At 34.0% G+C, this 68,784-nt stretch overlaps 1 protein-coding gene across 1 annotated transcript; it reads right to left on the bottom strand.

The window, feature by feature from the left end:
* Nucleotides 1-8,684: 8,684 nt before the first annotated feature.
* LOC142336589 (uncharacterized) lies at nucleotides 8,685-44,892 on the bottom strand. The gene is made up of 4 exons (XM_075385498.1): nucleotides 44,702-44,892; nucleotides 15,528-16,468; nucleotides 13,250-13,426; nucleotides 8,685-8,854 (listed from the first exon to the last, which is right to left on the bottom strand). Exons 2-4 carry the CDS (start codon nucleotides 15,703-15,705, stop codon nucleotides 8,685-8,687), a joined length of 525 nt encoding a protein of 174 aa, XP_075241613.1. The 5' UTR covers nucleotides 15,706-16,468; nucleotides 44,702-44,892.
* Nucleotides 44,893-68,784: the final 23,892 nt, after the last annotated feature.

Genomic DNA, 68,784 nt, shown 5'->3' with positions numbered 1-68,784 from the left:
TCGCGATTACATTGCTTATATTAAAGATAACGCTTTCCAATTGCCAACGATTGTATTATATGGCAATTTCCTATCCATCGCGCTTGTCTTAACCTTTTTGTTATTATTGGTTAGAGGTTCGTCTCAATCCCCCTGGCTCTCATTTGACAACTTTGGTTAGTTCGTTTGGTATTTTCGTTATTAACTTAGGTGACTCCTTTTTACGAACCACCCGATTAGATTTAGACCCTTGTATTTTCATTACCCTTATTTTGATTTTATTTCAAACTTTAGCTGGATGGATGATTCAACACTTACTCCAACGACATTACTCTTCTTTACAATCCTGCAAATGGGGCCGGTGATGTCAAGGACAAGTTAATTTTTGGTCAATTTCGAGAAGAAAAGCCGGCAAAACAAAAACACAACCTTTTCAAAACCTGATTGAAGTAGTCGATTTCTCAAAAAGCTTCCTATAGCGACAAAAAAAAAACGAAACAAAACGTATCAATTTTAATTTTGCTTTAATAGTACACAATCAAAATTAGCCTAAGCACATTCCCCATCCCAACATAATTCATTAATAAGTTTTTGAATATCCAGAAAACTAAGACAGCAGACAGCAATAATCGAATTTATGTTAAACTAAATCAGATGAAATTGAATTTAGAGTATTTGGCTTTTTTCACACAAAGGCACCGATTGAGGAATAAGGAATATAACTAAAGGGTCTTTCCCATTATGTGCGGGCTGAAACAACAATATTCCTCGCCAAAGAACAATGCGGGCTGAAACAATATTCCTCGCCAAAACTTTGGAACACCTAAATGCTCAATTCGCGACAATGGTAAAATTGAGACACTATTTTTTCCTATCTTAAACTCATTTTTCAAAAATATGGCCAAATTAACTCCGTTCTCTTCTAACTGTTTTTTTTGGTTCTCAAGAAGAAAGTCGCCTAATTTTCCGTATGATCGACTGGATTTGACAACCATTTTTTTTAAAATTATGATTACGATAAAGATCAAATAATTTTTTTGAGAAAAGCTTTTCTAAAAAATGAATTATGATACTGTAACATGAGAAAAGTTAAGTTCTATCTTGTTCAAATTACAATATTTGCAGTTCAAACTATTACGCAAGAAGGCTTTTTGAACACCGTGTTATACTTATACACAATGAGTATAGTCAATTGAATTACAAATGGCCTCGCACAAACTGAGATAGGCACTTGCGCCGCGAATGGCAGTTTTAGTTGTTACTTTCAACTAGATTCTTTCTAGATTGGGCAATCGCGGTGCGATTGACTCTAACTGAACTAATCAGCTCAAATGAGAAGTGTTTGCAAGAATTAAATTAAACTGAGTGTTAGCGCTGCAAATTGGAGAATGAAAGTTATTGATGATACAAATTATGAAAGAAAGTTTGTTCAGGTTTTAATCATACATAAAGGAAGCAAAGTTTGATTTGTTTACAACGTGAATGAATATATATCCGGTACAGACGGAATGAAAAGACTGAACTGCTAAAAATGGGAGGAAGTATATAGCAACTGAACTTAAATGGCATTCGCCCTTCAAAAGGAACTTAAAACAATAAATTAGTTTAAAATACGGATATGGATACATGAAGGGTATCCATTGCCGTATGACATTGGTAAAAGCAGCAATTTGAGTGACGCCATCACTCACTATCCTTGGGAGAATCCAATGGACTGTTTGCCAATTCAAGCCCATTTGCAGATAAAGTACATTCCTTGAACAACAAGTTTAGTTCAAGGGGGCTGTCAGTAATTAAATGTTTTGCGTAGAGAATTCTTCAGGTTTACATTACTCACGCTAGTAACGAAGCTAAAGAATGCAATACTTAAGGTCATTTGAGTACCAAATACTTGAGAAGTATATACTCTCTGTTGATACTGAGAATACATCTGAAAGATCTCACATTAAAATTTCGCTAATTTTGCTAAAGTTTGTTAAATTTTATTAAGAAAGCGTTGTTGATTTCATTTACAAAGGCTGAATATTTCAAATTTCAGATTTTTTTAATGAAAAACAGCACGAAATAAGTTCCTTTAGTCCACTTTGATTAAGTTTGCAGGAAGTACACACCAAAGCACCATTAACACAACGTTTGTAAACTGAAAATGGGCTATTTCTACTTCAACTTCCGTTGCAATTGCTCCGTAATTAAAACTTTGCCATTTTTTTGCAAACTTTACTCGTTGATTATCAAAACGCAGAGCTAGTTTTAAACCAATCTTGGACTGTTACAACACAAAAATAGTTCGGACTGTAATCAGTCAGTCTTTTTTATAAAAAAATTCGACCTTTTTTATATATTAATTATATAACAGAACATTTCATATCAAAGCTCACTAGTGATAGATCTAATGCACGTCTTAATAAACTCCAAACTATTATATCTGGTTGATTACTTGAAAGCTAATGTTTGTTTCGGCTTTCAAAAATTTTCTGATTTTAAAATAATCAATGATTTATTGAACATTGCCTCCATTTTTCTGTTAATATGGTCAACTTTTAGCTTAGTGTCAGCAATGAATGTATGTTTTTTCTTTCTACTGAATTTGAATTCAATCTTTATTGCAGTTTTCTACCTTAATTTATGGTTTTCTGGCTTTGATACTACTAAATTTCACTTTTTTTTCAGTTTCAGGTTTTTGCCCATTTTTCACGTTTTCTAGTTTTGTCACATTATCGCGTTATTGATAGTTCATATATCACATTAATGACTTTCAAAGAAAGCAATTGATAATTTTAAAATCCTTAAGGATAAAGACTCTGATTTAAACGGCTTCGACAATACTTTCTCGAAGAAGTAATTTGAAATTTTTAATTTTGTCTTTAACTGTCGTTTTTACTTTTTCTTTTCAATCGTATGAAATTTCCTGTACAAGGACCCGGTTTCAGATTTTAGTAGACAGCTGATGGCTTTCACTACTTTGAAAACAATTGTTTTCCAAACTAAAATTAAAACACCTTTAAACTTTGAAATTTGGTTCCTTTTATTGTCTGTTTGTTACTTAGTCTCGTTAATTGCAGGCCAAATATGACAAAAGGGTTGTCAAGGGAAGTTGTCGAAGGGATTGTGGTCACAAAAAAACTAACGTTTTCAAAGAATTCGATTTGTCTCTACTGGCTTCGACATAGGGTTTTCACAAAAAAAAGTAAATTAATTTTTGATTTTTGTCTTATTTTAGGGTCTTTTTGTAAACGTAAGATGTTTTTTTGGATAATTGCAGGTCTCAAAGGCTTCCAATGAAAAAATAAATGAATCCATTTAATTTTTTCGTTCGTATTTAATGACTTTCATGTCTTTGGAAATAATTTTTTTTTTCGAAAAACACAAGTATTACTTAATTTTGCCTTTTTTTGTCTACCTGTTACCTAGTTTCATCAATGAGAAGTCACATAACACGTTATTGGTGTTCGGGAAAGTTGTGATTGAACATATTTTGGGAGCCAAAGTATGGCTTTACGGCTTAGAAAGCGTTTTCTGGCAAAAAATTAACTGATTTTTTGCTTGCTGTCTATTTGTTGTTTTTTTTTGTAACTGCATAAAAATTGAACATAAAAAATTTTTTAATTCCCGTCTTGAGAAACCTTGGTAACCGGGAAAATTGTAAACCTATGGGATATTTTAGTTGATTTGTTATTATTTTCATTACTTTGAAACTAATTGTTTTTTTTTAAAATTAAGTGAATTTTTCAAAATTACTATTTTTGTTCATTATTGTGTTATTGTTACCAAGCTTTAATTTGGAATAATCTCATATTTTTTCTGGTGAGTTACAGGATTTTTTGTTTAGTTTCAGTTTTTTGACATCGAGCTATTTTGACATCGTTATTAAGTTTTGTTTTTAAAGCGGACATGATGTTTTTTTATGTAATTAATGTTTGTTGTTGTTGTTGTTGTTGTTGTTGTTGTTGTTTGATTTTGCTGTTGGTCTTGACTCGCTTTCTTAACATTGGCATATCGAATCAATCTAATGCATTATTTTTAGGCCCGTGAGTTGTTTGCTTTGGAGGCTATCTTTCCGTTCATACACCAATTTTTTTTTGAAAAATACATGTTTTTGGGGGGTTTTCAATCTGTTCTCATTTGGTAGACAATTATGCCAAAATCGTGGATGAGCAAGATCGGAACCTTATGTGCGATCGCACATTACCGAGCCTCCTTGTTTCCATTAAGAGTCACTTTGAAAATTTTATTCGTCAAAAAACCACTTTTTTGGGATACCATTTTAACGCTGATGTTATTGAACTGCTGGTCTTCCTTAAAACTGCTGGTCTTAAAACAAACCATAATTTTTTAGCAATTTTTTGCTGCCAAAACATGCTTCAAATCAAGTAGCCTTTTCAATTGTTTTGAAAACAAAAACTTGATAGTTAGAAAACAAAACAAATTTGTGAGCAGAACCGAACATGAAATATAGCATCTTCTTCAAAATAATCTTTCTTCAGGAATAAGTATACCAACTAAGCGCCATTATTATTTCCTGGATCAGAGGTTGATCATGTCCTGCTACATTTGAGTAGTCAGTCTTGTATCTGGTCTCAATTCATATCGGAAAAAATCACTTAAGTGTTATGAATAATGTATGAAAAATCTGATCTATCCTTTTATGAGCGTTTCACCCCGACGATCTCTGCTGCCGGAGCTATTAATCTATAGAATTTTGCATCTCTAATATAACTTTACACAGCGATATATCTCAAGAAATAAAAAAAAATGTTATATATGGAAGAGATTAGTTAATGAATGATCAATGTCCATTTTCATTTTGCCCTGTTCAGGTAATCTTTCAACATCTTAACGAGTTAAAGTATGTGCTAGTCTTGAAACATTAAGATGGTGTCCTCAGAAGAAATCAGATCATCAATTCTGAACTAACACAGACATTCACTCCCTGAGTTAACACAGACAGTACAATTTTTGACTATGGAAAACTATCTCTTCGTGATCGTAATTTCAACTGCGACCTAAAAGAAGGACGTGATTTGATCTTTAGTAAGAACTGGATTTCAGTCATAAGTTTTGTTAATAGCTTGAATATGACACTTTGCAACTCCTTTGAGACACTGGAAAACATATTGCCTCTGACATTTTCAGTCACGTTTTTGTCTTAAATGAAGAATTGCGAAGATCCTATTTAATGAGCTCTTAAAGGGAGAATTTTATTGCGCATTTGCCTTGCTCAAAGGCGCTAGCTTTCTTACCAATTACCAATTCAAGTGACAATTAAATAAAGGCAAATGCCACTAATGATATCTTACTTTGAATTTTATAGCGTTCTTTGAGTTTCATAACCATTTCAGCGATCTGTTAATCTATCATTTCATTTCCTTTTTAAATTAGCTTTTTGAAGCTAAAATGAATATGTAAAAATTTGTGATCAACTATCATTAAAAATAGAACTTTGAACTGAATTGAGATAGCCTAAAATGTCACTTCATTATTTGTTGTCTAAAACAGTATTTTCTTTTCATGTAGCAGCATTTAAAGAAAATGATACAATAACACGTTTATATTCTCCCAACGACCAGCATTCTTCGAAGATATTCCTGTTTGTATTTCAAACAACCGTAACCACGATACAAAACGTAAACGATACAACTCATTTTATCTTTTGCTGAACCTCACAGCAATCCATACAATCATAACAATAACTGAACTGAGATCATGAGCGACAAATCAGGAAACACGAATCATGGCATAATTGAATGGAAGCAGCTGAGATGATGCATGATTAGTGGTCGCACTTTATGTTCCCATGCAATTTCGAATATTGGCTCTTAAGAACATGTAAACTCATTCAGAGAAAAATAAATTTTATGTTTCCAAAAAAATTGCACTTGTGTTAACAATTGTTTTTTTTTTCAAAAAATGAAAAAAAATAATGCAGATTTTTGAGTAAAATCAAACCAGTTTTTGCACTCTGGCACAGTTCGAAAATCATTTATCAGTTAGACCACAGCCTGGCCAATCTTTTTTCAAACAAACTTGAGAATTCTTAATACAATTCTTAACAATGTTCAGGTTAAATACGTTGATGATAGTTTGATAGAAGTCACATAGTTTCATTTGAATTTTCAAATTTTAATGTTAGTTCATATTAAAATCTCGATGTCATACGTAAAACTATGGTTTTAAATTTTTCCAAATTTTCTGTTAAGCGGAATAATCTACAGCTGATTTAATGAAAACAGTCAAAACAATAAATAAACATTATATGCTCTGTCTAATGATAAACTGCATTTTAATTTACACTAATTGTTGGGGGGAGGAAATATTTATTCAAATAAACCCAAACTAACCAAATTTTTTAAAAATATTTTGGACATTTTTCAATTTTGAGGTTCTTATTCCTGTCTTGTCTCTTTATTGAGTGGTCAATTACAACAAAATTTGCGTTCAAAATGAGAGTAAGAGTGAAAATATCATTTTTTGAGTGAAAGGTAACGGTTTTAACGGCTTCGGCACCGTCTTTTATCAGAATTTAATGAATATTTTCAAAATTGACGTTATAAGGTAGATAAGTTTTTAACTTAACTTGGGCGGATTGTTTGTCTACTCGTTACCTAACCTCGTTAATTACAGGACACATAAGGAATTCATGGTGTTTAAAAAATACTATTGAACATATCTAATATTTTTGGTGCCTTGCTTATTGTCTTAGCGGCTTCAAAACCTGTTTCTTACAAAAACTGAATTAAACTTTAGATTTTTGTCTGTTTTTGTGGCTCTTTTCGCTATTTGTAGACGTATGACGCGCACAGAACTTTGACAACTCTAGATGGTTTCTTTGGAGAATTAATCGAACCTATTTGATAACCCAGTTGACCGCTAATGTTTTTATGACTTAAATATCAGTTGTTTTCGAAAAGTACAAATTTTTTTAAGTCTGCCATTTTGCTTTTTTGTCTACTTGATACCCAATCTTATTACGATGCCAGTCCTAGTTACCCGCCTTTCCGAGTTTGTCAATATGAGTGACCGCTTTTAGTCATCACTTACCACATGAAAGAAATGTGGTTAAATTGTGGGCAACAGTTGCAATAAAATTTGCGGACCAACCTTATGATCCCGAAATTTCACGTTTTTCATTCATCAATGTCCGCAATTTGGAAGCAGGGGTATCTTCATCAATGCTCTTTTAGTTTTATTTTTTATTAAAATTTTTGACGGAATCAATTTATGATAACCTGTCAATTCATTTTAACAAGAAGAACCAAATACCTCCAATTCTTTCTCCTTTAAGCATATTTAGAAGCCTTGCGCGATACCTAGAAACCTTAGCGCGGTTGTTAGTGACGTAATTTTGATGAATAATAGTGACTCAGATCGGTCGGTCTTTCTCGCTTGTCATCATATTCCGCAGTCGCGCGTACCAGTCACGAATAATCTCAATTTTGAGAAAAACTGAACTTGTTTACGTTACTGGCACTGTCGTCCTGAAAAGTCCATAAACATAACCTTATAACATGGAGGAACGGATAATAGTGACATTTGCGAAAAATTTTCTTGCGGTAGGTTTGACAATGTAATGATCGTTATTCAGAGGTCACATATCACATTATTGATGTTCAAAGGATGCGCAAAAGACTATATCTTTGTTCTTACTGAAAAAATTACGATTTTAATGGATTTGACACCGTTTTCTTGCAACATTTAATTGAAGATTTGTTTCGCGTATGTATCTGTCGTTTTCTTCTGTTACCGTACGACATATTTAGGCAAATGACAGGTTTCACAGTCTCTGTTTTATTTGTCTTGTAGTGTTGTTAATGACAAATTTCATCGATGGCCATTTGTTACAGATTCTACTGGTCTACATGTTACAGGGTTTCGTTAAAAAACTGGTTCCATGTTTTTTGTTTTGACGTAAAAATTGATTTGTTAGTTTAGAATTGATTCGTTATTTGAAGCTTTTTGACTTTGTTATTAAATTTTTTTTCGAACAAACATTGAATTTTGGGGTTTAAAACGTGTTTGATGTTGTTATTTGCATTTTTTATTCATACACAATTATTTTAAAACTATATTTGACTTTTTGAAAAGTTTCTATCTCCTCGTTTGATAGACAATCAATCGAAAATATGGATGAGTGGGGTTGGAATATTTTGTGCAAACTCATATTACCGAGCCTCTTTGTTTATTTAGATTCTCGTTGCTTCTCAAAAATACCGATGCAATTTTTTAGTTTCATTCTCTTGTTCCATTCGATTTGCAATTTGTTGGCCCAGTTTTCAGATTTTCGAGACTTACTAAAAACCTTAATGTCCTTTATGAGACAAGTTGAGCTCCCAGATATCGCGAGATTTGACCTGTTGGTCTTATACGTTCATTTTGAACCGCTTTTGATTCAATTCGGCTAGTAAAATTAACTATAAATGGACTTGTATATTTCGCAAAACTCCGCATTTATCTTTCACTCTTTCAGAGAAACCTTTGTCGCAATGGTGCTACAATGTGAAACTTTTGGAAATGTGAAGATATATGGGGCAATATTGTTCTTGAAACCGAACAGTCTGCAAAGTGGCGATAAAAAGAGCTCATTTCTTTCTATATAGTCTGATCATAGCTCAATTTCGGTCTGGACCACAACAATTTGGGTTTTACATTTTTTCCACATAGATATATTTTTTAATGACTGCAGAGTGGACTGAGACTGTTGACGTCAATTACTCAGAAATAACTAATACTAACTTAGTCCACTGTTGTTTGATTGTGTCGAAGTCTTGTGCCACCACAATGAACATGAACACAATGATGTGGTGGTCTGGGTGTTCACAGATCACAGCCTCTGTTTGCGTTGCCCCGTAGTTCACGGGAGCTTCAAAGATTAGAGCTTCTAAATGGAAACACATCATACTAAGAAGAGTTCTTTAAAAATATATAACTTGATGAGTTTTGCGACCAATTTTTGGATCTTTTCTGCTAAAAAAAGCCCCGTCCCTCTGTGCCGTTTGTGAACCCAATGGGAAATTGGATCTTTTCCATTGGCGACTCCCAGCTTAGTGGGCGCATATTATTTACAACCCCTCAAGGCACGTGCCATAATTTTACATAATGATTTACAATGTAATATCACGTGCTTTGTAACGGGGGGAGGGGTGCATAAAGTACGGTGGGGCTTCTTCGTGTAGAAAACGTACGTGCCGCACAAGGGGGCGTAAAAGATTTTGTATCCACTTAGCTTGGGGGCTCGAATTAGAATCATTCACAATTTGGATTTTTTCCGTTTGGGCCTTCTGGTACGTTACATTCCCCCCAGTTACAGAGCACGTAACATTAAATGGTAATTCATCAAGTAAAAATATGGCACGTGGGTATGAGGGGTGCAAATAATATGCAACCACTAAGCTGGGGGGCACAAACTGAAAAGATCCCACAATTTCTATGTTTGGCAATGTTATTTAAACTGCAAATAAAAATTTTTTTGTTCATACATCTCTCAAAAAATGAGGAAATATATATGCGAGCCTGGCATTTTTATTCTTCACTCAAATTTTGTATAAGTATTGTAGGGAAAAAAAGAAATAGACCATTTTGTAGCCAACAAGATGTAGTTTTGTTTTATATTAAAAATTATGAAAAAATTGAAAAAGTTAGAAAATTTTAAAGCTTCGAAAGAAAATAAAAACTGGAAAAAATTGCCGGGGTGTGTAAACAATTTGCATTTAAATTAAAGATAACAGAGAAACTTTTGTAAAATTAGTTAGGTCAAAGGGAGCACTGATTGTCAGGAGTAATTCTGTGCTATCTCAAGCCTAAAAACTGAAATTAAAACTGCACTTCGCATTATTCTTTTCCCGTCTATGTGCGTATCTGTAAAACGAAAAAGTAAAACAGTTTGTTGATTGTCAAATTCCTCATATGGAACAAACGAAGAAAAAAACTTCGTTTCTTTTTTAGGTTTTTCAAAACTATTAAAATTTTCTATTCTTCAAAAAAAACTACGAACAGTGAAAAATGAGACATTTTGAAGTTACTGATAACTGTTTTTTTCAAAACTACTAATTGAGAGCCTTTAAAAAACAGCAATCCTTCAAATGTTAGACGCAAGTAGAGGCAAAAAGCAAAAACTGTTAGAAATCTAAAAAAATTATTAAAATTACGTAATTTTTGATACAAAAGGGGTTTTAAATATCTTCGAAATTCAGATAAATTTTATGCAAAAATACAGTTAAACATTTACGATGTTTAATTAAATAATTGATTCCTCATTCTCATGAAACATCAAAACGACAAAAAACATTCCAAGAGTATTAAAAATATTTTGGTTTCAAATTTTAAGTTTATATTTAAATTACCAAAACAATTGCCTCAAAAACTGGACACATTTTTTTCTAAATAAAACAAACAACATTTTAATGGACGATGAGGTACCATGTGTAAAGATCTCTTGCCAATTATTTTGAAATTTGATTTTTTTGGTTTCTTGGTTATGGGGTTCGTATGTGTGTTTCTGTACGTATGCGTGCGCTTGTGTGGTTGTTTGTTTGTGTAAAATTTGTGTGATTTTTTGTAGAGAGAAAGAGAGAGAAAGAGAGAGCTTGTAATATCACGTGCTCTGTAACGGGGGGAGGGGGGGGGTGCATAAAGCTTGTGTGGTTGTATGTTTGTGTAAAATTTGTGTGATTTTTTGTAGAGAGAAAGAGAGAGAAAGAGAGAGCTTGTAATATCACGTGCTCTGTAACGGGGGGGGGGGGGGGGGGGAGGGGGGTGCATAAAGTACGGTGGGGCTTCTTCGTGTAGAAAACGTACGTGCAGCACAAGGGGGCGTAAAAGATTTTGTATCCACTTTGCTTGGGGGCTCGAATTAGAATCATTCACTATTTGCATTTTTTCCTTTTGGGCCTTCTGGTACGTTACATTCCCCCAGTTACAGAGCACGTAACATTAAATGGTAATTCATCAAGTAAAAATATGGCACGTGGGTCTGAGGGGTGCAAATAATATGCAACCACTAAGCTGGGGGGCACAAACTGAAAAGATCCCACAATTTCTATTTTTGGCAATGTTATTTAAACTGCGAAAAAATTTTTTTTGTTCATACATCTCTCAAAAAATGAGGAAATATTTATGCGAGCCTGGCATTTTCATTCTTCACTCAAATTTTGTATAAGTATCGTAGGGAAAAAAAGAAATAGACCATTTTGTAGCCAACAAGATGTAGTTTTGATTTAAATATAAAATTATGAAAAAACTGAAAAAGGTAGAAAATTTAACGCTTCGAAAAAAAATAAAAATTGGAAAAAATTGCCGGGGTTTGTAAACAAATTGCATTTAAATTAAAGATAACAGAGAAACTTTTGTAAAACTAGTTAGGTCAAAGGGAGCACTGATTGTCAGGAGTAATTCTGTGCTATCTCAAGCCTAAAAACTGAAATTAAAACTGCACTTCGCATTATTCTTTTCCCGTCTATGTGCGTATCTGTAAAACGAAAAAGTAAAAAAGTTTGTTGATTGTGAAATTCCTCATATGGAACAAACGGACTTCTTTTCTTTTTTAGTTTTTTCAAAACCAATAAAATTTTCTATTCTTCAAAAAAACTACGAACAGTGAAAAATGAGACATTTTGAAGTTACTGATAACTATTTTTTTCAAAACTACTAATTGAGAGCCTCTAAAAAACAGCGATCCTTCAAATGTTAGACGCACGTAGAGGCAAAGTGCAAAAACTGTTAGAAATCTAAAAAAATTATTAAAATTACGTAATTTTTGATACAAAAAGGAGTTTTAAATATCTTCGAAATCCAGATAAATTTTATGCAAAAAAATAGTTAAACATTTACGATGTTTATTTAAATAATTGATTCCTCATTCTCATGAAACATCAAATGCACACATGCACACATATTTTTCTAAATAAAACAAACAACACTTTAATGGACGATGAGTAAAGATCTCTTGCCAATTATTTTGAAATATGATTTATTTTTGGTTTCTTGGTTATGGGGTTCGTATTTGTGTTTCTGTACGTATGCGTGCGCTTGTGTGGTTGTATGGTTGTAAAATTTGTGTGATTTTTTGTAGAGAGAAAGAGAGAGCTTGTCAGAGAGTTAGTTAGACACAAATAGAGGCAGAGTGCAAAAACTGTAAAAGTTTAGAGAATATACTGATTATTTGTCCCAAATTATGGTTTGAAATATGTTGAAAAAAAAGTGTGGTAATTAATTCTGGCTGGCTGCAGAACTGAGAGACTTTGAAAAAAAAATGAATTGACTTATTATCCTAATGAAACATCAACAAAGCCATAACTTTGTGAAAAAATTTCAAAAATTTTGATTTCATATTTGTTTCACTTTCACAAATACCAAAACGATTTTCTCAAGAAGTCAACGGCTCGTTTTCCAGATAAAACAAAGTAGATATTAGTGAAAGTTGCGGACCATGGGTGAAGATCTGTTGCCAAAAAGAAATTAAAAACAGTTTTTGTGTTGATGTTTTCGATTTGTGTTTTTGTCTGTGTTGTGTGTGTGCGTGCGCTTGTGTGTGTTTATTTATGTGAGTGCGTGTGTATCTAATGAAGTGGATTTGGTATGCGTTTTTGTTGGAGACAGAAAAAGAGAAAGGGAAAGCTACTCTGAGATAGTTAGTTCCGTCAAATGTTAGACACAAATAGAGGCAGAGTGGAAAGCTATCAGAAAATTAGAAATAATCTCTTGAAAAAAATTCAAATTTATATTTTTTTTTCGTCTTACAAATTGCAGCTTTAAACATTTTCAAACCAAACCTCAGTTTTTCTAACCTCGCTTGTAGCACATCTGTAAGATTTAAAAAAGAACTGTTTTCATTATGCTCATGAGATATCAAAAATGACAAATTTTTTGAATAACTTAAGAAAGTTTAATTTCAAATTATAAAACCAAAATTACAATTTTCGAAAGATTTGCTCCATTCCTAAGCTAAATAAGTAGAAAAAAACCAAAGAAAACCTGATTGAACACGACGAACCTTGAGTAAAAATCAGGTGCCAAATAGAAAAATTATTAAAATGCTTTTTGTTGATTTTGGGGTTTGTATTTGCGTGATTTCGAGTGTGTGAGGTCTGTGTGTGTTTTAATGGTTTGTCTGTGTCCGTGTCCTTCAACTTTTTCTACACTTATGTTTCTATAATGTGGTCAAATATTTAGGTGAAATACAGATAACTATTTCTATGGAATGTTTGCTTCTGTACTGCATATTTTTTCCGCCTCCCACGCATAGCTGTGACCAAAAGTTACTGAGCAGGATTCTTACGTGCATCGAGTGAGGAGTGGTTCATGTGCATAATCCTCTGGCACGCTGTCCAGTTGTATCCAGAGATGGCGCTGGAGTTGAGACACTGGCATCTGTCAACAACCGGGAATTTCCCGTAATTCAGTTCCACTGAGTCATTGCTAATTGCAGACACCACGAAGGCAGAGAGAAAAATCACTGAAAATAAAAACGTTTGAATTAAAATTCATTCATTGGAACAAAAAAACTACCGCAGTCAGTTTTGCTACCGATATTTAAAATTGAGTATTTTAAATTTAGACAAAGTAATTTTTTTAAGCTTACTGATTTTTTTTGTGCGGTCTATTCAGATTTCCCAAGTGATGGATATTTATTTTACAAATCAAAACAGTCATTTGCTCTGAATTTCATATCAGGAATCTAAAATGTATGAAACATTTATTATATCTTTAGCGAAGCTCACCATACAATACTTGTTTCAATAACTTTTTTGTGGATATCCACAAAAAAGTTATTGAAACAAGTATTGTATGGTGAGCTTCCCTAAAGACTCAATAAAATGTTTCTTACATTTTCGATTCCTGATATGAAATTCAGAGCACATGACTGTTTTGATTGAGCCGGTGAAGCTTTCATAGCTGGTGAAGCGCCATTTTTTGTGCAAAGCACAGCAATTGCTCCAATCCAGAATAATAATATTCTGGTTTGGAACAATTGCTGGCTGTGCTTTGCACAAAAAATGGCGCTTCACGCACTCAACAATCAACCTGTGAACAATAGCTATGCACTGTACTTGGGTTCGTTCGAAGATTAGATCAAGGAAATAAATAAAGTACCAGAGAAATAAGATTTTTCGATTGATAATATTGCCTCTGAGTTGATGTACTTAAATGATAAAGATTGAACACCATTTATTCAGCTTCAATAATTGTGAATCTACTTTATTACTTCGACAACATTATTTGACCAATATCCAAATCAACCCATTTAGCCCAAAAAGCTCAAGAAAGTAATAGATAACTCAAAAACCTTTTCATGTTTTTTTCTCTGCGGAAAGTTTTTTGTTGCCATTGGTGGAAAATTTTCCTCGGGCATAATCTTTTCTTACTGTCTGATCATTGCTCACCCTAACAAGTGTACTTCGCTACAAATATTTGAAAACAAAATTTAGTCTATCAAAGTAGAATACAACTTAGAAATGGTGTTTGATAGATTTTCTCACTAGCATTACGAGGGGCTACAGGTACCAAACTTTGCAAGTGCAAGTTTTCACTATTCCTATGTTAATACATTTTGCGTGTGAAACATGCCTTTGTATTTCGCAGACAAAAAAGCAGAGCCCTATATGGAATTTCCAGACAGTTTTTGTCACTTTTAAACTGAAGGTTGAAGAATGAAAATTGCTTTTCACCGAAAACTGTTTGACGGAAGCGCCCACTGTGACATGATGCGTTATTAGATTTCAAATAACTTAGGACCGCATCTACGGACTGGAAGCAATACAAAGGAAGCAGCATTCACATTTAAGTGATCAGGCCTAAAACACCCCCCAAAAATTGCTAGTTTTCACCAATAATTAGTCAAACATGGGAAGCATAATCTGCAAAGCATGAAAACTTAAGACAAGAAACATGATGAAACCAGCAAATTTGCAATAAGATAATTTGATTTAATATAAGAAAGAGGAGAACAAAAAGTAATCCATCATTTTAGTTTTAATGACACCAATAATTAATATGGAAAACACTTCCCTTGTTGGAATAAAATTGTGTACTAAAATGCGAAATCTAGAATAAATTTCACTTTTTCCAGCGAATACTTTCAACAATTTTTAAGTACACTTAAGTAACTTATTTTAATTGTCTCATGATCGCTTCCTTTCAAAATGGATTAAAATTTTGTGAAATGCCCTTGCAGCCGAACCTAACTACTTTTCACAATTTTGTTATCCTATTTTTCATTTTAGAGCTCTTAATCGCTTTATGGAAACCACTTTCGCAAAATTCAAGCATTTTTCCACATTGAACGGAAAGTGGCATCTGAAAACGCCAGCGAATTTCTTTGCAAGTAGATTTCTTTTCCGTAGACGCTCGTAATGAGAAAAACTGCGCCACAAAACTTACTTTTTTATCGAGGAAAATTACTGGAAAAGTTCAGCAATTTTTACGGCCCATGTTTTAAGATACGAATTATGAGCATCCATGGACAATAGTGTTTTAGCAGGAGAAACTAGTTCAAATTTTATTCAAAATTTTAATTATCCATCACTACTATCCACGATGTCCTTTTTTGAGCATACCTGAACTTTCAATGAATCCGTTGTCGCTTCTGATCACATTTATAGATGAGACAGGATTCCGCTGTGTTTGAACAAAACTCACAATCTGCTGAACAATAGTCAGCATCAGCAGGGCTATGAAGGCCGCGCTGAGAAGTAAAATAAGCTTGTAAGACATAACGTTGCTGATTAGAAACATCCAATGGGTGACCGCTAATGAGGTAAAAGGAAAATAAGTAGAATAAAATTAGCTAGGGGCGGTTCTGTTTAAAGATAACACAACAGAAATAACTCAATCAAGCAATTCTATGCGTTCATGTTTCCTTTTTTAACTAGCCCCAATTGGCAACCATCAATTGTTGACATCCGAAATGGAAAATAAATAAACGGCCAAAAATTTTCCTCCTGTTTTCATCATAAAATATTCAATTGAGAATGGTAAAAGAATTTAAAGCGTATAGCAAAAGTAGCAAAATAAACATAACAGCCAGAAATATTTGCGGGTATCAAAGGGGGATGATAATTAAAGAGCGATAAAACTAGAATTTGAGCTCAATTGTTGAAAAGAAAGGGAAAGAGTTATCCGCGTGAATCAAATTTGTTCAGCCCGGATGAACCAGCATCAATTTATGTGGGAAAACCAGGTGTTTCCTCAGTCTAACAACTTTTCCTCACTACATGGAAGTAGGAAGTTTTCTTCGGTCTTCTTCAGAAACGCCCAAAAAACCTGAAAATGATAAGCTGCTATAGACGAAAATTGATCGGTCTCAATAATTTAGTTACATGAACATTTATTGCGGGGCAAAATCAGATTGATTTTCGTAATAAGGGGTTCCATTTTTTTGTCGGGTAACGAGTCCTGCTAAATGAAACGATTTGGGCTGATTTTGCTCACTGGTCCGGGAAATCGCGCATGAACCGATTACTGCAATATTAATGCTTTATACCTGCTCGTTTGACGCCTAAAAGAAGAAAACATAAGAAGAAAATGCAAAATTATCCCAAATTTGTAGGCGAAAATAACTAATATATGCCGTTATCTCCGTGGGTGCTCTTCCTACTATTAGGTTACGTAAATGGCGTAGAAGATAAAGGGAAAGTGAAATGCTACATAAAGAGGCAATTTGAGACTGAAACAGGAAGGCACTAATTAGATTTCGCCCAATTGTTTTATGCCCCAATTATGTACCATAATGGAGTGATCAATTATTGATAGATGAGCGAAAAAACTGTAGAAAATTGACAAACGCTATTTATTAAAGTTGAGGTAGATAAGAACTGGAGGAAAACTGACAAAGGGAACAATAAATTTCAATTTGTGAATTATTTATCAATCTGAACGGGGAATGAAAAGACAAAGTTTCTAGAAATAATGACTGCAAAACAAAAGTGAATATTACCGCATTTGTATGCTCTTGCCACATATACTATTGACATTTTTATTCAACCGTGACAATGAAACATGTCACCCCATTCAAAATTGGAGACTATTTTATTATTCTGTGGAGAGCACAGAACTATTCTTCACAACAATAAAGGGAAGAAAAGTTTCGAAAAAAGCTTCACAGAAATCACGACAACTTTTTGTTTTGATATCAGACAAAGGTTAATTAATTGACAAGTTGTTGAAATGAACGACAAAGCTGACGCTCATCTAATTGACTTGCTTGTATATGCCTGAGATCATGCAAAGATCTTTCGAGGTGTTGCGAGATTAACTTTTGTTTTCAACTAAGGTGCTTTGTAACAGCTTAGCTCCGTTTTTCGCTAAACAATCTTATCATTTTCCGTTTCGACTATGTGATATACGCCTATATCTTAACTTAATTTGAGGTCCACAATGAGCGCTTAAAACAGCTATCTGTCTCCTAAATGTCGCAAATTAGTATTAACATCCCAACTCTCCATGCAAATGAAGCTAGGAACTAGATGACAGTTTAATTTATTATTTAATAATTGACGTGCTCAAAACAGAACATGGTTTCAATGCAAACTAAAATAACACAAAATATATTTCAGCGATTGTTTTGACAGTACAGAACTGAAAAACAAGAACTGTGTACAACCGGTTTCCGTTGAGTCGCTGCCAGAAGTTTTTTTTTCGTCCGCTCCATTTTGGTTTCACGAAAATACATCAGATGTTTTGAACATACTGTCGATTTTATATCCTTTAAATATTTTTTGAGTTAATTTTTGAATAAAGGCAAAGTTATAATACAACGATGTAAATTTCGTCAGAAATTGTCTAATTTCTTGACAACGTGGATTTGGTGACACTTAAACGGACGTATAATAAGTCCTGACTGAAAGTGGTACCGAAATCAATGAATTTTTGAGAAAATATAATAATTTCAAAAAAAATTGAAGTGTTGTCGTTCTAAAAGTTAAAGATCGTTAAATTGAGGAGAAAAAATAGATTTAATGATAGAATAAAGAAATATTTTTGCAACTCAGGTCTAAAAAAACAGTATTTGTTTAACAACGAAAATACAACTAAGCATTTTTTGTGATCACGAATACATCTTTAAAAAATGTTACCGACCTGCGTTGGTCGAATAGCCGGATGGCTAGTAGATGGCTTTGTAAGTAGATGCTGTTTAGGCAGGCTAGCTTTAACGATACTGAAGGGGCGTAGTGTGATCATGGGTGTCGAGCGTGCTGGTTTATGGGCGGAATTAGGAGGAGAAGGGTGAAGATTGGAGGGGGGGTGGTTGAATTGGGTGAAGGTGAAGTGAGGGGCGTCCAACACCAAGAACTTCCCATCACATTATGACTTTATGTTTCATAAACAGTTTTGGTGAATTGCATGCTTAAAGACTACTAACGGCTCTAAGAGAACCTAACGCCTTCAGGGCGTTAACTGTTATTAATTTTTGAGTATAAAAATTCAAAAGCGTCAGACAAAAAACTAGTTATTACGGCAACCCTTTGTTCGTTATGTTGATTCTATGTCAACACCATTATAGGGAGAGTAAAGTTTGGGACCTTTGTGGGTTGCGACCCCACAATCTCTTAGTTGATTGCAATCCTGTGCTCTCCACTGAGTCAACTGGGCCACATTACGAGTCTTACTATGCTCTCCTATATTGAGCTATCATTTCAGGCTCCATCTTATGATCACAACTTGTTTACTAGAGTGTATACTCTAACTCTAGTGAAGCAAAAAATGCTTTAAAAAAGACTGCAGGCCTATTCTAATTGCTACAAACTTCGTTTGAGAGCAATTAAAAAGTACTGGTTTTTCGAAAGTCATACATAAACGCAGTATATTGAGGTGCTATAATTCATAATCATTTTGGCACATACAGATCCCTTTTTTGGAACTCCAAACGTGTTATAATAAAATTGAAGTAGCTTATATAAGGGTAATACCTGGTGCGAATATAGATTAATTTTGCGACATTCATAACCGTTATTTAGTGAATGGAAATAAATGACAGGTTCTGATTTTCACATCTGCCGAATTAAGAAAAATATCCACGACTACTTTTGGAACTTCAACAAAGAGAGCTAAGGCTTTTAAAACTCATTAAAAGTCACTTACCTGTCGTAAAGGTTTCAAATTGAAGAAAGTAAAAAAGGTTTTATAACCCAAAATTTTTATTACAGTTCACTGCTTTAGCATACAAAAATAATCAAGATTACCACATAGTTTTGTTGAAAAAAATGTAAGCGACAGAGCAGTATGAATAGATATATGTAGACAAAGATATATGTAGTGGGCTGAAAATATTGACATTTAGTACAATTTACACTTGAGTTAGATGGTCGGTGTATATTAAAATCTAGAGGGCAGACATTATTTCTGCTTTGTCGATTTATGTACTGCCCACTCAATATGACTAAAGCTTGGGCCGATTATCTTCTGTCAATTTTCACGATGAACATTTGGAAAAGCCCTCCACTTAGGAGGTAAGGTCTTAATGGATTTAATGGAGTGGGTACGTTCAATTTACCCTCTGGTTATGGCTTCAGATTTTCAAGTTGTTTTTGTTTCACAAGAACAAAAAGTTATCAAATAAAAAATCGATGATTTAGTGAGCCCGGTTCAAGAAATTTTCCAAAAGTTATGTAAAAAGGCGCTGAAATGTGATGAAGTTTTGAGACGGATGCGTTGAAATTGAGTTGAAACTCTACAAGATATGAAAAATACCGCAAGTTAGTATGGAAAAAATGCAGAAAAAGCGACGACAAAATACAAGAAATGGGCCGAAATGCCCTGATTTGTGCTGAAAATATGAAAAAGAGTAGGACCAACTGATTCTGTAATTTTTTTCCAAAAGCAACTGATTTATTAAAAAAAATAACTAAATAACAGTATGCACTGAAAAGTGCTGAATTGTTGAGACTGAAGTGCTGAAACTCTGCGAGAAGTTTGCCTAAATGTGAGAGTTATGAAAGAAGTTAAAGATATAAATTGTATGAACAAAATATCACCCGCGTTACGTTGTTATGTTTATGGTAATCGGGTTATAAAATTTTATTAGTTTATAGCAGTTTCATAAAGTCTGCTCATACCAACTGCTCGTTTCAAATTATCAAGATGCAATACCAGACAAAATTAAATCGTTCAACCTTATCCTCTCTTTCTACTACCAATTAATGACAGTACTTGATAACCCCAGCATCTTGTTCTGAGGACAGAAAAATCCACAACATGGTGCAATCACAATCAAAGGAGAACGTGGGTACGACCCTGGAAATTGACCCATTTTAGGAAAAATTTTGACACAAACACTCTACACCGTGGGACGAATAGTAGTGTCACGCGCAACTCACGCTATTAATTCCAAAAGAGGTACTTTACGATCGAAAACAATCAACGAGGACCTATCAAAGACACGATACCTACTTGTGAACGGGTTAACTAAGAACAATTCTCGAAAACAGATTCCGTAGGTCAATGTGACTGAAGTTCATTTGCAGAGACGGACCTCAGAAATTGGCAGATGACAAGGCAGGTTCGTTATTGCTTCTGAGTATTGCCAGGGAAGGCAGCAAACAGATCAATAGACAAGACCCGCTTTCAGAACATCGAACCTATCGAAGTATGAGATTTGTGGAGTGGGCCCGAGAAAATAATTTTTAAACAACGAATAATCACATTCGACAGAATTGGAATGTGAGTCAGTAAAAAGAAAATAGTTCAAATTATGGGCCAATTCTGCAGCGCGATGAGAAATGGCAAAAATTTCCAGTTAAATTATTTGGAGAAAGACCATGGAAGATACGCAATCATATTTAGTATAAACAACATCCAACGCAACATCTTTAATGAAGCAATATCGCACAGTTCTCCAAACTGATTTTACAGAACCCAATAGCAATAGAACGTGCTCAGCGTGAAACTTAATATCATATTACAACAACAGAATACATAAATGGTTTTAGCACTGGACGCGAGAACCTCAGCTCAAATGTCGAAATAAACTAGAAACAATACTTGCAATTTCAAATGTCAGTCAAAATAATGCATCCGCAATTCCCAAAAATGGGAAGCCTCGTTTGAGTAAGACTTCATATTTAATTGACCAACAATTGGCCAAAGGTGCAGAAAATGCAGCATAAAATACCTTTTCGCTAGATTTCGCAAATTAAAAAATTGACCCCTGAATATATCTGTGAGAGCCTTGTTGCAGAGTTGTAAGGGTGTATCAAGCTACCGGGCAAAAAAATTCAGAACGAAAATACGAAACTTTCATTTTGCAAAGCAAGATATAGGTGCAAGGTTAGCATACTTCAAAGCATGTTCAAAGCGCTTGCTTTTTGATAAGATCAAAACAGAAAATAGAAACTGCATAAATCACCCAAGAAGCAATAAACTAAACACAATTTTCAGTTTCGGGTAGATTAATCTTATAGGAAAGGGTAGATTAAACTTATAGGCAAGGTAGATTTAATTTATAGGTAATTTTATATATTCAAGAGTATATATATAAACATTTTCTCAAAGATAAAACACTCATCAGCAGTAAAGCAATCTTGTACGCAACGAGGTTCCTAAATCATTGCAAAGATAAAATTAGATGAAATAGAATAGAACTAGAGGCGCTGCTTTTGCTATAGAATTCTCTAAAAAAATTTGTAAAGTAAAATTCTTTTGTTATCTGCATTTAAGCCCGGGTTGAGAAAAATTCAGCGCAAAAACCTTACATAAAAATGCGCTGATATGCGCTGAAAAGTGCTGAAGCTTTGTAAAAAAAATGCGCTGAAATCGCTGAAATTTCAAAGAGTTCAGCTCTTTTCTTTCGCTCCGAGGCTCGAACCCCGATCATTGGGTCCCATCTATCAATTAATCCAATGCACTATTGAGAAATGAAATGCTTCCCAGTTAAATTGAATTTTTAATAATAAAACGTTTGATTTGAAAAGCGCTGAAATTATTTAAGAAATGTGCTGAAAATGCGCTGAAATCATGTAGGAAATGCGCTGAAGATGCGCTGAAACTTTGTAAGAAATTCGCTGAAATGGTGCTGAAAGTTATGTAAGAAATGAGATGAAAATGCACTGAGATTACATGAGAAATGCGCTGAAGTGCGCTGAAATTTTAAAGTTTCAGCGCCATCTCGAAAGTTCAGCTCATTTCAGCGCATTCAGCGCATGTCTTACATAATTTCAGCGCATTCGGCGCATTTCTTACACAAAGATGCGCTGAAACGGTGCTGACATCTCGACCGGGGAGCGTAACATACGATATATATACTCGGGAACGGACACATCACTAACACAAGAAACGTGAATTTATTACCGAAAAGGAATATAGTGTTTTCAATCCAACCTTTTTGGGAGTATTCAGATGTGCTTCTCATTCGACACTGCAAACATAAAACCACGGAAGTTGACATTCTAGAAATTTCGTTAACACATTTGAGAGAAATTTCACCGCAAAAATCACTTCAAAAGAAGATAAATTAAAAAAAGAATAGTGAATGTGTCATTGCCAAACACGAAGAATGGAGTTCGCAACTGTCAACATATACTGACTCTACTGGAAAGACCTACACATAAGACATGGCTGCCTGTTCGTGGACGACCGGGTTGCAAGGCCCGACATGCTAAGAGCCGCTGCAATGGAACCCTTCCAAATGTCTCATCCGGGACGTTGAGGATAACTAATCTCGAAACCAACACGGGCTGGCCTTACAAGAACCAATTGTTGCTATGATCCAAAGTCGCAGAACGCATCCGTTGCAATTCTATAGATGAGAACATCAGAAATACTAGTCTCAAAAAAAAATTGCGACAAATTTTGAAATTCAGGCCCAAACAAAGAACCTCAGCTAACTCTGTCACAAGAAGGAAGTTCGTTGACCAAAAGTAGACGCAATAATTATTTTTGCGATAGATAGATTCAGTTAGAATCCCCCAGTCAAACATCATTAAAACAAAACTATACGCGCACCATTAATGAATAAGGCATTGCTTTCATTGATACATGGCGTGAGGCAATCGGTCTAGTTGAACGCATGATCCAGACCATCCAAATTCCATTGTCCACTACCAGAAATTCAAAAGCAATGAAACAGGCATTACGAGTCAAATGATATATCAACTGAGAATTTTCAAACAGAGCAATATAAACAAATCTCTACATCACCCGCATTTAGACGGCCTCCGAACACTGAACCCGGAAAATTGTAGCGTTGATATAGAGTTCATTAATAGGCAGATACTGATACCAGACGAATGCTAGATTAAGGTCGCTAATAGAAGTGATGAGGAGGTTGTTACGAGGAAAGCGGACAGATCAATACGCGAAAATCTTTTATAGTGAGAAAACTGAATTGGGCAGCCGTCATTTGAGTTAGCAAAAACCAACATATCCCAGGAACGGATGATGCCAATAATCTTAACCTCTAGGAAAATTGACGCAAAAAGGAAGGATGCTAAAATTGTACGGTTAATTTGAATCGTTGACAACGGTACAGAAATCGTTTCAACTCCTCAGACATCAAAAAATCTTGAGCCACGCAAAACCGAAGCGTGTATTGGGAACAGCGATTTTTCAAAGTTCGGCACGAAGGAACAAAGAACAAAAGACCTAGAAGTCTACGCCGAGCACTGGCCCAATCATTGAGTGAGATAATTCACGAGGGGGAAGATGGTTCACTCTGCAGAAAGATAAATTATTGGGAAAGTCTATGGAAAAAGAAGAAGCAGAACGCGAGCAATATTGCACCATGGAAGACTACAGATTCAACTGCAAAACGCGCTATACCGAGGCGCGTACCAAAGATCAAGCAGAACTATGGGTCTTCAGAAGACAACCCGATATTTTCTATTAAGCGAAGCACTTAAAGCAAACAGACAGTAGCACAGGTCACCATTTCAAACTCGAGCCCTCGTTAATTCAATAAATAACAACCGAGAAGTTCGAAAACAAAAAATTTGGCTTCTGGTAGCTGGATAACACAAATGTAGTTTCCGGAACCCAGAAAGACCATAAATGTAGAAAGGATCGAAATCTCAGCAAGAATCAACTCGAAGACTTGTTAAGAATACATTTCTCAATAGCACGATGTTTCTAAAATAGATAATTTACCAAAAGGAAACTTAGATCAACCAATATATTAAAAATGAGAGTTTTGAAAACCAAAACTCTGCATTTGAATTTTTTAAAAATTGAACTGAAGATATAATTTTGACCACTCCACTTCGTATATCATAAAAACCAGCAGTAAAAATTATCAGTTTGAATTGTTTCCACTGGAAAATGTGCTTCGACCTGGAACAAAGAGTGGGAGGAACCTCTAAAGATTAGGCTGGGCAATTCAGATATAACGACAGTTCATTCACTGAAACTACTGGGAGTGACACTAGACCACATCCTCACTTTCAACGAGCACATCAAAGATGTCAACCAAGAGGCTCGGAAACGCCACCAAAGCAATTTGCAGCCGTAACCACGGCTTCATGAGACAAGAAGGAACGACCATCTACAAGGCCATGCTGAATTCAACTCTCAACTATGGTGCGGCGACATGGACCCCGAATTTATCTGAGACAAACTGGAAAAGGCTTGAAGCACGACAAAATGACGGTTTTCGAGTCGTTACTGGTTGCCTAAAATGTCGCCGGTTGATCACATTCGGACTGAGACAATGTGTATACCCATAAAAAAGAATTGCAACATGACTGCCAGCCAGTTCAGCGGAAGCGCTGCAAAATCCGGTCACCCCTGTCATGTGAAAACCAAGAGAGACAGCTCCACACGGCAAGTGCGCAATTCACTGCGTGAACACCAGAAACAATATTGCCATAAGCTCCTACTGTAACCGACATGCAAGAAAGAAGAAATCCATAGAGAAACTATCCAGCACGTTGCAGAGAATCTGGCTGACAACAGAGTTTTGAACGATAGCTCTCCAGTTCCACCCGACATCCTGATGCAAACCGAACGAGAACTAACAAGCAGTGATGAAGTAACAGTTATCTATCGAGAATAGACGGCTCAAAAAAAGGGCTATGCAGGAAATGAAAAAGGCAGCAGTAGACTGTGAGCCACATGATGAGATGTCACCTAAATCGAGAACCGGGCGAACTGTGGACGGACCCTGCAGCTGTGTCGAAAGACCTTGGCACTTTTTGTGGGGCGGCCTATACAACAACAACAACAACATCAGTTGGAATTCACATTTGAGTGAATTTGGAATCCAGATGTCAGTATAAACTTTTCAATAGTAATTTTTTTCAAAATAGTTTTTAGACTTTTTTAATGGCACATAAAGCAACGTGGCGCAAAATGAACGAACTCTTGATTGAATTTAAAACCTTTTGTCTGGAAGTCAATTGTACTTGCATGGTTATAACACTAATACTCCAATAAAAACTCAACCTGACTTTCCCGATTTGACAGATAGCTAGGAGCAAAAAATTGGTGTTGAAAAATTTCGCCTCCCATTTGAAATTTCTCTTGGAGCTTTTAACAGGTTTTCTATCTACTTTCGCCGCTGATAACAACATAAGTGGTGACTTTTTTACTATCAGTTGTAGACTACTTTTTGATTTGTTTAGTTTATGGCTTCAGAAATGTATATATATATATATATATATATATATATATATATATATATACATATATATATATATATATATATATATATATATATATATATATATAAACAAATATATATATATATATATATATATATATATATATATGCTTTTTTCTCTTTTAAACGGCCTTTATTTTTTAGTTATAATCTAAGTATGGTTGTCAAGATTCCATAAGACCACACCTGAACTAATATGATTTCTAAGATTCTTTTCGTTAATAAGGGCGTCGTTTTGCCTTTTGTTCAGTTTTTGGCTGAAGGCTGAAAGTATGGTAGGACTTGTTGGTTTGCTTTATTTCGCTCTAATTCAAAGCATCAATCAATTTTTTTTATGGTCTTAGTATGATTGTCAAGATTTCATACAAGTAATATAAGATTTTGTATGGTTACTAAGGATCATATATGACATTGTATTGTTGCTAAGAAACAATTACGGCGAGCAACGCCGGCTTGGAAAACTTTCTTAGCTGCGCTGAAAACAAACTACACTCCGCATTAAAACAGTTCTTTAGTATCAATTGCCATGAAAAATTGAATTGGCTCTGTTTGAACGAAGAGCTGAGTTTTTTCAACAGTTTCAAAAAAACTCACTATTTTATCTGAAGCCCTGAGCCAATAATTGATACTAAAGAAATCGACCACAGTTCTGCTTACAGTTTGCACGAGAATAACAATTTTCTTAGACAAAAAAGAAACAACATCATCATGCTATTGCATCTTTTGAGTGTAACAGAGACTTTCAAAAAAGTTGCGTCAAAGCCCTATTCGTTTGTTGCCTATACACAGGCTTCAGACTTCTACTGCACAAATAACAATCTATCAACGTCACCCTTCACAGTGAATATTTTCAGAATTTGGAGCAAGCAAGCAGTCATTTATAATCACCAACATCAGCTAGACTTACATAGCTCGAAACGGAAACTTCCTCTTGTTTTGGAACTAGAAACTGTCAAAGATAATGTTCATGTGCAAACTGATTTCCTAACAACCTGTACCAACTTTTAAAAATTAATGCAAATTTTTCAACAATAGAGACAAGAAAACGCTCGACGTTTTTCCTAGCTTCAAAGAAGAAAATAAATCTAATTTATATAGAAAATTGTTGCCGAAAAAAATTTTTTTCAGTTTATTGTTTTTATTAAATCATATGTTTAGCAATCTGTAGTTAATCATCGTCATTCTTGTAGTGTAAAAATGGATAGCTCTATGTAAAAAGATTATGAGCAATATAAATACAAAGAGTCAACTAAGCTCTGAGTTTAGGTTCCGAATTGGCAGTAATCTGAGGAATTGAACAACCTCTTTTGAAATAGAACTGCAGCAGTAGATTGTATACAAAATAGTAAGTATCCAGTTCTTTCCCAAGTGGATCAGCAAAATATAATGTTTTTTTTAAAACTACAAATCAGTAGCCAATGTCTATCCGATGATTTTGATATTGCGGCCTTAACCACAACAAAACTGTATGGTAGTCTTGGACAACTTTTAGCTGAAAAAACTTGGCAAAACCTGTGCTTTAGATGGAAACATTTTTTTACTAGAAAACTTATCCCCAAAACAATCGATCAACTGGATTTTTAATAACTGAGTTTTTTGTAACTTTTCGTTCAGAGTTTACTTAAGAGTTGAACTTCGTTTCCCTAGGAATAAAATTTTGTCACCCAACGTTGTCACCCAAAGGGTTGTTACAAAAGTGCGCTCCGCTGAAAATGAACAGTTTTCGAAATTCAGGATGCATGAGATCGTGTGAAGTCTTCTGTGTTGAAGTAAGGTCTAATTTCAAAATAAAGTGATTTAAACCGAACAAATAGCGGAATGCCATGACCACCTTTATCAAGAACATCTAGAGCTTCAAGCGTGTGGAAGTAAACACGTTGATCTGAGGTTGTTGAAGTAGGTGTTCCAACAACCGGTAGTCCATTACAATAAACCACTTATTGATTCAAACTGAAATTCTAAAGCTTTTCGTGCAGCAACATTAGTAGCTCTGTTGTCATTTCAATTAATTTCAGCCGGTTTGTCTTCATAACATATGCTTTGACGAACTAACCAAGTGTTCTTGGCTGTTCTTCCGGATGAGAACTCTGTTTCTATAAAAAGCATTGTGTGCGTAGTTACCGTTTATATTTGACAGTTTTACATCATTTGCTGAGAATGTACACCCCGAAAACAGGAGCGCAGAGCGTTATTACTAAAACACCCTGTGTCTTTGTTTGCTGCATCAGCACCAGCTCTCAAATGAGCGTTATTGGTTCTTGTGATTTAACATTTGGTTTAAAGTAGAAACTTTCGCAAATCGATAAATTATTCCTGTCGCCAACAAATTCGAAATTCAGCATTGGACCATCTGGTGAATATTATTGACAAGCGTTTTGAGTGAAAACTTTCTTCGAACTAATCTATCATTTTATAGCCAATATGAGTCCCTCAGCCGTCTCCGATTCCTTCAGAGCCCATAATGCTTGAAATCTCTACGTCAGGAAAAGTAGTTCCTTCATTTTGCCAAAGAACAAAACCAAGACGCCTGTGATTTCATTGTACTGATGACTGATTTTAGTTAGACCGGTCATTGTTTTGATGGCTTCTATAAGGTATTCCAAGTTCTCATAGCTTGCAACATTGAATGAAACTGTCTCAACTTTGTATGGTTTCGAGACAGCACCTGATGTAAATTTTCTCTGATTGTTTTTGCAACACTCAGAAGATTACTCTATGATTCGAGTATTATTAATTTGGTTGTTTCTGGATGGCAACATAATTCCACTCAAAGCCATCCTACAATCACCTTCCAGTCTGATTTCTTCATTTAAAAGTTTTTAAAAATGGCCAAAAAGTTCTCTGGAAAGATCCTCATTAAAGCTGATGAAACCAAATGCATGCTGAACTCATTCGTGCTTTCTGAACGCTTTGGTATTGCCAGCAACTTTTACTGACTCCAACTGATAGAACTTGCCACTGATTGTATTCTGATTCGAATCAATTAGGCTGTATGTTTTAGGTATTATAGTTTGAATATCGTAAACTTCAAACACTTAGTTGGTAAAAGTCTGGTTATAACTTTTTCGGAAGGGTAAATGAACTTTTGATATTCTAACAAGAACACCAAATCGAAATTTGGGTCGACTAACTAATATCTCGGACACAATTGTTTTCAATGATAACACATAAGGAACGTGTTTTTTGGTGACTTTATTCAGAGCAATTTTGGTTAAACTGTTGATGCCTGAGTTTATTCTTTGTAAAAAAATTTTCAACTGAGAGATGTATGAATATGTCCATTTTTCTTGCAGATACTTGTAAATAATGTTGCTTAAAGAGAGTATAATTCTTTCAGCGAAAGCAGATTTCTTTTTGCTGAGAGTTTGACAAATTTCAATGTGTCTCTTCGTGTTTTATCATTTGTTTGAAGGCTTCAGCTGTTGTTGTTGCATATTTTCATTTGAGTGGTTCAACACGTACATAGCGTGGAAGACATTCAACAGCAATCAATAAGTTTTAACACCTGCATTTTGTTTTGGAAATTTGTCCACATAGGCCAGGTCAAGGGAACAAATTTCATCAATTTCATATGCATTAACTTTCGAAAGCGCATAAATTTTTCGAAACTCTTTATATTTTTTGTGAGAATTCTGGTCACGCAGTTGGTCCTTTAATTCAAATCGACTACAGCAGTTTTTCTTCACTCGTCGTAGGATTCCCATTGTTTTTCCTTCTGTACACCGGCTTCGTACGTAGTCTCCAAACCTTCTTCCTTATAATCGTCGGTGTCACTGCTGCATTCGTCTCCGGTGAGTAGTTTTCTGCTGGACTGTTGCTGCTTCTGGTAGTCGTGTTTTTGAAGCTTTTGAAACTTTGAACGCTTTTGTTTCTGTAATCACCTGCCAATTTTTTTTCTTTTTTGTTGCGGTTTCTGGAAAACTTTTCCTGATCAAAAATTTAGCATTGCTGTTAATTACTTGTTCCTCTTTTGTAAAAAAAATTAATCATTCAAATTAATCAGGACTGTCAATTTATTTTGTTGGTTGCTCTAAATTGTACAAAAAAGCGAATACGTTTATGTCAATAGCATTGTTGCCATTGACTAACTTCTCGTCTCCACCAATGTGCACACGATTGGATTTTTTGATTTGATCTATGATGTATTCACACTTTCAGATTTTGATTGAGGCAAAAGAGATGATTAAGTTTCCAAGACTTGTAGTGCCCTTCTGGTTGATTGTTCGACCCAATTTTCTTCAGCAACATCATCCCCGGAGTCTTGTTCCGATGGTTTTTCAATCATCTGCGCTTCATTTTGTTGCTTTGATTGCATGAGATTCATATTATATAGCTGTGCCGATTTCTGTTTTACGTCAGGGTCTTCTAAATCTGGTTGATTTTTCATATAGAATTTTTTGGGAAATAAAACAAACTTCTCGGCAGTTGGCATTTTCTCCTTTTTTATGATTGACTCAAATGGTGTTAGCCAAAATAAATAATGAGCCCAACCAAATCAAAACCAGTTTTTGTGAGTAGCATCGCTCTTTTTTTCAACCGAATCCTTTTTTAGGAAGAACCGTCTTGAACACGTTCTTATATTGCCCCAAATCATCGTTCTGAACTTTCACATGTCCTCTGATGACGTTGTAAAGCCATTCAAACAGTACCAATACAACATCTTCATCAGATGTGCTGAGAGTTTTTCCCAACTCAGGATCACATAGAAGTACCATTCGCTTCAGTATAAAGCATTCTTTCCCTCTCATTTGATATTTGAGTTATATCGGCTTTCAGGCTCTGTAATCTTCGTAGCAAAACTCATAAGTTTTTGGATTGAGATCAGTCAGTAAGTGTCCAAATGTTTTTCTTGTTGCTACTTCTTAAAAAAATTTTAAAAAACGAGTAAGATTCAGTTGCTAACAGAGAAATTCAACATGCTGAACGTCACTTGCTGATTTGAAGAAAATGATATGATATGTAATATTCAAAACTAATGTTTGTGACAATTTATTTTGCTGGTAAAGAATGTGTTTCACATAAGCAACACCGATGTTCTTTTGACGTAGCTTGACAAACCCTTGGTCCTTAAAACTGCCTCACAAGAATCGTCAAAGATAAGAAAACAATTTTCAATATTGTGAAACAACAACAAATTTGTAAACTTTTTGAAAACAATGTTTGAATGCTGGTTAAATTGTGAGTATATTGTTTGCATTTCTTGGTTACGAAAAAGAATAATTTTGTACCTCGGATAAAAGGTGCGTCCTTCTATTATTCTAAGATTTAAATTCGTTTTACCACAACTCGATGGACACACCACGGTTATAAAAAATCGGTCACTTGTTGAATTAATTTTATTCTTAATCGAGGGTTTGGTAAGATATATCCAACTAAACGCGATAGAGCTGAAATCCAAACTGATATTTCCTCACAAGTTGGTTTAAGCACAGTCAAGTTAACAATGCAAAGAACTATTAGCATCAAAATAACAAACATTTGAACAAAAAATACAACTTTTGACCGTTGTTGTACGTTACTTGGTTGCAAAATTTCCAAGTAGATTTTTCACTACTTTTTTCGAAAAGAGTTTCTTACCCAACTTGGTCAACTTTTGCTTGTTCCATCATAAACAAAATGAGTAAAAAAGAAAAGTTTGTTTTAATTTTTTAATGTTTAATATAGAACAGTTCATAACAGTTATAATCACTCAAAAATTCATTCATGTGCACCATGAAACACGCAAGTAATTTCGTAAATTTTTCTCATAGTACATAATTTTTCGAGACATGGACTGTGATTAAGAGTTCTTGAATCTCTTCAGGTAGTAGCACTTTATCATTTTTGTCTACTTATTTACCAGTTGGATGTTTTGATATCAATAAAAGTTTCGGAGGCAAGAATGTGCGTTAACAATCCGATATTTAGTTTTCTTCACTGAATAAAAGGTTCGATGTAGAAAACCAAGTGTGTAATCAAACGAATTCCTTCCTCTGTCAAGAACACCCTACCTTTTCTCGGAGGAAATTGAGTACCAGTTTTTATCGTTTCTCCCTAGCAAATTGAAAGGTTCAGTGTCCCCTCTATCGTGATCAAGGCACAAATAGTGGAATTCGATGACAAGGGTGCTTCCACTTTCGTCAATTCTTCTTTGATTAGTCAACCAGTCAAAATAGAAACAAGCTTTTTCCCTTGCGCAATGCTTGTTGAAGCTGCCATGTTGTGTTGAGTTATGGTTCACACAGTTTACTGGGGAAAAATGTAAGATAATTTAAGAGAATCAAGACTCTTTAAGTCGATTTATGGACAATCGAGTAACTCCGATAAAAATTGATTCTTTTCCAAGTTTTAGCGTAAAAAATCGCTCTTGGGTCCTTTAGGCGAATGCTTTTGAACAATTTGTGTCAGGTAAATGTAAGAATAGATTTCAGAGTTCCACTCTAAGCCATGTAAATTTTTAAATAACTGAAGTTCAAATTCTCGGTTATCTAAAAATTTAAGTTTTTTTGCGGATTTGTCAAATCAGAAAATTTTGATGGTAGAGAACACAAAACACATTCGTTGTAATCCTCGGTGCATACCCCCAACTCTTTAATAAAATTTTTTTCTCTTTTATGACGGAAACCCTCAAGGTCGAACACTACTGTTTTACTGCTTAACATTCCAACAAAAGATATATTTCTGAGTGAAAAGTTTTAATAAACAAACAAAACAAAATTCCTGTCAGATGTCCAGTAAAGCAACTATAAGCTTCCAGGGAAGCATGTATGAGTAGCAAACGCCCTCAGTGTAGAGCTCCTGGATGAAACCACCAAGGTCATGCAAAATTGCATGTAATCGTAGAATTTTTGAAATGCTTAGGTATAAATCTAAAGAAATGGTATCTGTTCCAATAAATCCTCCATATGTTTGATTTTTTAAAGATTTCTTTTTGACTGAAGTATTCACTTGCTGCTAAAATATTTCAGTCTCACTGAATTAATTGGATAAGTTGAGGCTAATAACAATTACTTCATTATGAATTTTTTTCAAACAGTGCCTACAAACAATTGCTTTATCAGAATGCATTTTGAAATATACTAAAGCCGACCAAAGCTGAAAAAATTAGACGAAGTTTTACAGTTCTTTTTGAGGGAATCAAATCAATCTAAATCATAAATGGAGAAATTGCAATTTTTTTGTCTGCAGGAGTTGAAGGTGTTCAAAATAATGAATATGTTTTTTTTGTCTTAGATCATGCGTTAAACGGTAGCAAATTTACACAGCCTCTCACTCCAGGAAGTCATTCAGATCAAAAAAGCATTTGTCTATTTTTCCGTTTGATTTTACCGGTGTAAACAAAACGTACTAAAAGATCAATAACAACCAAATTAGAAGCTTTTGGTTGATGCTAAAAAGAGCTTTCCGGAAAGATAAGAACTGGCGTGGATTACAATAATATTTCAAAATCTGTGTTTATTTTAGATGAGAAATTACGTTCAGAATGGGAAAAATAAACAAATAATTGAAACAAAATAATTTGGCGCTTGATAACTATTGCGAATATAATCTGTTCACATTACGTTAACAGTAATATTCTAAGATTTTTATTACTATACTCATTCAACGATGTCTTTTTTGGGATATTTAGCAGTCTCCAACAAATATTCAAGTCAATTCATATAGATGAAAACAGAATTAGTCGTCACTGACTTCCTGAAATGTTTTCAATTGCAGTCATACTGAAAGAGGAGTCATGTAGAAGTACTCGAACGATTGCATACGAGACTTTGAAAAAAGAGAATTTTGTTATTGACCAGCAAGAGCATCAAATTGAAAAATCGAAAACTGTGAAACACATGGCATTACCTGTTGTTACTTTCAACTTTGTTCAATCTTTTGGATTCGAAAAAGCTTCACTTAAGGAAACTCAGTATACTCTCGAGTTTGTAGCTGGTTATACTCGTGAGTTTATTTTTGAATCGAACGTTATGGGAGATCACGAATTTTCTTTGATTAGCATGTTCAAAAGATACCTATCTATGATAATCAAGAAGATTTTTGGCAGGACTTGGAACTCATTAAAAACTTTTGAAAAAAAAACCCAGCTATTATTGAAAGTCCAGATTCAACAACCATCAATCACGAAACTTCAATACCGTCTACAGCGATAACAAAAAGTGTAATCAATACACCCCAATGTATTAAGCTTGTGGCAACCAAATGTTTTGAGACGCCGCCTGTCAGTTTTCATTTTGCTCCGAAAAAGCGTGAACTTTAATTGAGTGTTCTAAAAAAACTCATGCAGTTCTAGTCTTCTGTATTGCATCAGCTAAACTTAAACAAAAAACTAATATTGCAAAAAAGAAATAAAAAATTCATCTTGAAATTCTGTTAGTCTCTCTAGTTTTCACTCAGTCGATGGTAAAAAGTGTCTTCAGAGAACCAAATTTTACTTTCATGGTGATAAAAGTTCAACATGTTTTCCTGGTAGTAATCAAGTTTTCACAGTTGTTTTTACACAAGCAACAACATGAGTTTTTTCTGTGCGGTTAATATCGTGAGAAAAAAAGGAAGAAAGAACGATTGTTAACTTCCGACATAATTTGTCTATAAATTAAACTCCGACTGAAACTCGAAGAATTTTTTATGAGTCTGGCCTAATGCTATATAAGTACTTTGTCAAACTATAGTATAAACACCACCCAATGCAGACAGTTCAACATGTACAATTATTCAAAAATAATTCATTGACACTGACGGAAGATCGGTTGTCCAATCACAATCGAATACGACAATTACTCGTGTAAAATGATTTCCTGCAGTGATTATAGTAGTTAGTCATAGTACACAGTTTATTCTAAAAATGGATTGTTGACTCGGATTGTTCAAACAAAAACACAGCAGTAGCAATCACTCACATCCTTACTTATTAATATATTTTGTTCTTATGCTTGATCAATTAAATTGCGAAACAAAAAATTGAGTAGACTGACTGATGTCAACAGATATGAGGAATGCAACAAACACTCAATGTTTTTTTCAACTTGTAATTAAGCCGTGATTGCTGACTAAGTATTGTGATATGGTCTATAATTTTATAAACTGAGGAAATAACAAGATGAACGTTGTGACTACTCCAAAATCTTTCAATTGTCCCAAAATTTATCCAAGTTTTTGTTCGATGACCTAGTCCATCAGGTAAGATGAGGTCCACAAAAATTCATCTTCGAGATTGAAACCCGGCGCAAAAATGCAATTGATGCAATTTTAAAACTCCAAAATATTTAAAATTTTTATTCAAATTTTTTCACCTTGTTCCTTTTTTTATTGAATAGTCTCACCTGGGAAAGTGACAAGATGACCACCACTAAAACAGCAGTGCTACTTCAAAACTAAAATCCAAATCAAACCATTCACACCAAAAACGTCAAAAATGACCAAAATGGTCCAAAAAATGTGACTTACTGGGCACGCTGCGGAAGGAGGGGGGGGGCATTTGGGTGTTACGAAGGACAAAGGAAGTGTTACGGGGACACGAAAAACTTTTTGATTTTTGTATTTTTTTGCATTTGGTTCGCCATAACGCCAGAAAAATGCAAAAAAAAAATCGAAAATCCCCCCGTTGCAAACTCAGTAACACCCAAATGCCCCCCCCCGTTGCCTGCCCCGTAAGACACCTTACTACTATTGTCCACATGGCATGCAAATTATTTCGCACCAGTGCGTTAAATACTTTGATTGAGCATTAGATGTACATAATTTAAAGAACTCCCAACAAAATTGGTTTCAACATAATCGAATAAGCAAGTAATAGCAATTTATTGTTGTTATCTTGTGTGGGTGCAGGCATAATTTAGTCCAACTTGAACTTTTATGTTGGAAGAACTTCGTGTCAAATAAATGTTGAATTTCAAGACGTATTACGTGAATATCCAATTTTTTATAACTTTTGTGAAAAAATGGGCATGGTCAGTATGTAAAACGAACAATAACACAAAATTATATTTCACGTACTCAGTATTTGAAATTTTTTCAAACATTGTGTTTTTCAAACATTGTGTTTTTTTGTTTTTCAAGTAAATTGGAATGTATGCGAGTAATTTTCAAAGTAATTTTTTTTATCAAAAACAACTTAGCAATTGAATCAAACTTGTCGAAGTTTTGAACAATATCACAGAATTTTAGTTTTTCTCAACTAAGACTTGACGAAGAAGGGGAAGCTAGCAAATTTATTTTGAAAAGCAGAAAGGTGTACCATTTTGCTAAATTACAAAGTACGACTAAGTGTCAATTGCCACAAATTGCGGATTTCGAAAGCGACAAAGCTACCTTAAAACGTTTCTATATGCATATGTTTTGAAACTCATGCAACTGTTTTCTTAACGTTTCGAGTTAAATTACTGTTAGTGGGCAAATAACAAATGAAAAAAACTCATCGAAAAATTCTTGAATCCATAAAAATCTATTGCAAAATTTGTGAAAAATCAAGCCTTCAAACATTTTTGCAACACTGCCTTTTGGCTCACATATTGTCACGGGTTACCCATCTAGTTTCGACCAGGGTCTTTTTAATAAAGTAGAAGAACGCTGATTGTTGGTCAATGAAGTACTTTATATTCTGGCGAGGAGCGCAGAGGATATTCGATAATCAATAATAATGCCTTACCAGTATTAGAGAACATCAGCAACTTATTACCTTTCAGGTTCACTCACAATTCAGGTTCTTTTCTCTTTAGGCTGTGTCTGAAAGAAACAGTTTTTTTTGTCTCAAAAACAGATCAAATGGGTGCGATCTTTTAACTAAATATCTCTGTTAAAGCTATTGATAACTACCATTCAAAATAACTACCCAATTAAAAGTTCACTGCAAGCTATTTACCACTAACGCTTTCATGCTTCATTTCATTTTGTGTGAAATCATTCTGGTTCCCATTGGTCGGGCGCGCTAATCTTATTTTTTATCGGGCTTTTGGGAAAACGAAAAGCCATTAAATCGAGACCCTAATTCTAAACACTTTCACATTAATATCCAGGCCCACGCATTGAATTACCTTTTTCGGTGATTTTCAATCATAAAAATGAGAGCTTTTGCCAATATGGCTTGAGAATTTTAAATAACAATACAAAGATCCACATCATTCATTTCCTCAAATATATTTTTATAAAAGTTAATTACTTTTGACATGGTAAAATCAATGGCTACAAAATCTTATCTAGGTTTTGCGCAGTTGCTGAAAAATCATATAAATTACAAACACCACGAAGAAATCTTGTATAACAATTTTTAAAAAAGAAACAACATATATATTTTCAAAAATATTTCCTAGCCTTCAAATACGTTGCCCGTAAAAGTTTGAAGCCCAACCGAGAGTTATGGAAGAGAAAAGTGTTGAGAATTTTAGGAGTCGATTATCAACAAAAAACGATAAATGAATTGAGTATATTTTATACATTGTCCCCTATACTTAATTTTAGCTTTGAGCTATGCTAGAAACTTGTTACGCAAGAAAAAAATAGAAACATTTTCATGATAACTAAAAACCTTCTATATCTACTTCTAATATGAATTTATATTGCCTAAAAATGCCGAGCAAACACAATGGGAGACAAATTGAACTTTTTTGAAAAATTTAATGCCAAAATTGTAACCTCTCAAAAATAAACTTTTGACGTGAAATTGAGATTTCATGAATTTAAAAGACTCAGGTTTTCTCAAAACCTTTTTTGCTAAATGATAAATTTGCCAGGGATGGTTGAAAAATAAAATGCTCCCTTGCAAGTGGCTGCTTACAGAAGAAATAACATTTTGCTCAGCAGTTAACACAGAATGTTTCAATTTAATTGAATAATGAGCATATGTCACCGCAAAGCACCCGCAATTCATGGCGAAAAAGTTATGTAGATTCTATAGGCTGACTATAACGGTGAAATTTTAAATTTCAACGAATTCACTGCAGTTCTAACGAAAAATAACCAATTTTATTTTTTTTCCGTTTTGAAGATACAATTTTTGTATCTCAGAACTCTTTTTAATTTTTTTATTAGCTTATTTTTGTATAGTTTTTCTAATGAACTTCTCACCAATATGTCATTACAGGCATCTACGTGTACCCTATATGGAAGTTCCAGTCAGTGTTTTTCACTGTCAAACTGCAAATTGAAAAATGAAAACTGCTTTACACCACAAAATAGGGTTTACGGAAGCGCCAACCGCGAAATTTCAGAATTGCACTAAAATCCCTCATTTAGTAATCTCAAAACATTGAATCGTACAATTGAGCGGCAAAAGGATTATAAACATTAATGTTTTGTGAAATGCCATTACAGCCGAACGTAACTACTTTTCATACTTATTTGATCCTATTTTTCAATTTGAGGCTCTTAATTGCTTTATCGAAACCACTTTCACAAAATTTAAGCGCATTCAGTATTGAACGGAAGTCGGCACCTTTCTTTGGCAATAGATTTTTTATCGGTACCGGTAGACGCTCGAAATAGCGTTTTTTTAAGTGCTATGAATTTTTGTAAAACCTTTTTTGTACATTTTTGACCCAATTGTTATGTTGCTTATAGTATTTTGCTGAAAGTTTTCTAAGTCCTAAATTTCTTTCGAAAAATTTTTCTTTTATTTTTTTTTGCTCGGCAACTTTGTTCCCTCAAAACACGAAAACTGCTTACTTGGGGATAGGATCACTTTTTCCTAACCTCAAACATTTGGCAACCTGACCACGGAGGGATATAGCTGACTGACAAAAAAGTAAAATTGTTTGAACAGGTTTCACATAATTGATACTGCGAAACTGAATGGGAACTAACTAATTAAAACAAATGGTCATCAGAAAAAGATGCAAAATTCTCAAACGTTTTATAGATTATTGTTTTATATTATTTGCCAGCATGGGAGTTGACATCATGAAAATAAACTTAATTAATCGCAAAAAAAACGCAAAAATGAGGGAAAAAACAAGAAAAAAAAACAGAAAAAAAACAAAAAAAATCATATTTGACTCACCTGAAATGTAGATCAGAACGCACGTGATCGAGCGCCTGAACAAAATAATGAAACGCAGAAGTGGCAAAAGTATACCAACGTAATGGCACTCTTGATAAGAATTTGAGAGAGGTGGTACTTGGAGAAGTATAATGAGACCCTCTCGTGATTTGTAATTGCTCACGCTTAAGTTAACCCCCAGTGCCAATTAACAATTCATAACTAAATTAATTTAGTAACAAGGGGGGGGGGTGAAATTGAAGCGTGATTTACGTATCCGAAACGCCAGTGATGAGTCCAAATTAAATGAAGGTACGATTTGTTGGTGAATTGTAGCAAAAGTTCATACAATGCTCTTAATGATACAATCAGCAAAAAGCTTTCAGTAATTAGCAAAAAGCCTTTTGTTCAACTACAAAAAGCACAGGTGTGACTTTTTGAAGAGTACTCCATGAACAAAACAAAGATCAAAATTTAACTCATCAAAATGACAGCAGAACTTTTATGAATTTTGGTAAATTATTTAGAGTCTATGAATTACAAAATGATGGTTCTGCTTGAAAATAAATGGTCGAAAAGTAACACAATTGGTGTATGTAATAAGACAAGCACAACTTCAGAGGGGGGGATAATAGAAAAATCCGGCTGAGAACTCGTGAAGATACATTGAGTTAAGTGTAAAAGAGAGAGTGCAAAACTACACCACTAGAAAGTGGAAACTAGAAATGCGTGAATGAACTTCTTGTGAAATAATAATAAGGAAAAAGAGCTTTTTGTATCCTATCTTTCTCTCTATACTTATTTGGTTGTAATAATGATAGTATACGTTAACAACTCACAGCTATTCTTTTCTCTCTGTCCGCCTTTCAGACTAGGAGCAATGGTCATATTGAAATAAAAAATTCACAATATCTCTTCTGGCTTTGATAAAAAAGTGGGAATTTACCATTTTTGTCCTTTTTCTAATGTTGTAATAAAGAGCAGAGTATATTTCCTGCGGTCAGTTAGGCGTGCCCTAATAAAGTCGATGCTACTAAAAGTTTTAAAGTCAAGTCCGTCAACTTTTTTACATTTCTGAGGTAGTTTAGCAATCTTCTTTTTTCTTATCATTTTCTTCTGCTTGAATTCAATAAAGCTTTAAATTAATCCATTTTCGACCAATATGAGAAACTTACCTCATAAAAGACAAATGGGAGCACTTAAATCTTTATATATGAGAGCATGTTGAAACAGTTTCCGTTGGATCATTATGTTTATAATATATAATAAATAATTATTGATCATGTGTCATTTGGTATTTGAGAACATAAAAGTATCCTTGGAAAAAAATACAATTTTTCCTGAAGGCTAAATCTAGCATCAAACGAACAGACAAAACTGATAAAATTTTGAGCTGTGGCGCTTAAATAATGTTACAACAATCAAATTTACTGTATAAAAATAAACATAAAATAGGCAAAAAGCCTTTGACTTAAAAGGAGGGCTGCCGTAATCTTGTTACATGTAGAAAAGTCTGGACTAAAAAGCGAGTTATGGTTATCCTGTCATAAATGCAATCTTCTGCCATTTTTTTCGTTTATAGAAATGTTTCCTTTTGTAGCTGCCAATGTATCAGCAACATAATCGATATCAGCCAAATGGTCCGTGACTAAGATTTCTGTAAAGTAGCACAAAAAATGAATGTGCTGTCAATGACAGAATTTCTCCCATATGGTTGCCACGTGACTACTTATAGTTCTAGTAACTAAAGCTAAGGCAAGGGACGCCAGATTCACTGCGTACGGAGCGAAAATTCAAGTCTTAAGTGATCTTGAACATTTTTTTTCAAATACAATGATCAAACGTCTTCAAAGAAGTTGATGGGCGTCCTATCCTTAAGAGGTAGTTTCTAACGAAATCAAAGACATAAGAAGAGAGAGAGAGAGAGAGAGAGAGAGAGAGAGAGAGAGAGAGAGAGAGAGAGATGTAAAAATAAGAAAAAAATGTTATCAATACACTTCTTGCAATTGTCTTAAAACTAATGTCCAATCACTGAACCAATTTCAAATAATAATATTTGAAAGACAAATAGCAATCAAGTTATCGAAGTTTTAAGTTTTAGAAACTAAACTTCTTTCCAGCAGCTTGTGTCTTGAGAAACCCGAATACTCAACAATTTTTGACAAATTGTACATGCTGACCACTTCGATTTCTAAAAGACAAAAGCAAAACATTAAAAAAAATGAAATTGAAAAATTACAAACAAGGAATTGGGTCTGATTGACATTATATGCTGTAAAAAAATTTTGTTGTTTTCATTCTCACCGAATTTACTTCTCAAATGACATGGAATAATGGAACTCAATAATTTTAACTCTTTAAGACCATAATAAAATAAACAGAGTAGTCATGGCATTTGAAAAGAAAAAATTTTGAAAACAGTTTTTGGCAAAACTTTTTGAAAACAGTTACTTGAAAGTAAATTCAGGAGATTTTTTCCTCAATTATAATAGAACAGTCTGCTATTCTTAAAGGAATCTTGAAATCATTTATTTTGAACATTCTGAAATTAGCATCTTCAATTTATTCCAACAGAATATGCGCTTCCCCTGAGCGTAGAAACAACGCAGCAAAAGTATACTTTTTGGAGGGAAGAATTTTGTTTAAAAAAAGAAATTTGGAAATGCTTTTATACCTTTTGATACAATGGGGCATCTTCACAACAAAATTAGATGTTCCGGACACCTGTAAACTCTAAACAGCCCTCATCGATCTCCAAGTCTTTCTTATTTTTCAGAACCGGACAGGTCTTAACATAAGTCTCACAATTATGGCAAATTTTGGCCAAAACTTGGTTAGCACTTGCAAGTTGATCCCCATTTCAAAACAAAATTTTCCAAATAATTCAAGTAAAACATTCGAATTTGCGAAAAAAATTGTAATGTGCCATGATTTCGGGGTTCATTTTTAGCCATCATTCGAAGTGCAAAGAAAACGAACCACAGCCATTCAAAACAATCAATGAAGAACCAGGGGTCAGATGAGATATAAAAGATTTTTCAACAGCTTTTCAGTCATTTTCATCAAGAATAAATTTTTTGTTTTTTTTTGTTTTTTTTGTGGGGGATTAGGAGAGTGGTGCTGAAACAGCTAGCGGAACCAATACAAAATATGGTTATTATAATTTTTTTGGCTGCATTTGACGTTTTCCAACTATATTAGACTTTTTGGCTATTTTCTCTACTACTATTTGACTTTTTTCGTTTTTCTGACTATTTTTGACCTTTGTCATGCTATTTTTGACGTTTATTGGTGGCTTTTTTGGAAATTGTTTATGTGCTGTTTCTGACGTTTCACGGATATTTTTCACGTCTGTTTACTAATTTTGACTACCAAGGCTTGTATTAGGTTTTGTCAAGTCTTGGCCAAGACTTGGATTTGGTCTTGCGAAAATGGTCTTCTAAAATGTGTTATGATTACGGCTCTGAATCTGTACTGATACCTAGCCTTGCAATTAGAATTGCCCAGTTATTATTTTGGCTTTGCTTTCAGTACGGGAATTTTCTTGTAAAGTACATGAAAATGGTTTTTGGACACAGTTGAATCCAAGCTCATTTTGTCTGAGAAAAAAAAGCTGATCGGAAAGAACTGATAAGACGTGTAAGCAGTTAAACGGCTAAACATCAACGTGAACAGAGGTCTTTTCAGAAGTCGTTTAAAGCTCATTAGTGTTTGGTCATAATTGAGAGAGTGTTTGTTAAGAGTTGTATTCAGTTATTTTATGATTGCTGAGCGCCCGCTATATGATATCTGAATAGTTGCTAAACACTATACATAAAAATTTCTCCTTTTTTCACGAAGACAAGAGGACATCAAGTAGCGTTCTTAAAAACAGCTTTCCTCGGAAACAATTGATATGAATGCTTACAACTCGGGAGAACGTTTGTCATTTTGAATAGATTTCCGCTGTTTGGGGAAACCGGTATAGATTCAAAATTTTTGATTTGTACTCTTCAAAGCAAATAATTTTTTTTTGTTGCCTGAGTGTTTTGTACAGTCTGAAATGCCATTATCAGACGTAAATGTTTACTAAGTGACTTATTATGATAACTTAGTATGATGTTTAGGAGCTCTGAAGGACATCAGGCTATGATGCATAGAAATTGATTCGACGTCTGTCATATTCCCGATTATTTATTTATTTAAAGTTTACAGAGGGATCTCATTTATGATCTAAGTATGGTTTCTAAGCTTCCAGAAATCCCTTGAAGACTTACTAAAATAACTGAGAATCATATCAATTTGTATGGTAACTAAAAAATTTTTATGGGGGTCTCATCTATGGTCCCGGAGTTTGGTCCCATAGCAAATCAGTACTGAATCCTTGCATTCCAATTGTATATGGTCGGCCCAGTACTGTATCAGTGTATCCTAAGAGTATGTTGCCACCTCATTATGTGCAGTGTATTCACATAGATACTTTTGTTTCTGAAGCTAGGCTGTACATCTTTGGTTTTGATTCTCATGATTTTCATAGTAAATTCATAATAAAAGTTGAAAATGTCCAAAAAAATTGTGAAACTTTGGACGATGCACCGTTTGAGCAAGATGATGAGATTACTATAATAAAACATTGAGAATAACGTTTTATTCTTAAAAAAGTACCCGCAAAAACCAGAAAGTACACACCGAGTGACAGGAACCTGCCAAATTTGGACAAAAACTGCAGTTTTTTATGGTTTTTATTTCAGATTGTAAGTGAATTTTGGATGAATGTCTTAGTTTAACCCCCGAAAACAGATACAGTTCTGGGCCGACGATATAAAAATGGAAAACAATGTTTCAGGACTGATTTGCTATGGGACCAAGGTCCGGTTAAAAGCGGCTTTAATCCTTGCCGTATTTGACGAATTTGAAAAAAGCTGGTGATTGGCAAAGCCAACTCTCTTCCTCCATTCTCATTTGTTCTATGAGTTCTTAGTGAGCTCTATGTGGGTTATATGTGAGTTCTGTGTAACTAGTTTACAGCACTTTTGTCAGCTTGAAACTTTGTCACATTTGTTTTTAAATCATAAAAGCAGTGATGTATTTTTCCCGATTTCCCTGATCGGTACCTTTCTTGGCTGGTTTGATTGTTTTCAGATGATTGGACAAATTTCTACAATTCTCTCAAATTCTTGACACCTGAAATTTCAAACGCATCTCTGTGAGTAATTTGACGTCAGGTAATGGGGGGTCTGGCGACTGTTGAAGCAGGTTCAGTGTGCAACAGCCGCCTCAGAACTCCGTTAATGGGCACGAAACCGTAGTTCACAACTCAGTGCATGCACGGGAACGGTGTGATGACGATGTAATTACGGGAACGGTGTGATGATGTAATGACGGGAGCGGTGTGATGACGGGAACGGTGTGATGACGGGAACGGTTTGATGACGAGGACGGTGTGATGACGGGAAGGGGACCTTGAAACAACCTTTGAATCTCTTGAAACAGGCAAAAAACTCCAAACTTTTTATTGATTTTTATCAAGAACTGCAATTTTGAACAATTATTTCGCCTTATGTACTCTATTAATTGAAGCTTTTTTTTAGTTCAGACAACGTTTTTTTTAAAGAAAAAATAGGCTTAACGTCTTAATGTGCAGAAAAAAATCAGTCTGAATTTTAGGCTGTCCAGATAAAAATCAGTGCATGACTCATCAAAATTTCATTCTGTGCAGATCAAATCCAGTCTATTTTTCAGTCTGAGAAGAAAAAAATAGAAAGAAGTCTCAGAAACAGTTTCTGAAATTTAAAATTATCAGGCTATAAAATGCCCTGTCAAGAATTCTTGAAATAGAAAGAATCATAATGAAATTTTCATGATTCAGTGCTGAATTATTATGACACTCAGATCCGGGGTAATCTCAAATGGATTCTAACGCAAAACAATTTAATCAGCAAAAACCTCGTCATAAGAAGACGAGCGTTTCCTCAGAACTGATTTTTGCGACAGAATCATCACAGATGCTCTAAACAAGCAAAAGTCTCCTAAAGTGCTCCTACATAAGTCTGGTTAAATGTCTGGACAATTTCTGATCAGATACGAAAGGCAATTTTGGTCTAAAACAGTCTCCGAGGCCTCAAACTGGTAGAAAGATGTCACAGCGAGAAAAACCGTAATCGGAAAGAGTAAAAAATATATAAATTTTTACCAAAAATGGACAAACTTACCGTAAATGTAATTGATCTCTCCGTTCCTGATGTAATCGTGGTCGATGAGTTTCAATTAATGTTCGAAGGAAGCTAAATAAGTCTTTGACTTTCGTAGATTTAGATTGTAAATCCTGAATAATAGAATCGGAAAAATTGAAAACATTAAACTCAATTGGTTAAGCTTGCTGAACAACTTTGATAAAAAAACACCTTTCACGTTTGTTTTACCCACCTCTGATTAGTTTGTTTGGTTTAAAACAAAAAGCTGATCAAACACGTGGAAATGAAAAGAAAACAAACAGCGCCCATGGGGGTATAGTGGTGAGAAGTGACATGTATGTCACCAAAACAGACTGGCACTAATTCCATTTTGAGGCTACTTTTGGGTATTAAATTTGGGGGACTGTGGATTAAATGTATTAAAAATACGATATTATATTGACTGACTCCTGTATTGGCGAGGTTTTAAACCCTGTAAGTGTGGCTTTACATTCACAACAGATGGACTTGACAGAAACCCCTTTTGATTATTGGCGAGGGAACTCAATACGTCGATAGAGTGGCGACTAATTTTAAGTGAAGTAAATATATCCATAACTATGAATTAAGTTTGTCCAGGTCTTTTGAGATCAAATTCAGCAAAGTAAAAAATGAATTGATATCCGTCCTTAGATACCCTCGGTGAGTTGAAAATCACAAAAACGTCTTAGTAATTATTTAACGTCATAAAAGGCTTTTCTTGGCAGTCATGCTATGAAGGCGAATTAATAAGTAAGAAATCTTAGCAAAAATAAAAGATGATTTATTTTGACAAAAACTTCAAAACGCAAAACGCGAATAGGAAACGCCCGAATTGTTTCGGCTATGATGCTAAAAAATCATTTGTCTCAGAGGTCCCAAAAGTTTTTTATTCATAAACAACATGCAATTGCTTCAAGAGCTCTAAAAATGCGAAACAGTTTTATCTTTAATTCCCTGTTATGCTATTATTCTTTATTTCGATCGTTAAAATTTTAACTTACAACAATTTCCCTTAATAATTTAAAATGGGGTTCGTACGAAAACTAAACGCATTGCATCAATTTGATAATTTCACCCCTACCGAACTCCAAGACTATATCAGTACTATGCAAGTCTAAATGCAAGTCTTTTACCATTTTCCAGTGCTGGGTATGTCTTAATACAAGTCTTACAAGTCTGACAAGTCTTGGCCAAATTTTGGGAAACACTTGCAAGTTGATTCCCAAGTCAAAACAAACTTTTGAAAAAACTTCGAGTGAAAATTTTGAATTTTGTAGCGTGCCACGATTTTGGGGTGAGGTTCCAGTCACTTTGTCGTGGTAAAACATTATCAACTGAATTTTAAATTGATATTCAATGTAGTTAAAACTTAAGGCTGGATAAAAATAAGATTGTGATTATGTCACAATTATGTTGATCAGATTATATTAACAAATCAAAGAATAGGTGATCAAATTTAAAAGCACTTCGGCAAAAGACTCCGACAACAAATGACAAACATTATGAAAACGTTTTTAAAAAGGAAAGCTACGGAAAAGAATGAAATTTTTAAAGACTTCTGCGGACAAATTGTCATATTTATTACAAATCCACCACCCGCTCTTTGGGTTTGTTTTTACAACGGCCTCCTCATATGTGTCCCAATTTAATTGTGATATTGTTATTCTGTCGTCGACACAAGCACATCCCAACTTGATTTGCACGTCAGGCTAGTAGCTATGTATATAAGAGAGAAATTTGCAGAGCTCGTCGTTTTTGATACGGAGGCAATCGCAGACTTAATTTAGCACAGCGTTTATTTTCGGTGAAAAAACACCACGCAAACTTTTTTAAAAAAAATCGTTGACAAAGTACTGGTGGACTTTATGCTTTTTTTTGTTGGCATCATTGGCAACTTTGTTTATATGATTCCTAAATTTTGATTCCGTTTTCAAAATTTTCGACAAGTTGGTGGAACAATTCATTTCTAATTGTTTTTCTTTCTAATTTCACAGTTTTTCTTGTCGTATTATCAATGAAATTGGAAAAAAAAATCAGCAATCAGTTTTTCGCACTGCATGTAATAGAATCAGATTTGGCTTCTAAAAATTCGTCTACATGCTTAGATACATGATTTCAGCTGGTAATTTTAAAGCTGACTCAGTTGGTTGACTGAGTTTACAAAACGCCACCAGAACGCAAATGGTTTCCGGCCTTCTTTATTGTGCTGTTCAAGTTTAACTCTCTTCGTTGAGAGTACTATTTCAGACTCGGTTTACTTTATGTCAAATTTTTAGGTAATGGATGACCAAAATTTATGATCTTTTGATTTTAACTTTTGGATCCATCTTCTTTTTGTATATTTGCGTCCAAATTAATCTTTTTTAACGATTTTTACTATAATGATTTTTTCCTCAAATTTTTACTGTCCAAAATTTTTTAGACATTTTCTGTGTCTCGCCTTAAGCAACGCGGTTTTCGATTTTACTTCTGCTAACTAGAAATTGGACGTTTAAAAAACAGTTGAAATTAAAATCTGCTAGAGGGCATGTTTCATCTATTGCAAAATCAACTATTACCGAAATTGACTATAAGGCAGTCATATCACTACTTAGAAAACTAATGTTGCAACGAATTGCGGCTTCTGGATGTACTTCGAGTTAACTAAAAAAATTCATTTAAAAATTGATCATTAATTTGTGATGTAATTGATGGTGTCATTTTGAAGTGACTCCGGTGTGTTGCAAAAGCCAAGAGTGTCAAAAAAATATAGTCCTATAAGTGAACGTTTGATAGATCTTTTTTGACCATAAAAATGTAAATTTGATAATTTTTTGCTCAATATATTTTTATGGTATCACAATTTATCCTACCAACTATTCCAGATAATTTAAAAAAGTCTTTGAGTCGTTTTATTCACTGTTTAAACGTTTTAATTCCTATGAGTGAGCAGAAAACTTTATTTCAGATAGAGATCGACCACAGAAAATAAACTTAAGGAGTGTAGTAGAACATATTTCTTTGAAAGTTCTTAGTTTAATATAGATCTCTTTCGGTACGATAGCAGTCAACTCAAAATTCTCAATCATCGAAAAGTAAGTATTGTGTGTAAGGCCTTGCTCATATTTGGTATAGTGTTCTTCAAATTTTTGACCATCATCAAAATTTTCAACACGAACGTCATTTTGCTGTCAAGTTTTTTTAAATTTTAGATTAAATTGTATTGGGGCGCTGTTTTTATTAAGATCCGTTAACAAATTTTCAAGACTTTTTAAGTTAAATTGGAGTTCTGATTTTGGTCACGCCGAAACAACAAGTGGAGCGAAAACGCGAATCGCTTTGCAGCATAAATTTTTTTCATTCTAATTTTAAAGTGTTGAGAAAACGGTGTTTGAACAAAAATGTGCTCTCTCGCTAGTGGTTTTTTATTCACATGTGACTATTTCACTTTGATTTTTACTGTTTTTTCAATTTGTTTTGATCGGATTTTTTTCTAAATGGTTTTTGCAATCTATTCATAGTTCATTCTAGGCATTACACCGCAGAGGTATACCCCCAAAATTTCTGCCTTAGTAAAATTGGCTCGAAAATTAGATAATTAAAAGGAACGAAATTAGGAGACATCCTTTGTATCTTAATTTTCGGAAAAGAAGTTCCACCAATTTTGCGAAATAAAAGAACGTTTGGATCGAAAAGTAGGTTACAAGTCTTGTAGCACGTTTCCGCTCAATTTAGGTATCTATTATTCGCATTAAAAGTATCTCTAATCCGCAATTGAGACTAATTTGAACATTCTTATTTAATGCTATGTAATAAGCACTTTCTTAAAGATTTAATTTAAGCTTTTAAAGCTTAAAAGCCATTTAAATACAAAAAGCTTTAAAGACAAAGTCGAAAGGCCGAGCCACCGGTTTTTTTTTCCGAAAAAACCCTCGCCAAAAAAAAAGCTTGTATACCAAAGTTGGGATGGCAAACTCAGGGGAACTATAAGTAGGGGCACTGAAGTAGAAACCAAGCGGCTTGTTTGCCAAGTAGGGAAAATCGACCTGAAAATTTGACAACTATAACAAAAAATATTGATGGATTTTTCAAAAAAAGTCAAATTTGTTCTTCTTTCTGTTTTTATTTCACTGAACAAAAAATTTAGTTTGCAAACTAATCAATGTAAAACGCTTGCTTTATTCTCAACAACTGGGTCTAGGTGGTTTAAAGTGATAAGAGAAACGTGTCTCAGGCTACCTTTGGCTATGATGTCAAGAATATTAGGATTAGTGTTATATAAAGTCAACTTTTGCAATTTCGTCCAGCGTTTTTCAAAATTCGTTTCTTATTTTAAAAAATGATGTAACCCTATGGGTCAAGGAGATATGGAATGTTGCTAAAAATTTGACAAATATCATCAAAAAATATTAATCGATTTTTCAAAAAAAATTCAGATTTTTTCCTTTTTCTCTTTTTAATTCAACGAGCAAATAAATTTAGTTTGCAAACTAATCAATGTAAAAAGCTTGCTTTTTTCTCGACAATTGGGTCTAGGTGGTTTAAAGTGATAAAAAAAACGTTTCTCAGGCCACCTTTGACTACGATGTAAAGAATATTAAGATTAGTGTTATATATAGTCAACTTTTGCAATTTCGTCCAACGTTTTTCAAAATTCTTCTCTTATTTAAAAAAATATGATATAACCCTATGGATCAGGGAGATATGGAATGTTGCTCATACTAATCTTGTATTATCTCTTATTCACATCGATAGTATTAAACCAAAAATTTTTGCTTTTGGGTCAATACTTGAAAAAATTGTACATTAGAAAAGTAATGTTCGGAAACAGAAAAAATTCGTCTCTTTTTTATGTAAAATGTCTTTTTATTTCTCGGCTTTTGTGTCTAGGTGGTTTAAAGTTATAAGGGAAACGTCTGTCAGGCTAATATTGGCTTTGATGTAAAGAAATTTAAGATTAGTGCTACACGAAGTCAGTTTTTGTATTTTCATTCAATGATTTCAAATTTTGTCTTCTTTAAAAAATATGATGTGACCCTGTGGGTCAAGGAGTTGCAGAATGATGCTCATACTATTTTCGTAGTATCTCCTGTTCATATGGATTGTATTGAACCAAAAATTGTGGCTTTGGGACAATACTCGAAAAATTGGTACATTACAAAGTAAAGTTCGGAAACCCAAAAAATTTGCCTTTTTATGGAAATGCTTTCCTAATTCTCAACTGTTGGGTCTAGGTGGTTCAAAGTGATGATCAAAAGTGTGTCAGGAGGCAAAACGTGGCCAAGATGTAAAGAAAACTAAGATTAGTGTTATATAAAGTCCAGTTTTGAAATTTCGTCCAATGTTTCTCAAAATTCGTCTCTTTTTAAAAAAAATATGATGTGACCCTATGGGTCAAAATATTGAAGAATGTTGCTCCTATTCATATGGATTGTATTAAACCAAAAATTGTGGCTTTGAGAAAAATTGGTAAATTAGAAAAATAAAGTTCTGAAACGCAAAAAAATCGTCTGTTTTTTATGTAAAGTGCCTTCTTATTTCTCGGCTGTTAGGTCTAGGTGGATCAAATTGATAAGAGAAACGGGTGTCAGGCTTACTTTCCCCATGACGTACAGAAATTTATCAATAGTATTATATAAAATCAAGTTTGGCGAATTCGTCAAATGTTTCTCTAAAGTCGCTTCGTAATTCAAAATTATGATGCAACCCCATGGTTTAAAGAATTGTTGTATGTTGCTCATACTTTTTTCGTAGAATCTCCTCTTCATATGGATTGTATGAACCAAAAATTTTTGCTTCGCGTTCATTTTTTTTAAAAAAATGGTACATCCCAATGCAACAAAAACTGTTTTTTTCCCGAAAAATCTCTCGCTGAAAAAAGGCTTTGTTTGTCAATGTGGGACTGGCCCAATCTTTTTTCACTGGCCAAATCTATTTTCATTGTCCAAATCGTTTTTCACTGGTCGAGTCTATTTTGTGAAATGTATGATGTACGTCCCAGTGCCACAAAAAACTGATTTCTTCTGAAAAATACCTCGCTCAAAAAAGGCTTCGTTCAAGGGACGGGTATAGATTCAATCAACCGGCTAGGAACCCTTTGATAAGTAATTAAGGGTGAAATAATATCGTGAAATTATAAAAAAAACTTCTATGATGGTATGTTAATGTACTGGTGTAGATTCAATTAACCGGCTAGGAACTCTTTGGTAAGTAATAATAAAGCAGTAATAAAGCTTTACAAATCACTTTTTGCTCAAAAACGCGAATTAAAATAGACTTAATTGCGGATTATATGGGAAATCAAGCTACATTGCGTGCGAAAAATTGGTATATAAATGGAGCAGATGCGTGATACAAGACGTGCGCAAAATAGGTTATAAAGTTTGTACTTGTATTTTGCGGCTAAGATTAGGACGCTTCTGCGAACATGGGTTGCTAATTTCCCTTCCTTTTTGCCGGTTTCTGCAAAAGTAGCTATTTTCCGCAATATTGTTCTAATTTCAATGTATTAACATAGGAAAAACGAACACGAGATACATGCATCGGGCATATTTGCCCGTGACAATTTGGGTATACCTCTGCGGTTTAATGGTCTAGTTTTTCGGTTGAACCAAATTGCTCTTTCTCGATAAAAGTTTTTTGTTCATATTCGGCATTTTGACATTGTTTTTCAATTTTTTAATTTTTTTATCTAATTTTTTTGGAAATGGTTTTCCCAATTCACTCATAGTCCGTTCTAGGTCTAGTTTTTGTTTAGTCAATGAAAATTCTATGAATTTTACATCAGGACTTGTCCTGCTATTTTTTTAATTAGTTTTTCTACATAGATTAGGAAAATTATCTGCGTATCCACAACTTTCACCGTCCCTAAAATAGCCGACCAAATCTGTCTCTGATTTTCCTGTCACGGTTGACAACAATGAGGACACGGGACTGTTTCCGGGCGTTTATCAAACATTCTTTTTAGCCGTTAGTTCTTTTTAGCCCGCTTTGTTTGTATCAATTGTTTGTGCGAAATGACCTTGTGACCGTACGGCTGAAGAAGATAACGCGAAGGGCAGCAGACTGTGAAATTTATTCATCAAATCATCAAATTCCGAAGAGAAAGATAATCAAAGTCTTGTTCCTTAAAGCAAAGCATAATTAGTTCACGAGTAATCAAATGAGTTAGGGGGTTCTTAGATAACAAAATGTGTGCAGATTTAGTTGATTGTAAGGAGGCGGAGTATTAACCAATTGTGTACGTGGTGGTGCATTGAATAAGCTGTCCCTTGGGTCATTAACTGGCTCTATGTGAAGATGGTTGGTGAGACAATTCTAAGAGATAACCAGAATGATGTACGAGTTTTCCTAATTTTACTTGCAAGAGCAGCTGATTTTCAGCTGCAAAATTTTATCAGAGTTTGAGATTCAATTAAAGCTCAACTTGAAGAAAACAAATGATTCGGATTCTAGGTTAAAACGTCAACTCGAAAATTCAGATAAAAAAGTTGACAATAAAATTGAGGGATGAAAACAGAGAAGAAATCAATGTGTTTTATTTTTCAATTTTGTTAAAAACCACTTTCTCCCATATGTTACTTATTTATTAGTTTGTTTTGTCGCCATGGCTGTATTAGGACCTTATCAAAATATGAAAAGGTGAAACCCTTATAAAAGTACTTAAAAGAAGAAAAAACTCCGAAGGAGGCGATAATTTCTTTTGAACAGTCTTTTAAGCGGTTTTCAATTAGAAAGTTTAATAGAAGTATCCTGTTTTAGCTTTCTATAAACGAAATAAATAATTTAATTTAATTATAGCCAAAAGATTGCCGGACTAGCTGCAAAATAGACATACATGGGGTATAGTAAGGATAGCAACAGATACAGAGTGATTTGATATGGTTTGAGCAAAATGAAACAGCAATTCATTCGAATTAAAGATATTTTTGCAATTTTGCTTTATGGCCTTAAAACTATAACAGATTTTTCAAGTCTTCAATTGCGAAAATAGTTTTGTTGAGTGAGACAAATCAGGCCTGATCAAAATCTTATCAACATCTTTCTTTTATACTTGTTAAAAATGGTATACAGGAAATGAAAGTATTAAAGTGGTAGAAACCAGATACTCAGTGATGAAACCCGCCATGATGTGTTTTAAGTGGAAGGACAACAGAAAGAAATAAAACAATGAGCAACATTATAAAAATCACTGATATTTTTTGGAAAGAGATGTTTAAATGTAATTAAAAAATTTAGACATCAATTGGAACTTTTAAAGCCAAAGATTTTAAAGATTAGGTTATAGGACAAACACCTACAAAAACTGGCAAACTTGAAAAAATTTCATTTTGCTGGGAACAATTAGAGTCAAAGTCTTTAAAGACGTCAGATAAGAAACGAGACTAGCAAAGACAGGAGTTGTGCCCCACTAGAGAGTCTACGAGACTAATAGATACGACGACAAAAAAAATCAAAAAGCGACAAACTGAAGAAATCCATATTTTTATAACAAAAAATAGTGTTCAAGTCAAATAAAATCTTTACCGCCCTTCAAAGAAATCTAAAAAAAATGCCGAAGTAAATCAAATGTGTCTTTTTTTGAAAATCAAGATGAAAACATCAAAATAAAACAGAAATTGCCGCCCAAGTCCAAAAAACTCCATACAAATTATTAAATTTTAAATGTAAAAAGCAAGATCCCTGTATTACAGCTAAGTGCATCTTACAGCTCGCATCTCTTTTTTTGTATAACAAAAATCTAAAAAATCCCGTCTCAATTTTACTCACCCCCATCATTATACAGTTTTTCCAATTTTCCTTGATTGATCACTTTGCTATTATTTCTACCCTAAGTGTATAAATGGATTAAACGCTAATATTCAACTGACGCGTTGATGCAAGCTTATAGTGCAACTCATGAGCTGTCAATTCAATTTGTTTGTTGTAACAAGTTGAAATCCTCAAAAACTTAAGGAAAAAATTGTGTCGTTTTCAAATTTGAGAATGGGTTGAAAAATCCAAAAACTGGTGATAATGATTCGAGAATTAAATTTGCTAAGGGAGGTAGAGCTATGCAACAAGATCTAATTTTAAAAAGTCTGACTGTTTTTTTCTGATAAGCTAAAACTTCTGTATATGAAAAACAAATTAAATTAAAACAATAACAAATGACTTCTAAAAACTTACATATTTTATAAAGGCTCAAAAAAACAAAAACTAGATGAAAAGAATACAAGTTCAATCAAGTTAACCAAGCAGTTTTTTAAACAAAAAAGCAGAAAAAGTAGCAGAACGTTTCTCTCAAAACCTAAGAGGACAGTTTTTGGCGAGCTGTTTCCTATATTTAATTAGGATGAAATAGATGGTCAATCACAAATTGCCCACAAACCGTTTTTCGATACCTCCTATAAAGTATTACTTTTCAACCTTGAAGGCCAGGAATTGACGCATGCGAAAAAACGTTTATAGCAATTAAATTTTTAAATCTAAAGTTTTGCGACTTTAGCGGAACTCCAGGAAATAAAATATGCAAAAACTCTCTGCATAGTAATTAAATTTGTCTAACAACGGTTTTTGCGAATCTAGCCTTAAAAACGAGCGCGATTTTGATCTATAATATTGATTTTTTCATTTTGCTGTTGAATAATTATGTTCAATACATAGTAGAGAACACGCGGATACCTATTGGAATATACTTAGCGTATAAAAACTTTTTTGTTTTTTTCATATGACCAATTGAACTGTTACATGCCAGCCAAAGCCATTAATTTTTGAACTTTAAATAGTAACTTTTGGTTGCCGATTGTTATTTTGTTAAAAGATGTTCAAATGACGATAGAAAAAAATGTTAAATGAGCTGTTAGATATTTTTTGTGCTTAAAAAAATTTAAAGCCTTAAGATAAAAATTTACTAATGGGTGGGGTATGATCCTGGAAAAACTCAGAAATCCGAAAACTTTTGAGAGAGTTCAATCTGCACAAACAGTACATATTTTTGTCAGTTAGTCACTGCAGACTTGCATTTCTATGCGCTGTGAAAAATATATTTCTAAAAATAGGCTTCCAGGAATGAAATAATTAAGTGTTCAAATGACGATAGAAAAAAAAATGTTAAATGAGCTGTTAGATATTTTCTGTGCTCGAAAAAAATTTAAAGCCTCAAGATAAAAATTTACTAATGGGTGGGATATGATCCTGGTAAACTCAGAAATTCGAAAACTTTTGAGAGAGTTCAATCTGCACAAACAGTACATATTTTTGTCAGTTAGTCACTGCAGACTTGCATTTCTATGCGCTGTGAAAAATATATTTCTAAAAATAGGCTTCCACGAATGAAATAATTAAGATGTGAGAAAGCTCAAACAATTGTTGAAAAATTTCACTATATTACGTGCTCAGAAAACAGTTTTATAGAAGTGAAAATGAAAAAACAATAGTCTCCCTTGATACTTTTTTTCCTACTCTTAAAGAAGAGTCTTAATTGAAAACTCTTAAGTGCAATATTGAGTCTTAAAACAAATAATATAAAAAAATTTATTTGAGTGGTTTGATAATTTTCTCTAATGTTCTCCGTATATTTACAAAAAGCCTCAGATTCTGTAAATCTTTTACCATGAAGTGTTATAACCTGGTATTTGATCATTGATTAAATTTGTACAAATTTTTTGATCGAGTTACTTTAGTTACGGCTTTCTGAATTGCAAATTCTTAATAAAAAAACCTACCTCAGGTTCGGAAGTTTTCTCTTTATGTTCGTTTCAAAGAGAATGAAACAAATTCCAGATCAAAGATAAGCAAAACAATTATTGCGAGACAAAGTTTACAGCCTTCAGGGCTCAAAACCATGACTATAAGGGAATAAGGGAACCACAAGTTAATCCCCTGTTAGACGTTCGCGCCCCGTTTAACTCGAAACCTTAATTGAAGTAAAATCAACAATTTATAATAGAAATTTAATGAGGAAGACAAAATAAACCCAAACAGTTCTTTAGGAAAACCTTAGAAAGCTGCACGCTCGAAAACGAAAATCGCGTTCCCCGCAGCTGAAGCCTTGTTATAAAGCGGTAAAATTGCTTTTCCGGTACGAATTTCCACCCACAATGTAGTTCGAGTTTTCTCAAAGCAAAAGTTGGGTTTTGACTGATAATACTGAGATAAATGTTCTTTGAAAGGTAAGTTATGTTAATCACAAGCGTAAAAGATTCAAGTCTGTTGGTTAACTGATTTTTTTCTTTTGTGTGAAGGTTAAAAAGGAGCCAACAGTTCTGCGTGTATATCGAAATAAAATTTATAGCCCTATTTTTACCTTTGATAAGCTTTTTCAAGTTCTCTTGATAAATTACAGAGAATAGCAAAACCATAAGACCTGTAATCTAATTATTGTCCATTGATTTAGCCGAAAAAGTAAAGCACTCTAATCTCAAATATAATAATATGAATTATCTTTACTTTCAGCAGAAGTTTATATAAATAAGGAACTTTAATACGGAAGATACAAATTCGAATTTTAACTCAGAAAGGTGGGATTTTAGGGGATAAATACAAATTGTTTGGACAGAAAATAACTTGCACGCTCTGCAAATGTGATCTGTAGATTGCCTCCACATACAAAGTTATGAGTATGGTTATGGATTAGTTAACCAAAATCAAAACCTTCTCAAATAACTAAGTAATGCCCCCTCGCTGCGATATTGCGCAATGTTCCAATTAGTCAAATTGAATAGCAAACAAAATGCTGGGGGAAAGTATCATTTGTAGTTACGAGTTTAAGCGGGCAAATATAGGGTTTGTGTAGTGTGTGTGTGTGTGTGTGTGTGTGTGTGTGTGTGTGTGGGGGGGGGGGGTTCATTTCTTACGAGAAAATTAAAAGATTACAGGCGGACATTTTTTATGACCTCGTCCTCTTTCTTGAAAAAACAACTAATAAAAAAAATTTTTGAATTATATTTAGAGGTTTTTTTAGCACATTATAGAGCAAAAATGACCAAGGTTTTTGTTTACAGCTTTACGAACCTGTTTCGAAAGTATTTAGAAAATATTTTATCCAACCAATGCTAATAACTGTCAAAATAAAAGCTGTGTTTATTTCACAGCAAGCTTGCAAATTCACCCTGAAATAACTCCCGAATCAACCCAAAATGATACGTACTAAAGGGCAACATTGATATTACCACTGTGTTGTTTAAAGTCCCGTCTTATTCCGGAAGTGTTCACACTGATTTGGGTTGAAAAGGGATACCAATCTATATTAGATTTGGGCAAAACACCCCCAAAAGGACCACTTTGTGCGATATCAGATTAGGTCGTGACAGGGGGACTGCCTGGGTCAGCTAGAGATACTTAATGTCAAAATGAACTGGCCCGTTAATCCAGGTCAATATCAGAATCAATAAGATCAATAAGGAAAACGAGTTCAGATATTAGCGGAGCATGACTGGAAAATGTATGGGGAGGTTATGACAAAAGGAGACGACATGTAATGGCCAGTTTCTGAGATAAGATAAATCGCAAGGTAGAAAGTGTTTGGTTTAATTTTGTAAAAATAAACGACAATTGTAGATGAAAAAGTCAACTAAATTTTGCGAGAAAATGATGTCGAAGCAGTTAAAACCAAAATCTGCTCCAAAAAAGATATAATCATTCGCGCCATTTTAAAACCAATGTTGTATGTTGGGTACGGAAGTCCCCAAAAGGGAAACCAAGACACATGCATTATTATAAACACTGATAATCTCCATATACTAATATACTATAAACCCATTCGGGCCATTTGTTCAATTAGTTAACTTAACCCGTTCGGTCTCAAACTCAGTTGCCATTTCATTCGTATGCAGTAAACTGTCTATCACTTGTGTAACACTTCTGTAAACTTTAGTTAACTGTACAGAACACTGACAGGTATTCTCTGGTCACACCTCTAGCTCTCTACAGCTGTGAACTGATTCACCGATTTTTGCCTAATGTCGATTTAGAAACAGTTGAAGTGCGAAAGTTTGAAATTGCTCTTTTGTTACCTCTTACATGGGGCAGTCAGCAATGGCGAAATCCCCAATCGGGGTTACACTATATTAGGATAAAGGACCACAGCCAAACATAGTGAGGGAAAAATGGTTTGAAACAGCAAAACTGGCTATAACAGCCAAAAAAAATATTCAAGTAGAAAAACTACTCAGACCCAAACCACAAAACACAGAACTTGACTACCCACACGAACCCATGTATGAACCCCCCACTTCAGATGAAACAACAGTCGAGAAAAGGCAAAGAGAAAAAAGAAACATCAAACGCAAAGTCGATTTGCAAAATCAATGCCTAGCAATAGAAGACAAAGGCCCATGCTTGGATAATATTCCATGGGATGAGGCCGACACAAAAATAAAAAGCCTCATTTACCTGTCCCCGAGACACGAGGCTACAAACATCTTCCACCAAAGGAACCCTCACACAGAGATGTCAAAATGCACAACAGATGCATTTGTGGAGCAACTAAAGGAAACATTCAAAGAAGTAAGAAATGAAACATTCGATCGATACCAATTCTTCAATTGCAAACAAGAACACAACGAAACGAATCACTGGAAAAATTCCACTTTAGATTAAAACAAAAACCTGCACTACACAACTGGGAAGACTTGGAAGACAGTTTAGTGAAGAGTATCTTCATTCAGGGTATGCGAAACCCACAGCTACAAATGGACCTATTATCAGAAGATCGCGACCCAACCGGGACACTACAATACGCCCTCGCAAGAGAAAGAGGCCAAGAAAGTCAACAAAAAAATGGCCAACCCAAGCAGATCGCTATTAGACACAAACCCACAAGGAAAAACAGAAATTCAATACACAAGACGCAACAACACACAGCAAAGAAAAAACATAAAACAAAGAACGCGCATACTACAGACACCAAAATCAGGACCAGTACCATATTGCTGGAAATGTGGATATAAGTTTATTCCAGGCCACATCAGTAATGCAGAATATGCAAAAAGATAGGCCACAACGCAAAAAGGTGCAAAGCCGAAATGCCCCCCAGACCAACACAAAGACCACAATAAACAACAAACACACAGAGCAGAAGCACAATTTCCACAAATCAAAATAACAATTATCAACAAAACACAAGGAGAGTCAGAAATATTAAAAATGATACAACGAACGACGTATCCCAAACTGGAAGCAACCAGTCGGAAGAAAACGAATCAATCGACCCAGAGAGCACATGCCATATAAGAGAAATGATGAAAGATTGAAACACCGTCAACCTAGTCAAATGGAATTGGTCACAAACAAAAATAAAAACAAAATCAACCAATCCCAAATGGGAGATTATTGGACGGAAACCCAAACGGGAAAATGGAAGGTACATTGGCTAGTAGACACGAGAATCGCGAGAAGCTTCGTGTCACAATCAACAGCAAACTGGCTTATAAACAAACTCGGAAAAGACATTGAAAATAAAGCCACCAAAGTATGAGAATTTAGGTGCTTCAACAACAACAAAATTGAAATAAACAGCACACTCAACATCAACTTATCATCCGGAAACACAGCCGCGCCAAACTGTAAAATGTTGGTAGTACCACACAACACAGTGAACCTACTGGGCAGAGAAATACCAAAAATACTCAGACCACAAATATCACAAACAAAGAAAGGTGAGAAAAATACAAATTTCATTACAACAGAAAACCAAAAATCAACACACAAAATTTTCAAAAATAAAAAATCAAAATTTTCAACGTACCCGCTTGGGAAGATCGAAAAATCGCGTAGCCAAATCCACATTTAAGCAATATCTCAAGCCAACACAACATAAAGGAAGAAGGGTACCTATATAATTTATTGATAAAGTAGAAAAGAACTAGAAAAACTAATCGAAGACAAACAAATTATCAAATTAGAAAAATGTTCAGACGAGTACTTTATAAGCCCCGTGGTTATCACAGTTAAAAGTGATAACTCAATTAAAACAACATTAGACTCAAAAGAATTAAACTATGCGATATACAAAAACAAATACCAAATGCAAAGCATTGACCACCTAATGAACACCATTTCCAAAAAAAAGCGAAATAAAAAACAATTCAGGGACACTATTTTTTTCAGAAATTGATCTAAAATATGCGTACAGCCAAATCCCACTTCACAAAGACACACAAAAACACTGCAATTTTAAAATACTTGGAGCAAACGCCACAGGAACGTACAGATTTATAAACGGATTCTACGGACTCACAGACATGCCCGCCACATTCCAAACAGCAATAGACTACACATTAAATATTATAGATTCAGCACACGCATTCCTAGAAGACATTATAATCATCAACCACGAACAGGAAATAATTAAAGTGCTATCACGATTAGACAAAGAAAATCTAGCTATAAGCTTACATAAATGTGAATTCGCCCAAATGGAAATTGTTTGGCTCGGTTACAAAATTAGCCCAAACGGGATAATACCAACAGAGAAGAAAACGAAAGCCATGTCAGAAATGGAACAACCACACACACTCAAACAACTTAGATCATTCATGGGTAGTATAAACCATATGATAAAATTCATACCTAACCTATCAGAGATAACAGCAACTCTCAGACCCCTACTATCAACAAAAAATAGCATCAAAGGCTCAAAACTATAATGTTTGAGCGAACATGATACAGCTTTTAACAAAAATAAACAATCCGTAACACAAATAATAGAAAACAAACACTTTGATTCAACAAAACCCACACGGGTCAGATGCGACGCAAGCAAAAACGGTCTAGGAGCATGCCTAGAACAATATTTGGACAACAATTGGTACCAATAGCGTATGCAAGCCGATCCTAAACTGCAACGAACAAAAATATAGCACTAACGAACTAGAACTTCTCGCAGTCGTATGGTCTCTAGAGCATTCCAAATACTACTTATACGGTTTAAAGTTTGAACTCAAAACAGACCTCCAAGCACTTCTATCGTCCCTAAAAGACAATAGGGGAAATAAAACATATCAGAGCTGCCTGAACCGTTGAGTAGACAGACTATTACAATTCCACTTCACCGTACAACAAGTACCAAGAAAACACATGGGATTTGCAGACTATTTCAGTAGATACCCCATCTCCCCAGCACCACAACCCCTCGAAAGCGACAAAATTATGTACTGAATTTAAAAAACACATTCAAACATGTACTAGAGAACGCACAAAGAATTTCATCCAATCAAAACGCGCCTATATTACAGCACGCAAGAAATGACGTAACAAAAGCAAAAAAAGGAAGCAAACAAAACACAAACGCTTTTTGCCGTTCTCGTTGTCTAAAACAGTCGCATTCTTGCACTCATTCAAATTCTTCTTTACATCATCTTTCCTTATATCCTTCAAATTCTCTTAACTTAAGTACACAAGTCCTAGTTTGCACACGCAATAACCCAAATTCAAACACGTTCGAGAAAACTATTTATAAAATATCCCGCACTAGAAAAATGAAAACCATCCCACTACAAGAAAATCCCAACGTTAGCAACCACCCTAACTAAACAAATAACCAAAAATCTATGAAAATTGCTACCCAAAAGGATAACCCGACTAACATAGGAAAAGGAACAACCCCACTTGATCCCAACTGGATAGAAAATCCAATTGATAATACCCAATCGGTACCGTCAATTCCTTTATCTAATTTACACAAAGTCCTTAATGAGAACTTTATTTCTGAAGCTATTAGACTTGATAATCAAAGCGACAGGATTTGAATGATACAAATGATACAAAACCAAGATTGGCTAGCCCTTAAACATTACTCACGCTAGAGGCATACATTGAAAAAAGACTTGTGAACGACAACGGCTGCATACTTTATGATGGAAAACTTTATATACCCCCAAATTTACGCGAAATTGCTCTACAATCAATCCATAAAACTCACACGGGACAAGCCGGCATGATGTACATGGCAAAACTAATCTGGTTGCCTCGCATCCACAGGGAGATCGTCTTAATCCCACAAAGGTGCAAGCCAAGCACATCAATAGGTAAGAATCTAAAACCAATAATCCCAAAAAATAAACATACACACCTTCCCAATCTACAAGAACCTAATGAAGAAGTACAAATCGATTTCACAGGACCCATACAAGAAAATAATAAGGAATCCTACAAACTAATCTCAGTCGATAGATTTTCCAGATACCCACATGCTGAAGCATACCACAATTGCGACGACATTTTGGGGTACGGAAGTACCCCAAAAGAGAAACCAAGACTCAAGTATTATTATAAACACTGATAATCCCCATATAATAATATCCTCTCATTCCATTCGGGCCATTTGTTCAATTAGTTAACTTTACCCGTTCGGTCTCAAACTAAGTTGCCATTTCATTCAAACGCAATAAACTTTCTATCACTTGTGTAACACTTCTGTAAACTTTAGTTAACAGTATATAGCGCTGACAGTTATTGTCTTGTCACGCCTATATCTCTCTACAGCTGTGAACTGATTCACCGCTTTTTGCCTAAACTCGATTTAGAAACAGTTGAATTGCGAAAGTTTGAAACTGCTCTTTTGTTACCTCTTACAGTATGGATACTGTGAATAATGGGACTATTCAACATGTAGACAAATAAAACAAAATGATGCAAAGTTAAAAAACACATTTGCTTCTTGTTCGATAAAAATTAATTTCAAAGTCGTAAAAACATTAGCTATTCACTTATATCCAAAAATAGGTTCATCTATTTCTCCGAAAAAAAAACCAAAGCAATCTGTCATTTTTCAATCGCCCTTAGAAAGAAAAATAATTAGACAATAATAAAAAATGAATTATTTTTTTTTGCGGAAAAACGGGTATTAATGCAGTTAAAACAATAAAACAGTGCACTAAAGACCTTAGATAAGTGCAATTTGACTTTCTTTAACTCCAGTAATTTGGTATGCGACATCTTGTTGATGACACTAGGTATCAAGTAGACAAAAAAGGAGAGGCAAGAGCAAAGGTAAAAAATAGGTCTACATTTTTTTAAAGCGCTTGATTTCAAAGTCAAAGAAGTTTTAGCTATTAACTGAAATCAGTGAACAGATTTACTTGTTCATTCAAAGGAAGCCGTATTGAAAAGTGATAAACCTTAATTTTTTAACTGCAAAATTAGATATCTATTAAATTCAGCTAGGTGACGGTTATGTATCCGCGTCTAAGCACTGGTTTTTAATGATTTTTAAAAGCCAGTACTTTGATATCTGATCAGTCATTGATGTGATGGGGCAAAAATAACCTCAAAGAAGAAAAAACGTCCAAAATCAAAAATTTTTGAAAACTGGTATTTTCAAAGCCAAAAACCTTTACATAAAACGTAAAACAGCAGTCTATATTAGTTTTCAATTAATGAGAAAAACAATTTTTTGTTTCTGACCTTTAGCTTCAATCTGACCTGCAAAAAGAGAAACCAATAGCAAAGCTTACTAAATTTTTTTTTAAAAAAATTTTTTTTAAAAGACGAAACGATTAGAAGCTCTCGAATAAGAAAGCCAAACACTTCTCCGAAGCTCCGTGGAAATCAATTGGACTTGCCATTGGTTTGTTGAATGTTTCTGCTCTGTAGTTAACTTTGGAAAAGCAAAAATTTCTGAAAACAGCGACTGATTACAATCCAATCCGAAAAATTACTGTGCTGAAAAAACAACGACTAGACCAAAACTGAACTAATTGTTGAATTTCGTTCAATAGGATCACGTCAGTGTTCCCATTATTGTGGAAAAAAGTTAAAAGTAAAAGTCAATATGGGTGAAAATATTTTTCGTGCTTTTTTAATGCAAAAGGTTGAAATTTTTAACCTTAAGCAAAAATTTTTGCAAAAAAATTAGTCAAAAAGTTTAACAACACTATTCTATCGTTAGAAGGGAAACTAACAACACTTTTGTTAAAATATTTGCAGTTTTCAGCAAATTTGCTTAAACGTCATTAACACCGTGAAATAAAACAACAAAATTAAATAATAAAAATAAACTTCTTAATTTTTTGTCCTCCGCTGGACGGGTTTTAGAATTAAACTAATCGCAATACTCTACAATGAATATATTGATTGGCCAAAATCGGGTAAACAAAAAAAAAACATTTGAGTATATATTCCGTTCCACACTAAGGTGGGTTGGAACATTTAATAACCGATGTATTTCGTAAAAAGATTTGCTTGCCTAATTTAATTATCAAAACTTTTAATGTCTTTAGAAAAAAATAGGTAACTTTCATGCCAAGAGGAATTTTTACTTTAGTGAAAGGTCTTCGGTAACAACTTTCCAGCACGGAAACATTTTAATATTTTTGTTACATCAATATTTCTTTTACATTCTCCACTAACACGAAAATAAATTTTGGAAGAAGTAATGTCAGCCCGGGTCAACGATCATACAACTTTCATTAATTTTGTCCTAAGTCATATGTGTTTCGTAGTAGTCATACTAGGTCATTCATGATTTGTATGAATTCTTGGTTGTCATACAAGGATCATATATGATTTCCTAGAAATCAAACAGGGATCAGTCAGAAAAATTCACAGCCTAAAAACTGTAGAAACTCCATTTTCTATTGAAAATGAAAAAATTTGTTGTAAATCATACAAGGTCATATAATACACATAAAACATTGTCTGATGAAACAAATTCTCGTATAATGTAGTCAGAGGACATACTAAACTATTATATTGCATTTGCAATCCACAATTGATTCTTTGCGTGTGCTACTAGAATAACTTTGCATTTTAAACCTAATCCAAAAACGATTTATAGGGTAATGCAACAATTAAAATTTTTCTTAAAATGAGAATTTATAGGTATAAACTGGCTGTAGAGATTATCAAAACTTTTGTTATCTATTTGGACTGACTCTTTTATTTAGTGCCCAATTTTGCAAATAATTTTGTACGTTTTGGTATTTTGGGCTGATCATAAAGTGATGCCTGGGAATCATATATGTGATGTCTTACCGAAAAAAGATTAAAAAAACAAAATCTGAAAGATTTTTGAAAAAAAAGATGTATGACTCTTGGTAATCATACAAGGATCAAATACGATTTCCTGGTAATCGTATACAATTTCTTTGGTTTCATACAAAGATCTCATTAAGAAATCAAGTATAGACAGTATGAAATCATACATGATCCTTGTTTGAAATCAAAGAAACATCAACCCAGGAACAAATCACTCTTAATAATCATTAAAACAAAACACTTTGATGATTCAGGCGGGTACTATCAGCTTCAGAGAAACTAATGTGAGCTGAAATCAAAACCCAAGTGTTAATTTTTAAATCATTTTTCGATTGAGCTGTTTTTTCGGTAAATATGAACGCTAAAATTCCAGCATTTCAGTGCAGGGTGTTTTATTAACTATACATCAATAAATTCAACATTGCGTTGTTTTGAATGCGCCCGCATTGCCTCGAGTACTAAGATCTTATTAAACATTTTTTTCCTTACAAGAATTTTAATTCATATTTTTGTTATCGTAAGATCTCATAAGGTAGACTTTTTTTCCGTTTTAAGATCTATTAAGCTGTAAAATCTATCGTATAAGATCTCCCCAGGCCTAGGCCTTGACTTAAGAAAAGACTTTAAAAGTCTAGTAGGGGGGGGGGGGGTAATATTGACTATAATATTGCAGGTTTTTGAGGGATTAGTGATTCTCCTGATTCGTAAAAACCGAAGGAGCATACACGATGACTAGGTTATATGCAATTTTGCACGGAAAGTTTTAATGGCAGAAAAGCAGACTTATGAAAAGATCAATGATGAACCCATAAAAAGACTTTAACTCGACTTTGTTTGCAAACATTGTGTCAAGCTTAAGTCCAGCACAAATTTTGGGTATAGAGCTAAAGTCTTTTGTAAAATTTTGGGTCCAGCTAAAGTCTTTTGCGAAAAATCTGAGTCGAGCTAAAGTCCAGAATGTTTTAAAGTCCAGCTAAAATATTTTCATAGCTCAAATGAGTCGAGTATGGTAATTTCAAAATACATTTGGGTCGAGCATTGTCTCTTCATAATAGTCGGTACCTAGACCTGGGCTACCTATTTTTTTGTGTAAGGCCTTGATAAAGTGTTTAACAAAACCTGTGTTAGGCCAGACATTTTGTAAAGAGAAATGAAAGTTCTCAAACAGTGGAAGTTCTCAGATCGCTTGATTTTTTTCAGACAATTTATTGGGACAATATTTATTCAGACTAGATAATCTCGAACAATGTAAGGCTGGAGTTTTGTTTGGTTGGAAACATCACTGATCATGCACCCTTGTACTGAGTGGTGATAATCAATTATTAGTTTTCAGTGTCTGTTATTCAGATATCTCGCAAACAACGTAGTGTTTGTAGTCATCTAAGTTGTAGTCATTTATACACTCTCCACTTGCATTGCACGCCACAACTGGTCTAACTTCTGGGGTGTGAATCGGATATCCAGCTGCCCATGGAACCCAATCTGTTACATTCTCACCATACCTAAAAAATTTTGGACGTATACATGGGTGAGTCCCGTTATACCCCCCCCCCCCCCACCTGCATAGTAGTCAGATAACGTAAAGCTCCCACCATCATAATAAACATACCATAAAGGGGTATAATTTCCTGGGGGACCAAAAAAAATAAACCAGATATTCAAAATAGCAACTTGAAATTATTGCTGCTCTCATCCTCTCCTTCCGAAAAAGTTTGTTTGTTCCGACCCACTTTAGTGGGGAGGAATTATATACTCAAATGGGTTTTTTGTTCAGTCAATTTTGGTCGATCGATATGTTCATTGTAGAGGGTTGTTAGTAGTATCATTAGAAAAAACCCATTTTTTAAAAAATTTTTATTCCAAGGAGTTTTCGGCGTTAAAAGTTTTGTGAACAATTGACTGATTTTCGAGGTTATTGTTCAAATTTTCCTTTTTTTAAGCAAATTTCTGCTAATTTTGCTAAAAAATTAATCCAAAATTGGTAGCGTTGGTGTTGTTGGTTTTGAAAACGAATAAGTGTCGTTGAACTGTTTGATACAATTCTTTGGCTAAAATTTTTGCTAATTTTTTTTTAACTTTGACATTTTTTAATCAAAAATAGCATTATATAAGCTTCTTTAGACCAATTTTTTCACATTTGCCAGATTATAACACCTAAAAACTGCTGACACAATTTTGCATAACCCCAACGACGGCTAATTTTACTGTTGTATCCTTTGAGAATGCTCTTAAATTAAAACTGTACCGGTATATTTGCTAATTTAACTCGATAATTATGAAATGCATGATTTACTTTTGGTGTATTGACTTTCCAGCAAACTATCCAAAAAATTTTCCATAGAAGCCGGAACAATTATGTGTTCCTAATAGAAAAAGAAAAATAGCAAAGATAGTTTTGGTTTAACTGTTCATCTTAAAGACCGAACAATGTTCGGATTGTAAACAGTCAACATAATTTTTAAATGTCGCATTTTTTTGTTAAGTACAAACAACAACAATTTATTTCAAGGCATAGCAATAAAAACTCAAGTTGGCTTCCTAAAAAGCTTCAAAGAAACTTATCTAGTTTTTTAGTCAAAAGCTTATGGTGGTTTTGTTTTTTAAAAGTACATATTTTCAAAGTAAAACTTTGGATTATTGAGCTTTTTTTATTTTTGGTCAACTTGTAGCATAAGTTCAGCAAAGATAAGTAGCCTTGTGATTTTACCGGATTAAAATGTAATATTTAGTGTGCGTTCTGATTATTGGTTTTTCTGCTTAGATACTACGAGTTTTCACAAAAGATTTTTGATTTCTGGAAATTTAGCGTCATTGAGGTTATTTTTCTTGTCTTGTCACGCAATTAACAAGTCAGATGTCGCATTAGTGACATTTTGAAAAGAAAGTGCAATTGAACACATGAGTTTTTTGAATAACTTTAGGTCTTAACTGCCTCGACACGATCTACTAGCAGAATTTAATAACGTTTTTTATTTTAATTATTGTTTTTGTAGTAGTTTGACAAAAATCTGGATAATTACAGGTTTAAGCGGCTTCCTATGCAAGAAAGAGGAGCTAATAAATTGATATCTAAAGATAGCTAAAATTTTTCATGACTTTGTAATCTAAAGTTCAAAAAAAATATTTAGACGTACGTTTTAAAAGTGTTCTTTTTTTCTGCTGTTCTTTTTGTCGCTTTGTTTTATAGTATTTTTAATTACAAGACACGTGCCAAGTTTTTGTTATTCGAAGAATGCACAATTGAGCATGTCAAAATTTTTTAGTGCATTGCATATTGTTTTAACAGCTGCGATACCCCTTTTTAGCAAATCAGTTATTTTATTTTTAATTTTCGGCTATTTATTGTTCTTTTTAAAGAAGAATGAAATATTCTGCATAAGGACAAATTTTCTTCTTTATTTTTGAGATTTAATGATCTTATTTAATGATTCAGTTGCTAGCTATTGTTTTTAAGTGTTTGAAATGATTTGTTTTCGAAGAATGCAAATGTGTTTTCTGTTTTCAACATGTGTTCTTCTTTTAAAACATCATTATCGGTTTTCCAAGAAGGCTAAATTGATTATATATTATTAACTTTGCAATAGATTATGTTTTAAGGGCTTTTACCGTTTTCTTCCAAATTTTAATAGAATTTTTGTTTTTGGGCTCGGTTTGTCGTTTATTTTAGTAACCGCAAAACATATTCTGGATAGTTACAGGTCTCAATGTCTTCTTGTTGAGGTATGAATTAACATAAACTTAATTAAAGATTTAAATTGATACCTCAGGGCTCCCTTTATTTGAAATTATTTGTTTTCAAGAAAACAAGTGTATTTTTTTTAAAAAAAATTTGCGTTTTTGTTCTTTATTGTCTACTTGCTACAGATTCTCATCAGGGATTTGTCCTAATTTTTTTGTAGTGAAATAAAAACCATTTTTGCTTGGGTTTCATTAGATGGTAATTTGACTTTGTTATTATTTAATTTTTTATCAAAATTGGACATTGAGCTGTTGTTGTTATTTGATTTTTTTAAATCTCAAAATCTTAATATTGACAGGTCTCATCGGCGCACTAATGTGGAATCATTCAAATTACTTAGTGATTTGAGTTGGAAGCATTTTTTATTTAAGAACCATTTTTTTAATCGATGTGACATTTTTTT

Source organism: Convolutriloba macropyga, chromosome 3 (genome assembly GCF_964194025.1).
Source record: "Convolutriloba macropyga chromosome 3, txConMacr16.3, whole genome shotgun sequence".
NCBI classification, from domain to species: domain Eukaryota; kingdom Metazoa; phylum Xenacoelomorpha; order Acoela; family Convolutidae; genus Convolutriloba; species Convolutriloba macropyga.
The sequence above is the reverse complement of the archived record's forward strand: the minus strand, read 5'-3'. Positions and strand labels throughout refer to the sequence as shown.

What these genes read in the sequence shown, in the direction of transcription:
- LOC142336589 (XM_075385498.1), bottom strand. Translation starts at nt 15,705, where the DNA reads ATGTTTCTAATCAGCAACGTTATGTCTTACAAGCTTATTTTACTTCTC. An exon ending in CGGATTCATTGAAAGTTCAG is followed by an intron (nt 13,427 to 15,527) that starts GTATGCTCAAAA and finishes TTTTATTTTCAG; the next exon opens with TGATTTTTCTCTCTGCCTTC. An exon ending in CCACTCCTCACTCGATGCAC is followed by an intron (nt 8,855 to 13,249) that starts GTAAGAATCCTG and finishes GTTTCCATTTAG; the next exon opens with AAGCTCTAATCTTTGAAGCT.